The 65,511-nt window shown below is 37.6% G+C and overlaps 2 protein-coding genes across 2 annotated transcripts in view; both read left to right on the forward strand.

The window, feature by feature from the left end:
• TTLL8 (tubulin tyrosine ligase like 8) overlaps positions 1-6,139 on the forward strand; it is a 17,011-nt gene extending 10,872 nt beyond the window's left edge. Inside the window, exons 9-13 of the mRNA XM_085299923.1 lie at positions 474-663; positions 2,028-2,176; positions 3,039-3,285; positions 4,188-4,626; positions 5,591-6,139. Coding sequence (XP_085156049.1) covers positions 474-663; positions 2,028-2,176; positions 3,039-3,285; positions 4,188-4,626; positions 5,591-6,139 — 1,574 coding nt within the window. The remainder of the gene's footprint in view (positions 1-473; positions 664-2,027; positions 2,177-3,038; positions 3,286-4,187; positions 4,627-5,590) is intronic.
• An 8,054-nt stretch (positions 6,140-14,193) lies between these two features.
• On the forward strand, positions 14,194-60,097 carry IL17REL (interleukin 17 receptor E like). Its single transcript, XM_085299897.1, has 17 exons — positions 14,194-14,295; positions 31,488-31,515; positions 37,272-37,421; positions 38,200-38,309; positions 39,660-39,774; positions 41,377-41,421; positions 42,263-42,402; positions 42,568-42,639; positions 44,956-45,010; positions 48,198-48,361; positions 50,755-50,802; positions 51,447-51,504; positions 51,853-51,998; positions 54,561-54,620; positions 55,631-55,688; positions 58,017-58,071; positions 59,131-60,097. The coding sequence occupies exons 1-17, from the start codon at positions 14,194-14,196 to the stop codon at positions 59,156-59,158; spliced, it is 1,434 nt and encodes a 477-aa protein (XP_085156023.1). The 3' UTR covers positions 59,159-60,097.
• Positions 60,098-65,511: the final 5,414 nt, after the last annotated feature.

Consider the following 65,511-nt stretch of genomic DNA (forward strand, 5'->3'; position numbering starts at 1 on the left):
ACATATTTTCATGCTGTTAATAAACTCCAGGTCATACCTCAAGACTCCCAATGTTTGAAGAATGGTKAAATACTGCCATACACAAGGGGTCATTTTCTGGCTGAAGGACAGTGTTTTCTAAGGAAGTGACAAGTTTTTCTCAAATTTGGTGTTGATCCTATTTTAAATATGGAAGTCTCCTTGTGACTTTCACTGCATGATGTTACGAACACCAATATAAGTAATTTTTTTACCTTGATTTCTCTTTTAAAAAAGAAAATATCCCAACCTAAGCAAAGAAAGTACTTTTCAATCAAAATCTAATCCTCTCCTTAATATGAAGATAGCTATCAGATATAAGGTTAGTTCTTACAGTTAATAAGTTCTTAAGCTCTGGAACATTTTCAGTTGTAATTATATCTGTGCTTATACAAAGTGTCAGGAGATACCATTAACAACCCCTGGCCTATTTTTTGGGGGGTTGATTTTTTAAGGTTCTGAATGTTATAATGAAATGAACGTCAAACAGCTTCCTGGAAAACTAGTAGACATGGCTTGCCTTGTGTGCGAGACCTACCTTGAGCAGATGCAACATAAAGACATTGACAGAATAGCTGATGGTTCTGCCATACTCAGTGAAGAGAAATGGAATGAACTACTTGATCACTACTATTGTCTTGTTCAGTAAGTTTTCRTTGCTACAATTAACTACTTTAAATTCAAGTCCTGGCTAAAAGTTTAGATTAGAACAATGAATAGGACATTACAGGGCAAATAGCCCCATGCTACTGTAAGGTATTCTGTGACTGTCTGTGTGACAGTCTGATTCAAAATGTTGAAACTAGCTGGTCAGAAAAGTAACTCTAATGTTCAATTTAACCAAAAAGAAATTATTTTGGCCATTCAGAGCTTCATTCATCTCAAAGAAACTTGCAAAACAATGTAAGATGAAAATCTAACCCCGTTAGAGGGAATGTATTCCCTTTTGTGAAACTAATAAGCATACACATAATGCACAATGGAAAGGACAAACTATAGAGTTTATTTTAGTAGTATGAAATTCTTTCAGATAGATACCAGTATTTTATCTATGGCTACTGGATTTTTTTTTTGATTTAATAGTTTGGGATTTTTTTCACAGAGATGTTGGTTTGTACAATGCAGTGGTCCCTGAAGTTCTTTYGGAAGGCAGAGGAAGAGGTCAAAAATATTGAATAGCCTTATGGCTACTCATCAGCAGTATAACAGATGTGGATTTAGACCTAGCCTTAAGATAAACTTGAATGATATACTTACTCCATTGCAGAAAAAATTAATCCACTAGATTATACACTCATTCATTTGCCTCTTAACTTGGGCCTGCACAAAGCAAAAGGGTTGGTGCTCTCAATAAGGAGAATGCTTAGTGTGCTTGTTTGTTTTTTCCCTAGGTGTTAATATTTCTGGTCTGCTAGGTCTGACGTAAGGAATGATTCCCTTTCTCTTTCCTGTAGCTACCCTGGCTCTGTTCCTACTTCATATGCTATCCATATTGCAAATTTTCATATGCCAGTTATCTGTAGTCAGGAGCTGTATTATTTGGAAAGAMGACCGACACTGTTATATTTATTAATCCTTGGTTTCATTATATCACTAAATTTTCCAATTCCTAGACACTTCAAAATTGCTTTTGAAATTAATCTTAAGTTTGTATTTGAGGAAGACACCATACAGCAAGAATAGCAGTATGTTTGTCATGTGGCCATAACACTATTTGAAATGTGTGAGTGAAGGCTTGCTTCTTAAAATTAAACCTCACCCACAGTACTCCTGACTTTCACCTGATTASTCTTCTAGTCCTTTTGGAATGAGGAAAGCATAAATGTAGAAAAAGCCCTAAATCCTTGCTTTTCTATGCTTGTTTCATTTTAGGTGGATGTATTTATTTGTAATACAAGAAGTAGTATCTTTTTGTGATGTTAGAAAAAAGTTAAATGTGACTAAGTCCTTATAAATTGCTTTTAGCGCAGTGATGTGTAAACTAATACCTTATACTGTTCTGTTTGCAGTGAAGGTGCTGTCATTTGCAATGCATATAGTTATATTAGCCAGTGTCAAACTATTCTATCCAAAATCAGGTCAGCAAATCCACAGCAAGCTATAGATGGTAATCGCAACATATGGATTATTAAACCTGGAGCAAAATCTCGTGGCAGAGGTAATAACTTCTTTATCTTTCATTGGAGAAGTTCATTAGCTGATTACAGAATCAACTTTTGGAGAATGTTCGCAAAGCAATATTTGTAYCTGTTGTAAAATTGACACTTTTTCAAATAGTCTTCATATAGTTCTTTTTATTTAGATCTTCTCCTTTTTCATAATTAGAACCTGTTTAGTACCTTACAAGATGCTGAGAAGTCTGCGTGTTGAAGGAAAAAACTTGGTAAATTCTTAACTTAATAAATTGCCATTATCTTTTATTTCACATTTAAAGTAAAATTTTTATATGTTTGTTCAAGGATAATGAGAATTTATTTTCTTTAGTTTTGAGCAGAATCTAGTTCTCTTACTCTTGAGATGGGGTCTTGTTATTATAAAACTCTGACTTCTTTTGGTTGAAGTGTGCCAGTGCACTTAAGAGAGAGAGGAGCTTCCCATTCTGGGGGAATACTTTTTTCCAGCAAAATACTGTGCGTATACTGAGCTGAAAACATGTAAGTTCTCATTCACTTCAGTGTGTTAGTATGGAGCCAGCTGTATGCTTGAGAACCAGAATGTGCTTAAACGTTTAAGGATCAGAGTCAAAAGTCTGACGTCAAATAATGTAAACAAATTATTTTCATTTTGTATTTATTATTTCACCTAATCCATGTAAGCAGATAGGGCTGTTGTGTCCAGTTCTCCTGCAAGTCATTTTTTTTTTTTGATAATCCCTAATATTCTTCTACTGTGCAAGTATAATTGTACCGTATATTACAARTGAGTAAAATTAATGGAAATTTTTACATGTATATTGCCTCCCCTTTCATTCAACAGCTGTCAGTACACTAGTGCTTACATYATTTTTTTTCCTCTTTCAGATATTGTATGCAAAGATAGACTGGATGATATCCTGAGGCTAGTAGAGGTGACAGAGGGATGTTCAGTAAAGGAAAATGAATGGGTTGCTCAGAAATATATTGAGACACCGTTGTTAATCTATGACACAAAATTTGACATCAGGCAATGGTTTCTTGTTACCAACTGGAATCCTCTAACCATATGGTTTTATAAAGAGAGCTACCTGAGGTTTTCTACACAACATTTCTCCTTAGATGATCTGGACAGGTAACTAAGGAAGGATAAGCAAAATTTATGTGCACAGAAGTGAATGAGCAAGATTACACTGAAATGTCTGTAGCATATCAGATACAACATTATGATTATTTTCAGAWATTGTAATATTTTACCTATTATGGAGTTTCTGTAGTTGCATTTCAACACAATCTGTGCTAATATGCTATATATTGCTAAATCAGTCTGGGGCTGTGTTTTATAACATGTCACATTAAGAATCTTTAACCTGTTTTGAGTAATACAGGAAGTTTAGTTTAGCGGCATTTTAGAATGCTGTGACAAAAAAATACAGTGCTATGTGATTCAGTCTTAAATATATGACACTTTTAAAGTCAAATACTTTAGATATTTAGATAGATAGAGATGGACACTGCTACAGTTTGAGAAAATTCTGTATGATTTCTATTTGAAAATTTGCATTATTCTATAAATTGGTATTTTTCTAACACTCTRTCTCAAGCGTGGCGCCTAATGAAGTGAATCACGAATGTGTGTCCACAGTTAGTGTTTTCCACTGATTATCTGGCATTGCTCAACACAAGGAATCTTTTACAACCTTTACTGGGTATCCTGATAACGCTGTGGTGAGGATGGAAGCATAGCCAGACTTAATTCACTGAGTAAATTTTCTGTACCCTGGTTTCTTATCTAAGGCCCAGGAAGTGAATACAGTTCTCTTCACTCTGACATTTTAATAAAAAATTATCCTTTATTTCAAATGTGAGGAAATTAAAGAACCTGAAAATGGTTTTACTCTCCAAATTCTATGGCTTTTAGGGCAAAGAYGATTTTGCTTCCGGTGTGATCAGTTCTGCATTTCTCCTTAATCTGCATTTTTTGAGTTTTCTACTGTTTGCATCTGGGCAATAGCTTTGTATCTGCTTCCTTTACAGTTCGATTCATCTCTGCAATAACTCTATCCAGAAGCATTACAAAAATGCCTCAAATAGGAATACCCTGTTGCCGTGTCACAATATGTGGTCCAGCACTAAATTTCAGGAGTACTTAGAAAAGAAAGGTCACAGCACTGTGTGGCAAAACCTTATATGTCCATCAATGAAAAAAGCCATCATCTACACGATGAAGATGGCTCAAGAGAGTGTTGAACACAGGAAGAACAGTTTTGAGTTATATGGGGCAGATTTTATTCTTGGGCAGGACTTTAAACCGTGGCTAATTGAAATCAACACTAGCCCAACTATGCTTCCTTCAACCCCAGTCACAGCAGAACTATGTACCCAAGTACAAGAAGACACAATCAAAGTAGTTCTCAGTAATAAAAAAAATGGCAAAAACAAGGATACAGGAAAATTTGAACTTCTCTGGAAAGAGGTATGGAGGATRTAGCATTACATTCAGTCTAAGGATAATTTATTCTGAAACTTGTTTTGAAGTTTAAGTAAAGTTTTATTGACATAGGAGATTCAGTTTAAAATGGAGCACTTAAATCAATTGTATGTGTAACAGAATACTCCTATGACTTTGTGCAAAATTTAAATATTCCTTCTTTCACTCTTAAGTCTAAAGACAATGACTTCAAGCAGATCAGCCATTTGGGAATGGTTTAATGTGTAGTTGGGCCCCAAATCACTGTTAAAATGGAAGAAAAAGTATTTGTGCTTTTTAATCTTACTGAAGATATTATTAGTTTTATTACATTTTTAGTATGCGTTTTATATCTGCATTCATGTAATTTCATATAATTTACTTAAATGTGGAATTTAGTTGTATTCAGTCTGTAAAACTGAATATACTATATATAGATCAGGAATCAGTGCAGTGCAGGAGAAATCTGCCTTTATTTAGAGGAAATCAGATGGCATAATTGCTTATTATATTTGTATAAATCCTGGGTTGGGGGGAGCTTAGTGGTTTTACTGGACTCTTGTCTATAAAGCATTCAGCTGCGTGTGAACCCAGGACTGAAGTTCTGATCTATACTGGGTACTTCCTCCAGTGAAGGTTGCAATAAATAGATGGAATCACTGTATCCTATTAATATTTGACATATCATCCTATATCAAATGAGCAAAATAGAATGTACCTTTTGGTTTTCTTAAAATTTCCTTACATATTTTTTCTACTTGTTGTAGACATGAGTTGTTTTTATTTTTTTCATTGCTTGGGAAGTCAAACAAAAGATCTAGCTCACATTAAGACTTATGACTCAAGGTCTTCATAGGTTTTGCCATATTCTATGCTATGCATTTAGAATTAATATATAAGACTGCAGGATCTTTATCACTTAATATTTTGAATCTATCTGAATGTRATACATATCTCTGTTTCTCTCAAGGCTCCTTTGGATCTGCCTCCATTTAATGTAACAGATCTTTTAATAGAAGGAGTTGGTATTAAAARATCAAGCCAGAAGGCTACTCCTGTCATGAATGTTAACTTTATAGGATCAAGGATACCTCAAGAGTCAGCTAAGAATTCTTCAACCAGCTGCCAAAAGCAAGAAGAGTCAATGGTACCTCTAGATTATGACAAACAAAATTTCAAAATTGAAAAAGRAAAAAATGTTCTYTATAAAGTACCAGAGCTTCTCAAGAGGCAACGAGGGAAAAAAAGTAAAGTAAAAGATGTAAGGACAAAATCCCTTGGGTACACCGATTTCCCAAGCTCTCCCATGCAATCTATGCAAAGCATTCCAGATCAAAGACTTTTGCCACCTATAAATAAAAGCAAAGGAAGAAAAGATGCAAACTTCTGGAAAATACATCGAGCAAGTCTTTCCTTTCCAAGCATGCATTCTTTCAACCTGCCTTTACATCAGTCTTCTAAAATACCAGGTAGTATTTGCTTAGCAGATATTGAACTGTGTCATGAGCAGCATTTTTAGATGCTTGATGCTAGTAACACAGTGTAAGTATTTAGTTGATTTGTCTATTTTGTTATACACTTGTATCACATCCACTGTTCTTTCAATCCTATTTTCATTTGTAGTTGTATTTAATTTGATTTATTTCCCTTCTGGGTTCCTGTTATCTGTAGAGCAGAATTTTTCATTAGCTGGCAACATTAATTCACAAGATTTCTGATTGCACTACAGGAAAAAGTGTCAGTAAAAATAGCTATTTCATCTCCTATGTTACCTGTAAACATAAGCCTGTAAACTCCTCTCATAGAAATCTTAGATTTGATTTAAAAGAAATAAAAAGAGTAAAGAGAGATTCCTATTGTTTTTAAGGCAYTGTGAAGATGTTGATGTACAAACTTTACATTAAATTTGTATCCCTATCATTGTTCCCTGTGGATTAACGAGAGGAATTTTCTTACTAAGTATGTTGTCAAATATAGCATAAAGAYGTGTCTTTTAAGATACTGTTTGCCAAGACCAGGAACAAACAAGCCATTTTGTTGCCATCTAAAATATTGCAGCTGAAACTTTTTATGTGCTTATTGAGGCTATCAGAATGACTTATGATAGATCATGGCAAATATATGTTATTGATGTTTATTGAGATATATCTATYTATTGGGATTCTACACCTCAGGAGATAAAAAATAGTTTACACATCTGTAATTCAGCTTTCATTGCAAAAGTTCAGCTAGATCTAGCCATYAGTTAGCTTCTCAGAGTCTAGGAAGACCTAGGAAATATTCTGGCTGAAGGATTTGTTCTGGAAGCATGTTTAACGCACTGCTTGGATCAGGTCCTGTTCAAAGGGCAGCTGTGGCTGCTCTAAGCAAAGTGCTGATACCCGTGTTGTAGGTGATAGCCCGGGGCCAAGAACACTCCCCCAAGAGGATGAGCACTTGGAGCCCGTACCATTCTCGGGTCGGAGGGGTTTTAAGCTTACATCTCCTGTGCATCATAGGGACAGGAGAACTATCAGTTCGTAGATGAATAAGCAGAGTGACATGGAGATGGAAGCCACCATAGACTGTGTATGTGTCTAGTCTTTGCTTTGATATGACTTGAGAATTTGTGTGTTTTTTTAAATCTAGTCACTTGTTTCTGAGGAAGGACTGCCCAAGTTGCAGCTTATGCAGCTAGTGCCATTGAAGGTCTAAGAGCACTTGCTATACATAGGCAGCTATCATCCAAGTATATTTTCCATCTATGTAACAAGTATTTTCAAGTTGTAGAATTCAACTGAAATGAAGGTTAATGTTTTTTTTTTTTTTTTTTTTTTTTTTTTTTTTTTTTAATCTCTGGAGGTACACAGATTTATAAGCAGAAGATGCCACGCTTTATATGTGGAAACACTTTAAAATGGAAGAAAACATGTAAACACTGCAGCTCCTTTTGCACAGCTATACAGCAAGAACACTCATATTTACCTATGAATGTCAGCTGTAATCCTGAAGAGATGGACAATATGATCACTGATAGCAGTGTCTTCTATCCATATATTTGAAGTCACTCAGAGCACTTTGATGTTGAAGAAAATGTGGAATTTCTTTGTTTCTGTTTTTTTAAAACAAATAGAACTGTGACAGACTTGAATAAATTGATGTTGACGATCATTTGTCATCAGCAAGTTGTCATATTTCAAACAGAACCCTTAAATATTTGGCACCAGTATTTGTGCAAAAACGGAGTATTGCTGACTGGCACAGAGGCTGGTTGTTCTGCGGGCCAGTAATTTGTAGCAATTTTGTGTGTTTTTTTTGGAAAGCTGAGAATACAGGAAAATGCACTTTTTTTGTGGGGTGAGTTCTTTACTGGCTTAAAGAGTTCAGTCATCTTACTGAAGTGTCACACTGGTACCACTGGGAGTGGATGAAGGAAGAACAGTATATTGCCCCTTAACCAGTAAATGTTGTTTAGGTTGTCTTATGTGACATACACCTGAAGCTGTTTCTGTGAACAGTTAGAGGTGGACAGAGTAGCATGGAAACAGTTCACAGATTGTGTGGGGAGGAAAAAACCCAGCAACTGATGATACCTTGGTAAGTCAAAAACTTCCTATTGATAACTGAATACATACTAATTCAAAATATAAATTGTGCTACGTTTATGCTTTCCTCAAAGGGGGAAGCTTCAGCAAAATGTGGAGGAAAAGCATAAACTAAATGCAGTTTTGATATTAAAACAAGTATCTGAAAAGAAGTAGGAGCAACTTGGAGTGAAGAAACTAAAACTGAAGTAATAAGACACAGGAAAAAATACTAGCCAAGCAGTGACCATAATCTTTGAGAATGATCCTAACTGTAGTAAGTAAAAGAGTATATTTTACAGACTGTATTAATGAATATAATAATTTAATAATGAAATGACTATAATCTTGAGTCTTAGTAGAAAGCTGTTCTACTGTATGTTGTACATCATCATACTGCAACTCCATCTACTTTTGGGATTGACATGCCATGAAGGCATGTCAAACTTGCTAAGAAACARCTCTGTTTTCTTCTGAAAGGCTGAAGCAGCTAATGAATGGAGTAGGGAACCTTTAGCCTTGCATCTCTGAAGTTAAATGTGGGAACCTAAGATGAACAATTTCAATAGTGGCCTGCCTTTTAGACTTGAGGACTGGCTTAGACCAAGCCCCAGTTCCTAACTGCCCTGGTAGGAATCCAAAGGAGCAAATGTCTGCTGTASGTGACCCTACTTGAGCAGGTAGCTTGGGCTAGGTGGCCACCAGAAGTCCTTCCCAACCTCAACCATTCTGTGAATCTGTGAATCATTCTATAAGTAGGACTTGGGTCAGTGCATGCCACGGAGAGTGCTCGACAGAYAAGTGTGTTAATCTAGGTATTTTTGTATTGGAGTGAGAAGGCTGAGGGCAGGGACAGTCTTCCAGCAGCAATTCACACTTTCTTACTTTTCCCCTGGCAGTGTAGGTAGGGRGAGGAGAAGCAAATAAGAGATACTTGCTTTGACAGGGACATGATATTGTTGGACTTGATAGGCTAGCTAATAGTTTTTCTGGGAAGCAAGTGACTTCTCAAACTAGACCATTGCTGGCCAGACACAATATGCATTATTTTGACAGTAGTTGCATACACGGGACTTGATCCCCAGCTGACTAGTGCACCTTAAGTGCCTTTCCTTAAGGCTGAGTTTTGAATGTTGCATTTTCCAAGGGGACCAAATTCAAGATAATTGCAAAAACTATGTGATCTCATCAATATAAGTCTATAAGTACCTGCTTTTAGCATAGTATGAGCCAGGTGAAATAGTAGTGTCAAGTACCCTCTCTTATTGCATCCTACTGAGCTTTTCATTTACCCCCTTGTACTGCTTAGGAATGACATATTTCCTCTTCTCTCATTCCTAATTTTCTGTGTCTGCCTGCAGTTCTGGATGTGTACTGACTGATTTTACAGGTTGCAGGCACCTAACTTGCTACCTACWGTAAGGCAGGCCACAGTTGCTGAATATCTGGCACTCTTGTAGGAAAGCCATGGGGGCGGAGGAAGAGAGTGGTGGGCTCTCTTTAGAAAACGTAGACAAAATAGGGAATGACTGTTTTCTCACATGAGCTTTCTTTTGACAATGAAGCAATAACCTGCTGCATACAGGAGCACCTGGGCAGCTCCTGCTCCACCAACCTGTCTTGTGGCTCTGTGGGACTTCACTGCCCTCCTTGCACCCTCTATTTAGTGCTGCCCTGCCAGTGTGGGCCCGCTTTGAATAGGAAATGTAAGCAAACTTCTGTAAAGTGGCAGCTCCAAGTAGTTCTGAATCATTGTGAACATTTTGTTGTGATGACAGTAGCACCTCACACAGCTCTACTCCAGAATTTGCCTAACGTGACAAGAAACTGCTAAGTTATAAACACTCGGCTGTGTTGTGGTTGATGTGAGTGGCCCTGAGGCAGGATGTCTGTTGTCCGGCGCAGGCAGTATTACTGCACAGCAAATTCAGAGAGAAGCCATGAGACTGTACTGGCTGTGGCCCTTCATTTCAAGACAGCTGGAATAATAATATCTGAATGCCAGAGACATGAAAGCATGTAGTGCTGTACCACAAGATACTCTTGCAAAATGTAGTGTGAATGTAGCTATTGTGCTCTAAAGGAGGCTGGGGCTCCTCCAGTGTGGATGTGACAGGGACATGCCATGCAGCCTGGGCATTGACATAGTCACTCAACGAAGCCTACCTAGGCTGCATTTATTTTATGAGGAGTTCTGTGTCTAAATTCCTACACAGCAAGTCATACAAGCCTTGTCTTGCTGCTTACCTGTGCCTGGTGATATATCTAATCTATTTTTCACTTCTAGATAATGCTCCTACACACTTGAACGAAGATGGTACTATTTTAGCTGTCTCCCTTGAAATGGGGCCAATGTATAGACAAGCATGCAAGATTTGTGAAGCCAGAGAACAACTATCAAGAGAGAACATGAACTGATAGTCCAGAGATGAGGGCTATCCCAAGAGAGAATGGAGAATGGGGAATACTGGGTTTTGCTCTGAATTCTAGAGTCTGTTCCTGAGTTTCATTAAAGAAACAGAACAGCCAGGCAACCATCCTAGAAAACACAAGGTCTGGACTCAAACCCTACTTGGACTGTGAAGTTTTTAGATTTTGGCTTTCCTACATCCTTGATCAGTGCTCTACTAAAGCTTTTGAGTACAAAGCATTTCTACTGCAAGGTGCAAAATGAGGCAATTCCTATTAAAGGGTTTCTTAATAGTCTTTATTCTTAAGATGGGGGGAGAGTTGCTAGAAGCAACATAGTATATAATTTGCTCTCATCAGTTCTTCRGGGATGAAGTAACAAAAGTTTAACACCATACACAAGAAAAATATTGATTAAAGTACCAGTAAGATATAGCAAGAAACAAGAAATGAAAGAAAATTATTATCAAGAAATTATTATCAAGAATTATTATCAGGACATAAAGTTGCATTTGAGTAGGGATCCTAAAAAATAGCAGTCATAATAATTTCACAGGCACAGATGCTTTACATAAATGACAATATTATTAAAAAAAAAAAAGAGTCAATTGTACTGCTCAGCTTCTAATGCAGATGCTAGCCTAACTGGATTTCAGCAGTTTGACAGAATAAAAACAATAAGTAGAACACTGTGATTCCAGGATACAGATTACACAGGAATGGAAAAATAAGTTCTATTAGTGTAGACATGATATCATATAATTTTTAAAAATATGTTGTCAAATAAAGAAAATAACAACAATGTTGTTGCCTGATGAACATAAGGATTACAGAAACTTTCTGGAAGAAACTTTGTTCCTGTATAGAAAGAGCTTGCTACCTGGGCAACACTGTTGACCAYTTTATTCATAGGGTGTCAGAGATGTATTATAAAATACCAGAGAAAATGAAAGAGAAGAAAACTTAATAATACTGAGAGACATCAATTATTCATATGGAAACTGGATGATTGTTGCCTCAGGAACTGATGCAGAAACTAAATTTGCAAACACTATAAATGACTGTTGTTTGGAGCAAGTAATCGTGGGCCCCGTAAGAAGAGAAAAAACTCTTGGTTCATTTCCAAGGARCTACTCAAAGAGCCACTCTTCAATAGCGACACAAATTCAATATCCCCCCAAAATCTGTCATKTTAATATATGTTAAAAAGAATTATATAGAATGAGCAAGTCTTCAAAAGGCAATTAAAAGGAACAACTAAAAGGGTAGAGGCTTTCCAGGGACAGGGAGCTTGTTCAAAAGTAACGTAGTGAAAATTCAGAAACGCATGTATATAAGATGCTCAAAACCCACCATTAAGAAAACATCTTTTCTCAGTTCTCAACCCAAAAATACTTTTAAGAAAGGTGAATACCCTCCTCTTTTACTGAAAGATGAGGAGGAAGGCTCCTAGAAAGTCTATGGGCTGACTTGTGACAGAGGTATGAAAGGACATCTTATGCTCAAGGAACATAGTGACAAAAAGAAATGCTTGGAGTTCATTACAGGAAACTCACTGAGGGACAACTTGGAGGAATTGTCTTAGGTTTAAGCCTTAGCAGAAGTTTAAAACAAAACATCCAAAAGGGTTTGAGAAATCTGTACAACAGAACTGAAACAGTATTCTGAACTGTTAACTCGAGTGTGTACTGAACTGGCTCACCTGCAGTAGACGTATTGGTAAACGTGATACGTTACGGGAGAGCTGAAATGGCTTTTTGATAGAGGGCAATCATGCCTCTGACGAATTGAGTGAACACTGCTATGCTATTATAACAATGATCTTTGATCTGGTCACTCCTGAATATTGTGTGCAGTTCTGGAGACAGAGGTACAGTAAAAATGTACTTCTGTAATCTTCAGCTTAGAAAAAATAGAGAGGATATGCTGGAGATTAATAAAGTCACTAATGATGTGGTGAAGATGTATGTGAAGGTGAGGTGAGAACGGATGGTACCTGTTTCTCTAAAACAAGAGGGGAACCTAACTGAACTATTTGGCAGCAATTTTAAAAGCAAAAACAAATAAGCACATAGTTTAGTTGTGTAACTCATTGCCACAAGATGTTTTGAAATCCAAAGGGATAAATATATGCAAAGAGTTATTGTATAAATTTATGGATGAAAGGTCCAGAAATAGCTATTAAAACCAGTGTTGCACATATAGCTTTCAGTTCCGGAAATCCATAAGCTGTAGATCGTCAGAACTTAGTAAAATACGTTAAAGTAATATATGCAAGTAGCATAATATACTTGACTTCTTTTTTATTTTTCCTAAGCATCTGCTACTGACTCCGTTGGACACAGGAGAGTGGTAGGTGGATTGTTGATCCAGTGTGTTTTTATGTATGAATGCCAAAATTTAACTGCTGTTATTTTTAACCAAATAATTTGGTAATGGTTGGTTGAGTACTGTGATTGATACTGGTCTTCATCTCCCAAACATAGTTTCATTGAAATAATGACAAACTGGACTCACATGAAAGTATGTAAAGTATAAGTATTGTAGTTGCACTGGCAAAGTAGACATTATCTTTTAACTATTTTTTAAAGAAAATACTTCAAGATAGAAATATGTCAAGCCAGATCCTAGCAGATGGTGTTAACTGCGTATCCTCTACTTTAGCTGATGGGAAAGGTTCTGCAACAGCACGGAGGGCCTGGGTTTACACATCTGTTGTTCTGGAGCCAGCCTTCTATGGAGAGAGACCCACCTCTTCCACCCCTGGGCGTAACGCCCCGTGTGGCCTCTAGCCTGAGACCGTCTTTCAAATGCTTGTTCCTGGTGGGTGTACAGGAGGGGGGACAAAGTAAGGGCAGCCAGAAAGGYACTCCTGCATTCTTTCTTACGTTTTTTGTGGACAGCTGTTTAGATGTTGTGAGTCACCYGTGCCCTGCTTTCAGAGCTGATGGCATTTTGCTCCTTTGAGAAAGTGGAAGTACTTCCTGAGCGTGCTGAAAATCCAAATACTGGAGATAGATAGGCTATAGAACAAGAGGATTCTGCTAATACAAATAAATAATTCATTAACTAAATTCAAGGCTTACATTCGTAGTATAAACGAAGCTGCCTTTCACACTGATGAGAAACAAGAAACCAGTCTTCCAAGACTACTTACATCAACAAAACTTTTTTTTTGAATTCAATACATTAGAAACCCAGGAATATAAGAAGAGAGAARAAGTGTTTGGAGTCCAGTGAACCTGGATATATCACTGCTAGAAACAAAATTCCTATTTATAATTAGAATTTACAGAGAAGAAATTTGCTAAAACTCATCCAAATCTGACATACTGAAATCCAGAAGGAAGGGTTTTTCTATTGCAATTGTCAGAAATTCAAGCTTCCCATTTTTCAGTGAGGAACATAAGAACTAGTCAAGCACACTTTATATTTCCCACAACTAGCAATTTTCTGACTTTGGAAAGTTTTAGAGGGAGGAGCTCAGAGGTGCTGTGGGAGGGACTAAAATTCATATTAAAGTTTTGGCATGAGGGAAAGAATTGCCAGACTAGAAGGTTTCTTCTGAAGTTTTGCATTTTTTTTTTTTTGCCAATTTAGGATGATAACTGTTCATGTTCAGACTCTTCTAATAATTCTTTTCTGGAATTCTGATTGTCAGATTATTCCCAGGATTGAAGAATGTGGACTTTCATGTTCTCAGGTAATCTCTTTCTTGTTCCTATTTGCTATCTATTAATGTAATAGTTGAATGCTACCAAAAGAATTGTAAWCAAACTATGGAAGCAAAAATGAAAAAATATTTCACTGTCCTGAACATTCCAGAGTATCCGAAGTGACGAAGATGACTGCTAGCAAAGCAGTAAGAAAATGATATTTACCCTAAATTCAGCTGCTGTTGTTAGTGATTTTTTTTTAATGTCTTGTGTATTTGGAAATCAATAATAGAACTGATTTAATCCATATTCATCACTTTTGAGATTCAGTTGTTACAACAGCACTGGTGCTAAAGGGGGGAGGGAGAGAAGGTTTCAGAAATTTATAATTACGTTAGGAATATGAAAAGCATTGACTTTCCTGTGAATAAACGATTTACAGCATGAGAAAGAATAAAACATGTTTTTCATTTTGTGCTGTGAATGTGACTGCTGTTAAATTTAATGACTTATGTATGTGCATAAAAGTGGAGTGTGAACCATACCGGCTTTTTAATGTCTTTGAATTTTGCATGTTTCCAAATATGCCCACAAAGGGGCAGTACAGAGATAGGCTGCTTCTAATGCAATTCTGAATGTTTAGTAAGGGGGATAAAATGAAAGCTAAATAAAAAATAAGATAAAATAACAGAGAATCTGATTTTCAGTCTCAGTAGAGGACAGTTACTGCTTAGCTGCTATGAAGAAGTGAGACTGCCGGCATGGAAGAATTTGGCTGTACGTACAGAGTGGTGTTTGAAAAAGCCGCAGTGTTCTGTAGTCCCTAGGGCAGTCAACTAAGACATATTAAAGATTGTCTAAATTTGGTGGTACTGCTCGATATTAAGTGAGTAAATGTCACAGCAATTTATTTTATATCTCATATTTTATGATTCTGTCCTAGAATACATCAGGACTACAGATGCCTCAAAAATACTAGATTGAAGGAAAAAAACCACTATATTTAAAGTTGTTTTATATTCCTGAATTTGAATTATGTACAGTGGCTACCTACTTATATAATGTTTTAAAATAATAAAATACACTCACAAGAGAGCAATCTCTTGATGTACCCCAGCATTTTTCACCAAATTTTATGTATGCATGTTTACATATGCAAAAACACATGCATTTAAAATAATTTATTCTCCTTGGGCTGCTATAGAGAGAACTTAAAATAGGTATAATTTACTTTTCTAATTTGTTCTGCCAGAGTAGTTAACTGTCAGACTCRAATATAAAGAACAATATCAGGTTTTTGGGTGCGATTCAATCTAGGGGACAGAGTTTTCGTCTGGGGATGTTCAAGGGCATCTTCCTCTGTTGCATCTCAGGTGTGTATATTATGGAAAGACTGATTTGCTGGATGCCTAATATRTAAACACACTCCTGATGTTAAGTAGACTGGATCCCTCTTTGCCTTCAAAGGGTTGTTTCAAACTTTTTTCCAGTGCTGAAGGATGGATAATTGAAAATGCATATTTTTGTTAATTTACAGGGGAAACAGGTTGTTTCCAGTTCAAGTATAAAGGTCATTTGTCATGTTAAAAGATAGGAATCAGTGCATGCTCTGTGTGTAGTGTTTCTGTTAGTTGTATTCAATAGAATCTTGAATGCATTAGTGACTTTTTAAGACAAAAATGTTTTCTCACTGGGAACAATAATGATCCCAACATGACAAATTACTGCCAGCTTAGCATTTTCAATCTAGTGCAAAGTATTTTACTCACACGAACTTTAGAGTCTCAYGACTGCTTATTAGAAGAAACTCTTTCKTTTCCTCTGGAAATAATCTCACTATTCCTGTACAATCCACCACAATCTGTGGCTTCAGTTTCACTCCTATCATCTGAGTTGYTTTAAAATATTTTGARTAYATGTGCACTGCCTCCTGCAYATCAGGTCACAAACTAGTGTTATGAAAAGAGAGAGCGTCGATAGAATTGTCTTTTGTTTAGAAAACTGCTTTATGAAATGAGATACTGTAAATTTAAAACTATCAGAAGTTCTCTGTAGCAGCTGTTGTTGCAAGTGAATATTATAGAAAAACTGGGTTTTTTTCTTTGTTTTTTTTCCCGTAAGTTTGTATGGAGAGTTTCTCTTCTCCAAAGTAAACCCTGAGATTGTATCATTCTTCATAAAGCAATTTGTTTTCATTTTTCTGTATTTTTCAAGACATGGGTATGATTAGAGGATTTTGACCAGATTTAATAACTGGAACTTTTGGACTCTAGTCCACTGCTAGTTTGAGCAGTGGACTAGATTTTGAGGTAGCTGTGTCCTCAAATATTTGTAAGCAGTTTTGACATCTTTTGAGTGTTCTTTGGCAGAATAAAGCATCGGTTGTATGTCTTAAGAAGGAAATAGTGACACAATTGTTCTGAGGTATATGACCTAAAAACCTTCACACTGAATTGATTTAAATTATGGATCCTATTACGACTTAATGAATCATTCTTAGTTGACTATGAATATTCAGCTATGCATCCTTGCTTTGTATCATATCCAGATTTCATTACTGCACCAGAAATTGTTGTATTTCTGTCCAGTATAGGAAATAAAAGAACAAAAAGGCATTGGAAGTTTATGCAAGCATTACAGAAAAATTTAAACAGCATGAAAAAATACAATTATGGATTGAATGTGGGCAGAGGAACAACCAAGTTTCTATTATATGTTATGATTTATTTTTTCTTCCTTGTTTTTATGGCTTGTCTTTAGAGCTCTTATGATATTCTAGTATTCAAAGATTAAATAAAACAGGCTTGGTTTCCATGTCTCACCCAATAGCAAACACAGTTATCAAGCAAGTTTCCCTGTGAAAGCAGAGGGGAATCCCAGCCTGCAATTGAAATTGGGTTTGTGCCCTACTCATTTTACAATCCACATTGTTTGCAAGCTGTACACAAAGAAACAGGCTTACGCCAAATTTGAATCAACAGCTGGTAAAAATCAAGAGCACTACATTTAAAAAAAACTCTCCAGAAAACTRTGAAGTAGTATTTGTATTGTCTCCCATTAAATGTAGTAACTTATCCGAAGTCCATGGATGAAGAAGGAAACCCGAAATTGAATCTGGGATTTCCCTGCAATTATAAAGGATATTAGCAGCAAATTCCTTATATAGCTGCTGCCTGTTCCTGCTGTCACTAATCCAAATATGTAGTGTTGCTTTACTGAACACTTATGCCATGGATCAGGCTATTCTAATTGAATATTGTACACTGCAAAATCAGTGATATAATATAGTTGCTAGGCCGCTAACTCAGCTGATATGCCTTGGCAACCTTTTTGCTTTGTTAAAGTGATCAATGAATATTCTAAAAGTGATCCCAATTCTCTAAATTTAAGAAGATGGGAAGCTAGGTGACTATAATTCAGTTGTTCTCTAAAATCCATTTGAAGAATTAATTTTAGACATTGAAAACATAGCTCAGGAACAGAGGCTTTTTTTTTTTTTTTTTTTTTTTCAGAGAGAGAGACAGAAATATCAAATTGAAGTCACAAGAAAGGAAGATGATTCACCACACTTTTTTCTGTATATGCAAATACACTTTTTTGTCTATATGTATATATAATGGCAGGAAGAAACATATAAAAAGTGTAAAACATATCCTCTGCTAAAATGTGCTTTGATGAAGTGCAATCCAGAAGAGAGTGCCCGAGATGGAAAGCCTGGATTTTGCATCCCKGCTTGTCATTGTCATTGTCATGCCCACTTGTATGGCCCTGGCCATTTCACCTCTCCAGTTTTCACACATACAAAATAGTGCTGACCTTCCTATGTGGCATTTCTTAATTATGTGTTTTAATTGAGTGCTTTGAATACTATAATTAAGTGTTTATTAGTCAAAGCATTCATACTTAAGGGGCTCAGTCGTGTTGAGTCACTGTATTAGAGTGATATTAATCTATCTGCTCAGATATCTCTAGCTATCTTCTCTGCTAGTAGTCAGGAGAGTTGTGGTTTAACAAGGTTAGGTGACTTATCTTTTGGACTGTGATTTATATCTGCCCTTTCCAGGGTGAAAAATATCTCAGCAAAGACATGAGAAGCTTAGCTTTCATATTTCCTGCTGTTTCCTATGCTATTGGTTAGTTGTCATACCTGGGGAAAAAACCAGCCAAGTAGATACCAGCAGGGACTCAAAAAACACTTCAGTGTTCATCATGGCTACAGCATCCGCTGTAACTTCTTTTAGGAGCTGTGGAAATGGAGAAAGATGTGCAATTCTGGACTTGCAAAAAAATGCAACAGTACCTCTCTGTTTTTTTCTTCCTCACTTCTCCCTCCTTCAACAGCTCTAGAAAAAGTCTACAAGGCACAGAAAGCAAAGAGCTTCTGGAGCCGCAAGAACGGAGGTGCCACCGACGGTCGTGAAGGCTAGGGACACAATTAAGTGACATTTGCACTAGACACGGCAGGGTGTCCTGAAGTTTCGAATGCAGGGCAGGTTTAGAAGCTTCATCCACCRGCAGACATCAGCATATGTTTAATCAGTGCCTGTAGCAGGAGGTAGAAATTAAAAGAAAAAGGGGGTGTGTATGCAAGCTCAGCAGCAGCTGGGAGCAGCTCTCCTTTATTGTAGGCWGAGGATCATAGCTCACAAATCCCTTTGAGTGCTGAGCTTGGGAAAGGGAGATATCCTTCAGCTCCGCTCGGGCCCAGAGCTCAGTGCGGGATATTGTGGTTCAGCAGTAGCTTCTCTTCACAGCCGCAGAGTATTGCTGACTAGCCGTGCTTTGCAGATGGCAAGCTGCTGGATTAAAAAATGATAGAGTGCAGATCTCTCTCACTGTACTGGAAGATCTTACCACCAGGGAAGCACTAGATAACCCGTCATTTCAGTGTCGTATTTCCATCTTTTGAAGCAAGCGGGGTCTGCTGTGACCTAGAAGATTCTTTCTTCTGCAGAGCCATGCATTTGTGAGAGGAAGCAGGTCCTGCTCCAGCATCCCTCACCGGGCCGGCTGCTGGAGTGGGGAGTTCCTGGTGACATTCTGAGATGAATTCTCTTCCCATCTTAACAAAATAAAGTACAGTACAGCATATTTCTCTCTCTTTCCTGCCCTTAAGCAGCACTTGTAATTTGGTCTAAACTGTGCCTTCYGATCTAGACAAGACAACTTTATAGATAAAACAGAGGTAATAACTTTTGCTGGATTAGGTGGTRTGACCTACCTAGAATTCTTCCAGTGAAGTCTAGAAGTAGCTTAATTTGTAAACTTACTGGAGCTGCCAGTGCTGTACCTGTTACTTTTTCATGTTCCTTTGTATATTCCCRTTTTTCTACTCTTGCCAGAATGTGTATGCATGTGAGAGAAGCARGAGTGATTAAAAATAAGAAGGACTTATTTAAACGAAATTAAAAAATCCTTATATCTACTGGATACTTTTAGATAGTCTGCTGGCTTTTATGGGATGGGGCTCAGCATTGAAGGGTTAGGCCTCACTCCAAGGTAAGTAGGTAACTTGGACCTAAGAAAGGAGTTTCCTCCTACCTTTGATTGAAAATCGTTTGATTCTGGGAACCATAAGTGTCCAAATATCTTTCTCTTTGTTCTGAGCAGTATAAAACAGGCACCCACATTAGCAGTTATATGTATTGTGTTATCATCATTSCAATAAGAGATCCCTACATTTTGTACATCAGTTTTGGTACAGGTATTTTCACAGTAATTTTCATATCCTCAGGAAAATATTTTTCCTTGTAGAACTTTTTTTCTGACTTTGTTAAGATTTCTGGCTGTTTTTTGAAAGCCAGGAAGTTATCTGACTTCTTAAAAATGTAAATRAAACACAAAATAGAAAATATGCCCTAAGCAGCTGTGTGTTGCCATGGAAGTTCCAGACTATTTCTTAACTATTTTGGCTAGAGTTGATCCCAGAACTGATAAATTCATGTATACTGGAATGTGATACTGATACATTACAGTCTTGACCTTCACAACTATATAAACTCGGTGGGCCAGAATTTTGGGAAGTCATGAATAAGTTGGAAAGTCATTGTAACTGATGATACTGAGCATTGGAATAGATTGCCTGGGGAGCTTATAGAGATCTAAGCACATGCTAGGCAAATATCTCAGATATGACTCAGATAAAGATCATTCTTCCTAAGGCAGAAGTGTAGAGTAGATGGCATCTGGAGTTCTTTTCCAAACCCARTATTTCTGCTTTTGTATGTGATTTTTCTCTTTTGTGTAATCTAAAGATGGGATTTCAGGGGATATTTTAAATTATTGCTCTGGAAGAGTCAACAGTCTGTCTCATATTCTCACCTCTCAGCAGGCAAAATATGGAATTCACCCTGCAAACTRTATGGGACATACAATCACATTGAGGAAGTATCTGTACAAAAAATGAAGAAAAAATATACTTTGCTCCCTAAGTTTGACTTTGCAAATGATCTATGGCCATTTCTCCTGAAGGAAAAATTTTCAGCCTAGTTGCTTTGAATATKTGTGGCAAATTTCAATCATTTCTGGAAAACTGATTGTCTTGGAGTTGCCTCTACTTGCCCGTGTATTTTCAGAAAGTATGAATCATATAAACAACTTTGTACARTACTAAATGTGCATTCATTGTCTTGTCTTTTCTTGGAAAAACATTGAGGAAATAGAATTTATTGCACTTAATACATTTCACTGTCTCCAGTTCTGTTTTTCCCTTTTATCTCTTCATATGCAAACTTTCTTGATCTTTTTCCCATTTCCTTCGCTCCCTGACCAGTCTTCTTCCTTCACTGTCTGTAATGACAGATTTCTTCATTGCTTTTTAGATTGTGATATCTTTGTATTATAATTTTCCCAATTTATATGATTTTGTGTTTTAGTAATTCTCTTTATAGTATCACGCTTCATGCTAGTTTTGGTCAGCAATGTGCGCTCTTYTAAAATATCCCTTCTGATTTTTTATGCATTGTGTTTCTACAGGTTATATTACCATGTGCCAACATTCAGTTTGCCCTTGTAGCTTATTTTCTCCTTCACTCTTGAAAAAAATATCACTCTCTAGGAGAGTGTGTGGCTTAGGTGGTTTTCAGTGAGTAAGCGCTATAATTAAAAATGAGACATAGGGTGAAGCAGCATATGAAGGTACTGAATACTGATAATAAACTTGGCCTATGCCCAGGAATTAGCGCTGCCTCTAGGGGTGATAGWGTGATCAGGAGAAGTAGATCAACCAATGCTGCTGTTGTAAAGTTTGTGGAATCTGCCTCTTTGGAGCACTTCTTTTGGACCTCTGCCTCCGTTAATTTTTCTTGCGCTAATGTTAGCAACTGCAGCATGTGGAAGTTCCATAACATGAAACCAAACTASATGATTATTCCAGAGTTTTGTTTTCTCAAAACAATGGTTTGACYGTGCAGTAATGTATGTTAGCAGCAAAATGTGAAATGGACTATTTAATGACTTTAAGATAATTATTTTCATATTATGTATTCTTCCTTAGAACTTCCAAATTTATTCATACCTAGCTGCTATATCAATTATCTCAAATTGCAACTGTTTCAACTGAAATGTACATTATAGCTATTCTCAATAGTGCTTTTCTGCATGGCAAAGCTGGAATGTATTTTAATTTGCATATATACACACAGTGCTAGCTGTTTCAGGGAAAAGTTTTATTGGTCTATGTTACTCCAATAGGAGGGGAAAGGCATATGTGCCGAGATTCTAGTGCAAGCTTTCTGATGTAAGATTAAGACTTTGAGATACTGTAATAATACATATACTAACATTTAAGAAATAAATCCTCTCTCTCCCAAATTGTCAAGAGTACAGCTGGAAWAAAAAGAAGTCTTTCATGTACTTGCACTAAGAACAATTTTCTTCTGCTGCTGTGGTGAGAGTGTTTCTGTAACTCAAGCAAGCACATTAGAGTTTGTCTGATACCATTATCCTGAAATCTTTAATGAAAACAGTCCCTTAGCTGATAATATAGTACAAGGAAGGAACGCAGTGCTTCTCAGGTTCACCATCAGAGACTACCGCTGCATCTAGCATGGCCTGAGAGGTCATTTGAACATTCTTACATCCTTACACAACAACATAGCAAGCTAAGCCTTGGGTAAAAACTAGGCAAATCTTTWAAAATATTTGTCAGTAGGAGAAATGCCTCCTGTAATCAGGGGTATTTCTGAGTTTGAGATTTTTCTCTATTTGAGGAGAAGAGAGGACTACACCATTTTCATGGGAGCTATGAACAATAGAAGCATCCGCTCCCATGTTGCCCTTCTTGGTTTTCAACGCTGCCTCAGCCCTGACATGTAGCCTTCGAAGTCCTGAAAGTGTTATAAGAAGCTATTTTCAAGTACGCTTTATCGTTCYGAATTCTAGTATGACTCTGTGATTTGCACCAGAAGGGTTGGGAAGAGACTGGAAAGTTCATTTTTGCTTTTAAATAATAATAATAAAAAACAGAATATCTGAGGAAGATTCATCCACTCCATGACCGTGCTCCTTCCCTATGGTGCTAGGTATTGAATAGAGCTTAAATGGATATCATAAGAAAGCATTAGAGACTTGCATGTTCAGTATGGTGCTGCCTCATATTAGCCAAGGGAAAAGGCTAAGCGCAAGGTTAATCTGAACTCCACTATCTAGACTGTAGGCACCTGAGTTGAGACAGAGTTTGAAATTCTCTCTTCAGCAAGATACTGAGAGCCACTCTTCCAAAGTTTGGATTTCTGATTTTTTTCCTGATGACTGCTTAGAAGAAAATGCAAATAACCTTTGAAGTGGGAAGCAGATCTTCCTTTCAAATGCTGAAAGCACTCAGCTTTAAAAATTACACTGCCTCTTGCCTGTCCTTTTTTCAGACCATCACCCTTTTATTACCTATCTGCTTTGACAGGAGGCCTGTGAAGCTGGGTCATTTGTTGGGCAGCATGGCAAATTGATAACTTGTGTGAGGTTAAACTGCTTCAGCTTAAGGAAAAGTGTTGAATCTGGCTGTCCCAAGAAGTAGGAACTTGAAAAGCTGGACTRTGACAGCTGGAACATACCCCTGTTCTGTTTTCCTCCTTTAACATATACATTTTGAAAGAGAAACTTGGCTTGAACTATGTTAGCTTGATCTCTGTTGCTATTAAATCTCCTCCAGCTACCCGCTACTCTGCGGGACTTGGGTGTCTCACAAGTGAAAATATGCCATTCCAATAAAAGTTAGTAATGAGATAGATGTCATTCCAGCTGAGTTCTGGTCATGAGATACGGAACCACAAGCAGCCAGGTAGCTTTCAGTTCAAACCTAACCTAATGAGTTTCTTTCTTTCCCCCCCGCCCCCTTTTCTGTGGGGGCACTGGTTCCAGGYATCTCTGAGGTTGCAAGATCCAGGGCTGCTGAGGGATCTTGACTAAACTTTTCTTGTAGCCTCTTCCATGCTACAAGGAGCATTATACCATCCTAACCTCAAAGCACCTGTAGTTACTGGCCAGATTGTAGAATCCCTATCCAGGAGTTTTTGAGAAGTGGCCAAAGTCATGGCTGATTTAGTCAAGTGTTGGTGACAGTACTGCTTCTAACAGGAGGTTGGACTTGGTGACCATTTTTTTTTTTGATTTCTTGATTTTGATTCTATTCTACCATTTCTTTGATTCTGTTCTAGCATCTTCTGTACGAGACCTCCAGTCATTCACTGCAATAGCTATTAATGCTGTGCTAGTGTCCCCATCTCATTGTTAGAGTGGAAGTGCTGATTTGGTAGATTAGTTGCCTCTCAAGTAGCTGACTGGCTTGAAATTTTTGACACTCTGTCCATGAGATGGTGCTGATTTATAGCAGCTATGGGTATGGGATTCAGAATGCATCTTACTTTGTCTATTGTATGCATTTCTGTTTTGTTAGCAGCTTGTATTAATATTTTAGGAAACAACATCAAAATGATTGACAACTTTTTGTTTTATTCTGTTTTTTTGTTTTTGTTTCTAAAAGAAAAGGAAAAAAGTTAGAACATACTGTTGCTCCAAGCAAATTCTGCTTCTAGTCCTGAAATTGAAGCACACAATAGAATGGGCAGATTTTATTTCAAACTATCATAACTCGCTTTAGTCCAATAAATTTAAGAGCTAGTGGTTTCTATGCAGGCCAGGACTTTTTTGTATCACAACATTATTTTTACACAAATACAAGAGGGGAATGTTCTTCGCAGTTATGACACCTCAAAGCAATATTGTTTTGTCTGGACATTCATGTACAGGATGAATGCATGTCACTGCAAAGAATTCCCAGAAGTATAGTTAATATGCTGCCAACTCTTTCACTTATTTTGCCCTGTACAAGAAATACAGCCAAACAGCCATAGTAACATTTAGAGGAATTATATGCCGTATATAGTCCTTATAATATGGGAGCAAGTGTCTTCCGCATCAATACAATGTGAGAGGAAGTATCTTGAAGAATTTGCCCTTGAAGACAGAAATCTATTTTTTGCCTGAATAATAGCAGGTAAATAGAAGTAAAAAAAATTCTTAGGAATCTGAGTGTCTTATGTCAGTCATGTGTTTCTGCATTACTGAAATACTGCTAGATTGTAACGGAAATGTTTTCTGTCAGTTCTGAAGAACAGCAAGCTGTGCAGTACCAGGTTCATACAGACACAAAATTTATTAATATTTCATACTTGCAAATACAACATTTGCATATATCTGTTAAATGACAAATGATGCAGGATGCAAAAATCKGTAAGAGGCTACCCTTTAGATCACTGTGAAACCTTACTAAGGATTATTCAATAATCTTCAATAAACCCAATATTCTCTTCTCTCTTGGTTCATTTCAGTKCACTGTTTAATTGTGAACATGTCCATATAGTGATAACACAGGCAGACATTAACTTGCTCTGCTGGACACATGCCCGCTCTTACCAAAAACTCTGGGACCTCATTAGCACAGTATTGAACCCGAACTGAATATCCCACTTTGCAGTAGCGTTTGTCCTCTCAGGTCAGCGCTGCACTGATGTGATCAGGTGGCTTTTGTTCAGTTTGAAACATCTGAAGAGAAACTAAGTTCCAGCTTGGAGACAGACTATGCGTAGTCATGAGTCAGACGTTTTGTTTTTAGCATTCTGTAAAAAAAAAAAAAAAAAATCCTGCAACATCCCTGGCTGTCTTGTAGTAGCAGTAGTCCAAAGTAAAGCTTTGCCATAGATTTAGGTGCCAATTCTGTTCTGCGTGGACAACAGTCCAACTGCAATAACAGTCCAACTGCGATTGCTTACTGATTCCATTATATACTGTTCACATGCGTCTGATTACCACACTGTCAGTGAAAGCTGAGGAACAATCTTGTGGTTTGCCAAAAATAAATAAGGATCATCAGTTTTACCTTGGCAATGAAAGCAATTGCAGACAACACCAAAACAAATACAGATGCTCTTTTTGAATACACGTCTTTTGGGACGCTGTATCAGTAGTACTAACTACGAATTCTTAACTGTTCTAAATTTTCATATTATGTGTGTTAATCACTATAATTCCTCTGGCCCTCAGTGAACATTGCCACAATTTTATTCAATTGCCAAGTGTTTTCTGTAGTGCTGTTACTTTTCCTTTTCATCTACTTTCAATGGCATRCTTTTTTGCATAAATACTTAACCTTGATCTAATTATGATTTTTTTTTTGATGGGACAGGAATTATGCCTGTGCTTTCTCTTACTGCAGATGATTCTGTTTCTGTATATGTGATAAGATAAATACAGAGGTGACATTTRTATCTGCCTTGGAATAGAATAGAATAGAATGAGGAAAGTTCTGCAGGGTTCTAACCCCCACCAGCACCAAGGACATGTAAAGTACTAAGTCATTATCTCTTTGGCTTATGAAAATAGCTCTGGGAAAAGGTAAAGCATACTCAATTATTTCCCTTTGTGAAATTTTCCTTAAATGGTTGCTGGGGCTGAATGTCTCTACATAGGAAATTATGATAATTTGTTGAAAGTCTGAGGAGCTTATGATACAGATCTGAATCCCCTCTGTTCCCACCCAAAGTTTTTAAATTACATATGACCACAGCACTTCCTTTGACTGTAGCTGTCCAATCCTCAAAGAACTTTTTCATTGKGGAGATGACTGAGACCACTAGCATTGTCAGTTTTTTTCGTTAGAGGCTATGCAAACTCATTTAGGACTCTCTTATGGCTCATCATTTAGAGGCTATTCCCTCCACAAGTAATATGGGAACCGGTGAGCAGAGGTAGAAAAGAAGGGCAGAAATGGATTACTTCCATAGAAAGGGAAGTAGCTCACTAAGTAGCTCAGTATTATCTTAGAAATTAAAATATTTCTTTCTGTCAGAAAACTGGCCTTCTGGAACAGCAGTGCACACAAAAGCCTGACTGATTTAAAATGGAGCTTGATCATTTTTTAAAGGGATTAGATGAGGTGTTATCTGTGGTTAATGGTCTGCAGCCAGTGATCTAAGAGATCCACTCCAATTCTGTGTTCCTCTGTAGAATAAGATGAATTTGTGGAGAGTATTCTCTGTCAACTGGAAATTAGAAAGAACACAACTAGATCCATTAGCCTTTGGCTACAATTTGAGAATTGGTTATTGTAAAGCTACTCAACATTAAGACACCTTGCTCCTTGTGTTGTAAGATTAAGTACAGTCTTGTGCTTGCTCTTGGTGGTCAAAGAGTAGAAATTGCTGGAACAGAGGGAAACTTTGAATATGATCACTCTGACAGTTTAGTCTACAGTAGGGGTGTAGATCATAGCTCTTCCACTTCTCCTCAGGAGGGRGAGAAACTGCTTCCTCCATGTTTACTGGCTTTTCTGGCATCTAAATGAATACTTTTTAAGTGACAGACAACCTGGCCTTGAATTAAGGTCAAAATACATTTTAAGGCATTTTCAAGAACATTTCTACTCTTTATGGCTTTGTGGAAGAGTTACCACCAACTCTATATGAACCAGGTACAACAGAGCTAACAGGTAGGCTGTGAAACCAAACTTGCCTCAAACTCTTTCCTACATGACAGAATATTCAGTGCAGAATTTCTATAATTCTGCTTTTCCACATTCCCTGGAGATTTAACAGTCCTGTACATAGGGAAAAATAACCCTAGGCACCAGTACAGGCTGGGGGCTGACTTGCTGGAAAGAAGCTCTGCAGAGAAGTAGACGACAAGTTGACCATGAGCCAGCAATGTGCCCTTGTGGCCAAGAAGGCCAATGGTCTCCTGGGGTGCATTGRGAAGAGTGTTGCCAGCAGGTCAAGGGAGGTGATCCTGCCGCTCTACTCAGCCCTGGGGAGACCTCATCTCGAGTACTGTGTCCAGTTCTGGGCTCCCCAGGACAAGAGAGACATGGACCTACAGGAGAGAGTCCAGCATAGGGCTGTGAAGATGATCAGAGGGCTGGAGCACCTGTCCTATGAGGAAAGGCTATGAGAGCTGGGCCTCAGCCTGGGGAAGAGAAGACTGAGGGGGAATCTGATCAATGTGTACAAGTACCTGAAGGGAAGGTGTCAAGGGGATGGGGACAAACTCTTTTCAGTTGTCCCATGTGACAGGACTAGAGGCAATGRGCAGAAATTGAACCACAGGAAGTTCTGCCTGAATGTGAGGGGGAATTTCTTTACTGTGAGGGTGATGGAGCTCTGGCACAGGTTGCCCAGAGAGGTTGTGGAGTCTCCTTCTCTGGAGATCTTCAAGGCCCGCCTGGATGCAACCCTGTCTAACATGCTCTAGGTGACCCTGCTTGAGCAGGGAGGTTGGACCAGATGATGTCCAGAGGTCCCTTCCAACCTTACTGATTCTGTGATTCTATGATTCTAACAGAGAATGGTAAATAGGTCTAATCTTTGTTTTTTCTTCATCAATTTTACTTCAAGAAAATTCCTCCCTGCCAAAAATCTAAGTCTTCCTCTGCTGATCTCATTTTCTTCTTTACAATCTTCAAACAGAGTGATGTGATATTACCATTGACTTTATTTGCAGAAAAGTTGCTGCGCTAGCTAAAAACTTGGCACCGCACCTTCTATTCAGAATGCTGCATGTTGGTGGTGTCTCTTCAGATAACCTCTAGCTACAGTTGAGTAATACCACAAATGGGGAAAACCCTAGAGAAATAGGAAAATCCCTAACTGTTTGTGCATTGTGTAAGTATATTTTGCTTGGGCTCTTTGCCAAAGCACATATGAATCTAAGATGCTCTCTGTATCAGAATAAAATGTACTATCATGTTCAAGATAATATTTCTGCATAAAAGGCACCCAAAGCATTTGTGAAAGGGGAAGAAAATTTCCATTCTGGTTTTAGTGTGTCATGTTTTTCTGTTGCATTCATCACAGAAAATTCCTGAAAACAAAAGATATAGAAAGTGGGAGAGGAACTTGATTAATTTATTTGAGTTCTTCACTGAGACAAATGGTCTCTTTTGACTATTTTGCAAAAAGATTATAAAGGGAAATAAAGAGCCCTTGGTATTGTACAATAAAAAGAAATAACTTTTTWAAAAAAGAAATTGGGCTGTGACCAAATGCTCACTGTTACTGGCAAGTGTTTTTGCAAATGCTTGATTATTTATGTAAACCTTCTCAACTCCTTCTCAAGCGGAACAAACCTAAATGCCCAATGACCACAAAACATTCCCCTAGGAGAACAAAAACCACTGCTTTTTCTTTTTTCCCCCGTRGAGAAGATAAGAAAATAAACACAAAGTGTTACAGGAAAGTGCTCAGATAGTAAGAGTCCTCTGAGCAGTAGCACAATATAAGAACTAATTTGGATAGACTAAAAGATGTAGGAACACTTCTGCATCATCCTGTAGCCCCACCAAAGTTTGTAGTTTGTTTTCAAGGGACAAGCAGGACCTGCCTCCTGCTTCTCATTTCAGGTTTGAAGCTAAAAATAATTTATTTACATATGATTTGCATTTTTCAGTTGCCATAACTTGGGTAACTGAAGCACTGGTATTCTTAAAATGAAAGGCTGGATTCTCTGAGCTTTATGAGTTTTCTGTTGTTAACTTCAATGGAATCTTGTTGTTAGTTGTTTCTAATRTATTTTTGCAGCATGATTATAACTTGAAAGAAGGGTTAGTCAGAGAGCAATTTATAGCCAACTAGTTTAAAGATGATGTTCTGGGAAATTTTGGCTGGCAGTAGGGAACTCTGTAAAGCCACTTGACCAAAATATTTTCAGTAGTCTGGCTATAAAATGAGAAGGTAGAAATAGGGAAGTAATTTGTTAAATTATCAACCTCATAAGGAATTAATTCCTTCCAATGAGCAGTGGCTCAGCAATTAATTGATCCAATGGTTAGGTTTTCTCACCAAGAAAGCTAGCTCCTTAACTCTCTCATCCTATTTTTTGCAGTCATTTTGTATATTTGTCTATTATTACACTCCCTAAGGCCATCTAGAACCTCAAGTGAATTAAATTGAATGTAAATTGTCCTGCTGCATGTTCCTGCAGGGTTCTGATTAGAAATATTTCAAAATGGGGGCTGTGAAACAGCAGTTAAAATCCCAGTGAAGTTTTATATGAGCTGGCATGTTCCACTTCTTTTGATTTAATGTTGCACTGAACTATTTAGAAAGCGATAGTCTTCTTTCTCCTGGTGAATCTGCATTGGGAATATAAATCAGCGAACTATCATTGATACTTTTTTTGCAGAAATAATTCATACATGTATTAATATTTCTAATGAACACATTCCAGCAGAAATGAGGTCATATCAGCTACATTTTTCAATCCTTGAGTAGGACTGGAGGAATTTTTGAAAGCATTGACATAACTGTTCCCAAACTGGGATCCTTCTGTGTAAAGAAGTTTGATTTCTTTTATATTTCCTTCTTTAGGTATAGACAGGTAGCTGCCACTGGACAGCTGACATGCTGTCATTTCACCCCTTAAGCAACAATACAATTTTGCTTTTCAGCTATGTTAGTGGGGAGGAGAGAAATGCCTGTAGATGAAAGCCTCATGGAAGACCAAGCAATAGTTATTTTATGATGTCCTAACACTTATACAGGCTACAGACTCTGTATTTKCCTACAGCCTGAGAACTGCTAAATGCCCACAAAGAGATTAGATTTGTGCTGGCTCTAAAACTTGCGGATTGTCAGCTTATTGACAAGGTCCTAAAATGTTTTGAAAGGACTGAGAGCTGCCAGTCTGCCTGAAAATAGAAGAGACAAGGTGGTGACTGCTCCTTTTGATGACTACACTGTGAATGAGAATCTGTTTTTAAGGGAAAGCAGAGGGGAACATGTTTTAATTCATATACTAAGGAATTCTAGTATAAATGTTATGTCAGAAATTTGAATGTCAGAACAGCAGAAAACAGTATTTGCTGCTTTGCAAATAGTCTTTATTTAGAATACCATGGATGGTATTCAAAATAAGATGTTATGGTTATACTCTACAGAATTTCATTGTGTGGTTAAATGTTTATTTTACTATGAAAATGAAGCGTGGTTTTTATGAAAGATGGCTGGAAGTCTGTTACAATCTCACTGTCAGGTTTACTCTACCTCTTACAAAAATGCTTGCCCACTTGAGCTTGGTAAGTTATGTGCCTCAGTAATTTCATTTTCAGGATTTTGGAGCAGATAATTCTCAAAAAAAAAAAAAAAAAAAAAAAAAAAAAAAAAAAAAACAAAAAAAAAAAAAAAAAAAAAAAAAAAAAAAAAGATGATTTGTCTTATTTCTTAACTTGATTTGCAGTTGACCATAATACCTCCTTCCATTGGCCTAGTGTGATCTTCCAAAACTCATCTAATAATCAGAAGTGTTCTAGGTATCTTACATTAAAAATCAATAGGTTTCTTTGATCAATTGTCTTCACACTGAATTATAAACACTCCATTGTAAGCTTATAACAAAACAATAAATAAGCTATCAGACAGTATGAAATGACAATAACTGATAAAAGGAAGTCTATAGCTGATGTAATTGTTATACCTGTTACAACTGTTATACTTTGATAGAAATATCTGAAAATACAGATAATGTTGATCTTGTACCCCTTATTGTACTCAATAGACATTTATAAATAGTAATGGTGTGGAATTTCACTGTATTTGAAAATCTTTTTTTATTTTAAAAGTGATTTCTGTTGTGGACTGTGCAAATGTTTACTTGTTTAAGGTATGTTTATATTTTGGTATAATGATTAAGCAATATTTATTTTTATTATTGCCTCATAACTGCATTTATATAATATTTTTATTTCTATTTGCAGGGGATTCATTGTAAAAGCAAACCTTCCAGTGAGTATACATCATTCACATTTTTACTACATTTGGTTTTGAACAAATAAAAATAAATTACTGTAGATAATATATCTACTTTCCTGGTCCTGTTACTGTGTCATTGGACATGGTATTTACCACCAGATTCCCTATAAAAAACATTGGGAATTAGTAGGCTGTGGTAAACAATAGGTTAATAATGATTGCACATTTTGCTTTGCAATTTTCCTTACCATAGACGATCTCTAGGGGAATTTCCTTAGTCATTTCATTCACATGCTTTTATTGTTAGTTACAGGAATAATATAGGCTGTTGACTTATCTGAAGTCTTCAGCAATCACACCTTCAGTGCACACAGTTACTTGATAAGGGGCAGTTGTCAAGGTGTAAGATGCTCAGATAGTCCCCCCTGAGATGACAGCTCTGGTTGGAGGCCCAGCTCTGCGTGACACTTTTCTCCACAGCGCCTTTCCTGGATTCATGTGTTAGTCCACAAAAACGGTGAAGCTGTGGCGCTGGATTGCAAGTGGGTGAGATTCTGGTGTTATAACRTGGGGCAGTGAGCTGAGCGTCAGGTATCATGACTCTTACTTTGAAAGCATGACATTTATAGGCCTCATGTCCTGCTGAGGTGGAGAGAATTCACATAGCTTTGGAAGGGATGGAGTTAACACTCAAGAAAGTCTATAGTCTTCTACAGAACAGCAAAGTGAGCCATCAATGGCTGGTTCAAGAACCATGAATGGGTCTTATTCTGGGTCTTGTTTGGATTAGGCAGCTGATGTGCTAGTTACAATCACAATGTGGAAGGAGTCAGAGAAGAAGAGAGAAAAAAAGACTATTGACCTAGCCTCTGCTTGGCTGAAGCTTGCCTTGGCATCTTTTGGGCAGCAAGGCTAAAGCCCTGGACTCAAAGAGAAGGATGTTTGCAACACTGCTGGTTATGAGTTAAACTCTGTGCTAGGGATTACACAAATACAGATCTAGACAGTAGAGACTGTCAACACAGGTACCACCAGGTGATGATTCATCCCACTCATTTTAAGACAAGGTAATCTCCCTCTGGGAGGGAGGGGAGGGGGTGCTCCCTCTCCACTGACTGCAAAAGGTGCCTAGGTGATGCACAGAAGCTTAAACTAGATGTTTAACTCTAAGCTGGATATAGACTTTGGGTGCTGAAGCGTTTGTAAACTAAAGAGCCCTATCTTGCAATATGGTGTACGTGAAGAAGAGCTGGGTTTAGGTTTCCAGTGCTAYCTGGCAATGACTTAACTATCATTAATACAAGTAACATGTAGGATGACACAACCTTTCAGCAGTAACGAGAAAACATTTTTTAGGCTTCATCCTAATTCACTTGTGCAACAATGGGTGTATGATCATTTCCATATTTCCCTTTCTGTAGTCATGCTTTTTATTATTTGATGTAAAATTACCTCAAAAGACCCTACCTGTATAACACAGCACTTCTGCAGTAGTCATTGTTTTCAGCTTCAACAAAAAGATGACTGTATTTCCTAGAATTTACAGCTGTCAGTTCAGTAGTATTTGGCAATGTAGCTTTGGCCCTGCCTCCTCCCTTCAGTTGCACACAATTAACAAGATAAAGGGCTACATAGTATTTGAAATTCACTGTACTACATTATGACCATCTGATTTTTTTTTTTTTTTAATCCTACAGTCTCAGAAATGACGCTTGGCATAGTATAACACCATGTCATTCATTATCATTCAAAGTTCAAAATCCTTTCTGAAAGTTTCACCTATGAAATCCTTTTGAATTTACTGTGCATTAAAATCTATTTTAAAAATGACACTGTCAATTTGAAATCTAATCAATTTCATAATTGTTGTATTTTAAAGTAGCAAATGTGGTATTTATTAACAGAAGTATAACATGTGGTTATCTTAGGAGAGTGTATCTAGCTTATGAAATTTGTTGAATCATCATAATGCGCAGATGCAGAAGATACTGTGGAAAAGAATATGCAAAGTAGCTTTTAAATGCTACTGTAATTTACACTTGTGGAATGATGCCCTAGTGAAGCAATTTCAGCATGCTGTAKACACACTCACAGATTTAGCACTGTTAGTATTCTAAGTAGTACAATTCTTTTAGGAAAGAAATACCAGGAAAAAAAAAAAAAAAGGTTAAGAGTTTCTATTAGGTGTTGGCCTGRGCCTGTTATTAATGGATTTTCTCTGCATTTTTTTTGTTGTTGYTCTCCAATTTCATTTTCTTGCCTGAGGCTCCAAATTATTCATCTAATCATTTCCATTGCGTATTCATTGCTCAGCTCTAGCTTCTATTATCTAAATGTACTTCAGGTGTTTTGCTGTCATGACAGTTCTGGGTTGATTGCTGCATCATCAGATAAAAAATAATCTGCTGTGGTTGAGCTGATGGCAAAACTACACGGAAAGTATCTACATGCTGAATGATAAGTCTTGGCTTCTTTATGCCAAGGCTTATATGTGTCCATAATAAAGGAATGTCCTATGACAGCAACAATCCCTCTCTCATGTAGTGCTAATTACAGTTATAATTTATAAACATAAAATCCAGGCAAGGTTTACGCAGCAGATGATTTGTGCAGCAAGATGTACTTCTGTGTCTTCAGGGTGTAGACCAAATTGCTTGTGAGAAAAGGAAAGAGGTATGTGTTCCAGAGGGAACTGTGTAAGAGGAAAGGGGATTAAAAGATGGTAAGGTAAGACTTTACTGAAGAATTAGTCAGAAAATGAGTCTCATTTTGTGATTACAAAAATAACTGTGATTATTTATAGAAGGAAAATTATTTTCTGTCATCTCTTCCTTGTATTATGTATTTAATGTGATCCAAAACTAATGCCTTCATACATGTGATGATCCACTTAAATTATTGTTAATGAGTTTTGCAGTCTTTTGCATTTCTCAAAATGTATCATTAATTAATTTAAAAAAAAATCTAAAGTGAAAGAGTCATTTCATTTTATCCAGCATATTCCTTATCTGTTCTCAGGTTGAAGGTAAAAACCATGATCAAGGAAAGCAGTGTTCCTGTTTAGGGATACACAGTAGTGCCTAAAACTGTACTTTTGGCTCTTCCTGATACTGATCCAATGTAAATAGTGCACTTAGGTATGACTTATAATTCTCCCGAGATAGGCCTAAGCCTGTCACTTCTAATAATGCTCTACCTCAGGCAGTAATAACAAGGACCAAATAGGTTGGGTCAAATAATACAGTCAAATTCATCCGAACAGAATACTTTGTGAAGAACTGTGAACATTTACCAATGCATGCACATCATTTCCCCAAAATCATCTATGCACAGTCTTGGGAATAGGCAGAATTAGGCTTGGGTCAAGAAATTTATACCAGCAACAAAAGAATTAAGGAGAAGCAATTGCTCCTGGTACCATTCATTTCCATACAAAAACAACATAGTCTGGTCATTTATCGCAGGTGAGAACAATTCTATGTCATAGATGCAGTCAAGAAAATAGTGTTTTTTGAGCTAAGAGCTGGAGCTGAGATTGATCATCACTTACTATGTAACTAGTAATAATTATTAGGTAATTCTGCAATAAAATAGTCTCCCAGTTAACTGTGGGTGGATTGGCTGGGTRTTCTAGAATAATTTTCCATCCTGAGATACCTGCAGGATTATTGCACCACCCTCTCTTGGAAGATGGACTATACATGATCACATTTGCCTGCTGTACATACTACCTCTTAAAACTACCTCATCTCTGTGGAAACATATATACAAATTCTTCAAAAGTCATGGTATTCTGGTGCTCCTAAAGCTTAATTTGTATATTTTTGCGTTATCTGTGTTTTTTCTTAGTTTTGTACAAATTATCTTCTCTCATTACCAATATTACCTTAGAAAATTAAGATCTGACTCTGCTCTGATTTGAGGTAAGGTATTCTGATTTTTGCAGTCTTTTACAATTATTTCATATCAGCATATCATGTTGCCTCCAGAAGATTTGTAATAGCATAAAGCAAGGATAATGGAGTAGAGATTCAGGTCTGAAGTGTTTGTCTCACATGACTTCTGATATGTATCATGCAGGATTTATACTTCCTGATACCAAGGAAGAATCAGGTGAGGGCAATTTAAAGCCTGACAAAATCAAGCTGAGGTACCACATTTATGTCAGCCTGTTTTCACAATGTGATGAGATCTATCATGTATTAGTACCTGATCCCTGACAGAGGGCTTCTGTTCCYACTGGAAACCCTCAAAGTGAGGACTAATCTCATAATATAGAAAGAGCTCTTGTACAGGTCCATGCATCTTCAGTTTGTAAATTCAGGGCACTTTTCTTCATGTTTGGAGGGGTAAGTAAGAATATTCCTTTGCCGTTCCTCCTCCACCTCCTACCTCTACTCTATGAGAACTGTGGATGTGTCTTCCATATAAGTCAATAGACATCCATGTTTGACAATAATTCTTGGCCATAAATTGAGGGATTTGCCTTTTCCTGCTGATCTGAGGTGGCAGCATTATCCTGTATTTCATTTTACAGCAGGCACAGTGCAGCATCCTGACATTGCTATCTGCATCGGCATATGCTCTTCACCATAATAGCTGAGCACCTCTTAGGAGTAYGTAAAGCAGTATGACTAATAAAAATCAAATTTCTTTTTTTGTTCTCTCAGCGGTTCTCCAAGGAGAGGAGAAAGTACAGTGAAAAATTTTGTTTTACTTGGGTGTTTTTTTTAACTTTCATGCTGCTAAGTCCTAAAGTTAGGTAGGTATTTCAAGGAAATTGCCATGCTTTCACTGCAGCTAAAATGAGATGTGCTTCATTGTATGTTGTAAAACCAAGGAACAAAACCCAATTGCTTGGCTATTTATTCTGATGGCCTTTTGAACTCTGATGTTTCATTCAGGACTACAAAAAATATATTTGAGGTATAACATCAAAGGAATGCACTAGGGATTGAATCCACTCCATTGACATAAATTCAGCACTGAATAACTGATTTCTGTGCAGGGGCTCTAGGAAGTAGGATGAGATGAAATACGGCCAGCTGATGAGATCTGGGGCCATAAGACTGTTTACATTAGCCTGTAGGAGTCTCTGTGCAAACCCATGTCCTGAGGCTTTAGTCGTGACTAAATTGTCATTGGAAAATAAGATGAGACATAGTAGATGCGTTCTGTGTCTACCATWTACAGCTTGAAGAAGGTCTAGATAAGGTTTAATCTGTTCTTGTCATCATAGTCTAAAGGAGGAGATCCCACAGGTGTGAGGGATTTTTCCATGACTAGGAAGGCAATGGTGCCCCCTTGTGTGAAAATGATATTTTAACAGCAGCTGAGACCATCAGCCAATCTTTTCTAAAATTAAAATACTGCCCGTGAGAGTGCTCAAAACATACAGGTAATGGTTTTGAAAAAAGCTTAAATACGTTACTACTCCAGCCATGATCTGTCAGATCTAATTACGTAGACACACTTTTAGTCTAGCTGTGTCCTGGTAGTCATAATTATTGGAAGCATCCCCTTCTCTAAACCAGGAAATTGTCAAACCCTGTCTATAATGTAATGTAGTCACTCACTGCATTGCTGAGGGAGCCAACCAAGTGTATGCTCTGGTCACGTGAAAGTCTTAGGTAAAGTACCGACTCTGCGGAAGTCAATGCTGACTTTCCTATYGATTTCAGTAGAGTTGAGGCTTCATCTTTGGGGCTTCTGGGGCAGCAGTAGTGCATGCCTTCAAAAATAGCCTGTGCAAACTGAGATTTCTCTATCTGTGTATTTTGTATTTGCAGGTGGTATTTTTAACAGCTTCTGCCATGATGCTCCTGCATCTTTATCTTCTATGGTAATGAAAAGCATGAAGATCTCAACAGTGATGAAATGCATCCAAGGAAGGCAGTGCTCTCTTCACTTAAATGTTAAAGGAACACTGAGTCTGGATGGTAGGAGGCAGATTTGCTACTGAATCATTTTTGTTCGTGTTTTGTTTGTAGCTGTTCGGCCAAATTTTGTTCCACGTTGCAATGTTTGTGTCCAAGCGGTTTTCATGTAATTATATCAGTAAGATTTGTTATGGAATCGTTTAACTAAAATCCACGATAAAGACCTGGTCTTACTCAAGGGAACGAGAACTGACATAATGAGTTCAGAACAACAGAATTTTTACTGCCAATATATTGGCAGTAAACTTTTCCTCTACCAGTTACCCAAGTGTCCTGCTGGCTTTATCTTTCTTGCTCTCTGTCTTACACAYGCACACAAATTTCATGTGCCCTGGTAACTCAAACTGATATGAGTGCCTGCCCCAAGAGAAGGAGAAACAGTCTTTGTGTCTGAAGTTATAATTCTACATCTAAATAAAAYGAAAGCACTAAGGCTTTCCTGGCATAGCCTATTTTTAATAACACCCTGCCRTTCATGTTCTTAGTGTGTTACAATTTAGTATCTTCTGGTGTGCTTCACTCTGAGTTAATGGGCTTAATCATTTGCATAAGAGTTTTCATAGTTAAAGCTTTAATTTAGAGCAAATTGAATYACATCCTTCCTCCCACCCCTATGTGTGTATATATGTAATGTCCCCTTTTTTTCTTTCTAGAGAGATAAAATACATGTGCTTTTCACTTAGACAGAAAACCTAGGATATGGTACATTTTGTTTTAATTTAGTCTTTGTTTTTGTTAAAAATGCTGAAATTAAAAATCTATTTTGAACTCATTTCAGAAAATATTCGTGGGCTGGAAATATGTTCTCTTTCACTGGACACACAACAATCTCAGTGCACAAATGTGAGGTTTGCTAGGAAAAAAGGCAAGATGCTTAATGGAAAGAAGGTAGATTCATTTTTTGGTTGTTTATCATTTAAATGTTTATGAGCCTTTGGAGGAAAAAAGAATATATTCTGCATCTCTTTTTCTTTATTCTCTTGTTGACTCTTTGGAAAACTGCAATGAAATGTATGCTTCAGCAGTGTCAGATGAAAGCCAATGAAAACAAAATGACCTTTTATAACCTGTAACTTTGGTTCCCCACCATTTTCATAATTCTTCCAGTTATCTTTCTGCAAGAGAAGATGCCTCTGCAAAGCCTAATTTTCAAATGAAACTTGTTAGCTTTCTTTTTCTGTCCACCAAATTGTGGGGAAGCTTTTGTACCTCCAGTTGCTAGGGAGAGCAATGTCACAAGAACCTTTAAGTGTGTATGTATGATTTAAGTTCTGACATACAAAAATATTTGGGTGCCTAATCTGGTCTAATAATGTCAATAAAACTTATGCATCTGGAAGAGAGCTAAGTGCCTAAAGACTTGTGCATATCTCTAAGCTCATGGTAATAATTACAACAGCAGAGTACAATTTTGTGCTAAACTGAGCCCGGAGCTATTATTACAATTTGCAWCTGGAAAAAAAAAGGAGCCATTCTTGACCCACCGTTTAAAAAGAGATGATAGCTTATTTTCAGCAATTGATGGATTACTGTTATAAATCCCATACAATATGGGTTACTTCTTTTGCTTTATAAATGTTGTGTTGATTCCATATGCAAAACTACAGTTTCACTTTACACTCTATATTGCTCAATAATTGAATGTCTCTATATGCAGTGCAGGGCTGGCAATGAATAACCAATAACTTTAAGAATAAGGTAATGTTTATAGGCATGACTCAAAAAACATATTTATGCAGATTTTTTTGGTTCTAGTTCAACAAGTAGAATGGTTACATGTCTTTTACTCTCCAAATATCTTGTACCAAGCAGGAGTATATCCACTGTGAAAAATTAAAAGGAATGAAATAATTACTCGTATCAGTGAGGGAATGACCTGCTATAGTTGGACCTAAACTTTTGCCTCCTAAATTACCCCCTCTCTCACGAACTGTTACTGGAATGAATAAATTTGCCAAAATGTTTAAATAGGTATTTTTTCCTCTTCTGCAAGTGTTTATGCTGTAAAATGCCTATAAACTGGGACTTTTGTTAGTATGAAAGATCATTTTCTTTTTGAAGTTCAGTGAGCATCGGTGAACAACCCTTTCATTAAATGGTATCTGCTTCTTTTACTTTCATAATGCTACAGTAAGTCCAGTTGAATAATCACTATTGCTTGCTTACCTCTGATGAGCAGTGGTCTTCCTGTATTCTAGAAGTCACTCACAAACTTCATTTTATGTATTTTTCAAACAGGTACAGGTACAATTCAACTGCTTTGAAGTCAACATAGCACAACACATCTATGTGACCATGAAAACAGTACCAAACTACTGTGAAGTGAAGTTGAGTCAGGAATACTATGTTGAAGGTAGGAAAACATCTTTAAAGTGTTGTTTCAAAGGAAAAAAAATGCAAAGCCAAATTACCTTTTGGGATACGTTGATCTAAATGACACTGGATCACGCACGCCTGGGCCAATGTCTACCAGTTGAAAATCTATTTTATTCTACACTTTCTACATGATTTATTTTGTGCATGCAAATGCCTACCTTACTTTAGGTTGACCCCAGTCTCTGTCTTTTTTTATACTATGCACTTGTCCTAGTTTACCCTCCAGTATTGCCAGGCACATGCTCTGGCTCCGGCTGCGGTTCAGTCCTATGCRCCCTCTCTGCGTAAGACGAAGGCTCTGCTGTCTTTTGGTAGCTTCAGAAATAACTGCAAGGGTCATCCCTTTGAGGAAAGTTTAATAAGAAAGTGTAAAGAAATTTCTTTTTACTCTCAGCTGGCTTTTATCACCTGTTTTCGTGTAACCGGATAAGATAGTATTGTTCCATGTTTTTAAAGTAAAGTGCCTATCACATGCCCATAGAGATGGATTCAGCACTGTTKTGTTACCAAGACACAGTGTGGCTGCTGCAAGCAAGTTGTGGTGCAAAAAATGAAATGGGTCCCCTTGCTCAGTGCAGTGCTCATGCCTGTCCTGCCCCGGCAMAGCCTGCGGCCCTTGGTGCAGTATCATCCCTTATACGCACTATCGGATCTGTTACGGCTGTTACGCACCTTCGTACAAGCAAAGCCTCTTCGTATTTAAAAAGCCTTTTGTCTCCAGGATAAACTGGCAGCTTCATTATTGAGGGAGAAATGTACTTTGTGAATGCAGAAGGGAAAAACAAGGTTTTACAAAGCCCAGTTTTAAGCCACTTTGCGTGGAGGAGTGAACAAAGGAAAACATTGGAAAATATTGTCCTGAGGGAAAGAACGGTGTAGGGAAATGAAAGCAAAATGTTCAATCCTGAGTTAAGCAAAGAGAGGTGAAAACAGTAGGAAGTGGTCTATGAGCTAGTGTTCTCAAATCAGGCTTTAAGTTACAGAGATGCAAACATATTAGTTTTGAAGGTGTCACCTGCCCTCTACTTCCGGCAAGGGAACTAACTGGGGTATTTCTTAAGAAGCCTACAGGGGAATCAGAATAGCAAAAGTTCRCAATCGTTTATACCAGTTGAATGAGCCTGGTAAGCTAGTGAAGTGGCTTTCAAGGAAACAATAAGTTACACTATTATTATTATTACTAATAATAAGTAATTATTAGTTATTATAATAGTTAATAGTTAATAATTAGTTATTTTAATAACTTAATTATAAGTTATGATTAGGTCCTGGGTAAAGAAGTGCAGAGCTATAGCCTAGATTTTTGACTTATTTAAACTGCTGATGAGATTTTACCACAAAAACACTAAACCAGTGAGATAGGATCCTTAATGCAACTTATGACATAATCAGTGTGTGCGGTAAGGATACAAATTCTTTTCAGTGTGTATTTAGAAGAGGATGTAAATCTGTCTTTAAAAAGGGGTGTACTGGACAAGTTTCCTGTTAGAAAGGTATTGGATAGTTTGGCAGTCTTAGTTACACATAAATGCATATAAATAAAACAGCTCTGAAGAAAATTCTGGTTTCTGTTTTGCAGATTGCAGAAACAATGATGTGGGAAAACACATTCCAGCCTGTTTGGGTGAGCTGATATTCTATATACATTAAAGCTGTGAAATATTTCTGATGGCCTGTACGATAATATGTTTTCATAGCTGAATAAGCAGGAAAAAAAGTGATGATATGCAACTACTGTTACTTATCATTATCATATAGTTGTAGGTTATGTTCTGGAAAATTTAAGTGTTTCTTTATACTGACTTGGAGATGTCAGATAGCAGGTAAAGATATTAACACCCTATTTAATACTTAAACTTTTAAAAACAGGTTTGTGTTCTCTTCACGCACTTTGCATTACTTGCTACAGATTTTATCTATGGACAAAACTCACATTTCAATTGAAATTATTTTGCCGAATGGCTGTCCTGAGTTTGCAATACTTTTAAATAAAAATAAAATATTAAGCAACCTCCAAATATTGTATTTGTCTAACATAGTTGCATATATTTCCTAAACAATAAAATTGCAACCTGAGAATAATCAGCTTGTGTAGTAATAGTGCTAGGATTAATGCTTCAAATATCTGTAGATGAATTACTTAGGATTTCAAATACTGAGGCTGAATTACAATCAGTAGGTGTCCTGGCACCTCAGTATTGACAGTGCTAATTTAAAAAAGAATAACTTTGACATTTATTCTCATGAAGATCATTATATATCATAAAATAAAATTATGTTCAGGAAAATCTAGATATTAAAAAGGATTAATTCAAACACCCTAGATAAGAATCTATAGATGTTGAATTTCGTCTCCATCAAGTTATGAAATACATTCTGAACATTAAATAAGAAATAATAAAGTAAGAAATATATAAAGTAATAAAGAGATGTAATAATTTCTTATTTGATTTTTCTTTTCTTAGGTGGAAAGTTAGGCTATTATGTAGACCGGGCAAGGAAAGTCGTATCAGTGAATGTATCCAACTTTCCTCGAGATCAAGACTATTATGTCCGTTTATGCCGCAAGTGGTTTATCTGTGAAGATGCAGGGGCATTTGCTGTGGTGAGTTAAAGCTGAAAGTATTGCTTTGTTGAACTAACTGGGGGGACTTGTAAGTAGAAATGCTCATTGAGATCATATTTATAGGAATAGGCCTTCTATATCTTCATTTACCTTCATTAAAAGTTATTTACTATCCTGTACTCATGATCATCTTTTTCATTTCAGATAAAAGGGAAGGAATCCTTAAAATCAGTTTCTCTGAAATATTCTCAGCTACTCCCTTGTCTTTGCATTGAGGTAATACAGTCTGAGTTTGACATATATTGTGCGTCCAATTAAAAAGATTATATCTGGGATCTGTGTCCTAAGCAGGGAAGAAAAATCTATACAGAAGTGCTCTGGATCTAACTTCCTAAGGCTTTTCTAACCTTAAGATTATGCAAATTGAGTTTTTTTAGGAAAGACAGATTAAAACATGGAGATAAAAGGAAAAAGGAATATAATTCACATTAATTTACAAAAGTATTGCGTAAGACTAATTTGTCTGATATACATATATATATATATAAAAGCAAAGAAGAGCCAGCAGATTTAATCAGACTGAATTTCAGCAGAGGATTTGCTATAGCATCACTAGGAAACTAGCAGATGAATTAGGGAAGCTGGAGGTTAGAACAAGATTTGTACGGTAGATAAATATCTAGCTGGAGGGGTAATTCAACAAATCCTGTTGAATGGGGCAATGTTGACAGGAAAGTTATTTAAGGACCAAAGTTAAAATTGTTCTTATATAATGCTTGCATCAGTGACATTCCCACAAGAAGTGGGTATGTGTTAATAAATTTTGCTGATAATACAATTGAGAAGTGTAACCAAAATGGAGGAGAATCAGGATAGTTGGAGGAGACTAGAGGTCCTCATAGGTGAAATAACTAAAGGAGGAGGAAGTGTAACAGCATCAAGTGCAAGTTCATGCTCTTGCACTAACAACAAAAATATTTTGCTGTAAAATGTGGGTCCTCATTTAAAATGACGATGCTTGAAAAAGATCTGAGTGTAATAGTTTGTAATAGTATTATTAAAAAAAACGTGATGTAAATGGGAAAAATTGTGTGAGATAATTCCCATGCTGATAGGAAAGTACAGGCAAGACCTACGGGATACTGTAGACAATTCCTGTACCCATGTTTAAGAAAGATTAATTAAAATGGAAGAGGTACGTAAAAAAGCTAGAATGTTTGAAGAATAGAGAGATTGTCTTAAAGGAGATTAAAAACACTTGTTTTTATTAGGCTGGTAAAACACATACAAAGAGAAATATTATTGTTGCCTAAGTACACATCAGAAGGGCCTCTTACAGGGAGAAGCAACAGCTTTGTTTAAGCTAAATGCCCATCTGGCCACAAGAATGAAGGGGGATAGACTTCATTCCATGAATAGATTCARCATAACTACAATATTTTTTCTGATACCCTGAGAAGTGAGATTTTGGACTATCTTTCAGAGAAAGGAACAAAAACTGATCAATTTAAAATGAGCTTTGTAAGATGTAAAGATACTATGTGACATAGTTTCTCATGGAATTTTGCCATGGGATTCAGCTTGTGGGTAAGATTCCTAAATGCAGACGTCTAGCTGTAGATACCTACATTTGAATTAGAGATTCCATTTGAATTAGAGACTCTTATGGTCAGCGGACAGCTAGTTAATACAATGGAACCTATAGAGCTGCTGAGCTAACCAAAGGCAGATGCCACCTATAGAGCTGCTGAGCTGACCAAAGGCAGATGCCTATTTTAGGATGAGCTGAACAGCACTGTAGATTCCACTAGCTGCACTTACTAGATCTTCATATGGCTAGGGCACCTCAGTCACATTCAGATGTGTACACTGTAGACACCTAAAATGAGGTATCTTGGAGATGAACGAGGAGCTCTCTTGCAAACCTAGGGGTTTTGTTTTACTCCATTCTGAAAGGTTGGAGGTCACTGAAATAATAGTATTCCACTCAGCATATATACAACAAATTCCATAATGTGATTAGTGCTGGGCAAATAAATAGGAATTGTAGTTTAACAACCGTGAGTAATAGAAACATTTGCACATGCATCTAAATAATTAGGGCATAGTGACTAAGAAAGGCACAGGTATTTCCAGGATTAGATTAAGTGTTAGTCATTAGATTTTAAGGATATATCTTTTAGCATAAGAAAGGCTAGGAGATCTGATAATATTAATTAGGTGGTATGTATTGCATTGCTCTTGGATGACTCCTGATACCCCTAGAAAATAATGAGACTGTAAAAGAAATGAACAAAAGTATTAAACTGGCAGACTTTCTAAATGAAATTATGCAGAATGTATGACTCAGAAATACGAGAAACATAGTGCTAGAAAGGATCACCTAGTCTTTCAACTCCAATTCCCAAAATGAAGAACAATGCTATAAATGTCTAGTGCAAAATATCCTCTTATAAACACTTCCCAGAGCTTTATAATAAGCATAGCATCTGTATATTTGGTAAGAAGGTTGTTTTGTCACATTCTGGCTTGAAATGATGAAGACTGGTGTGTCTGAGAACCTCCAGCTAACAATGACTTTTTGGGTTGTAGGGTTGGTCGGCAATTCCAGATGCAAGGAGGACACAACTTTGCCCCTTTGAAAATGGCAAGTATTGTGTGATTACTCTCTGAGGAGTTTCTAGCAGTTTCAGTAGTATGTTGCAATTTGAAATGCATCTAAGGTGAAAATCATATATTGCAAAACTTTAAGGAAATTGTCATATTGTTTTGTTATACTGCGAATAGATAGATGAAATAACTTTCTTTCAGATCAAGCTGTACACAAATTTTATGACAATATAAACACTAAGCAACTTTCTTGTAATTTCTCACATTTTCTTAAATCACACACTGACTGGCCAGAAGGTAAAAAGCCACTGAGGTCAGCTTTGGAATGACGATGTTAGAGGAGGGGTTTAAGGAGAGATTTGAAGGAGGTACCTGACACCCGGCTTGAAGGAGGGAACTGGGAGCTGAGAATGAACACATATAAGAGTGATAAAAGAGCAGAGTAGAAGGTATTTCCTTGAATTTCTTCACTCAAAAATCTCAAAAGGTCTTGGGCTTGTGCTGACACAAAAGGGGTGTCTGTGATTTTTAAATTTCTCCTTCACCATTACTCATGATAGGATCACAGATAACCAGGCAATGCAAATTAGTGTGTCTCCTAATTCATTACAGGAGCTATCACAACATTAAGGGCAAGAATATGAAATAAGTGAAGGTCAATAGACAGGAAACCAGTAATAAATGTAAGATTATTTTCAAGCAGTTACTTGGGAGTGTAGACCTCTTACTTAATGGGAAGTTATTCACATAAAGTTTTCCAGCAAAGTCAAATTTTGGTCAGAGGTGACAGCTGAAAATGAAATCGTCACATTATATAGTTCTTTACTGAAAGATTTCCAAACAGATAGAAAAAAAAAAGCAACCTAGAAGTGTTTTATTTTGTTTAACTCAATGTAAGTACAACAACCTTTTCATCCCAGACCGTGCCAAAAAGCTTATTAAGGGATTTTAGCACTTGATTTTTAAAGAACCATGAGAGAAGTTATAAACATCAACCCATAACAGCTTATCCAAATTCCATTAAACTGCATAGATATTCACTGTAATTCTCTCACATTCTTGCAGAACCAGTATGTCTCTGTTAAAACTGAAGCAGTCTCCTCTCTAATTAGCCCAGCCTACATTTCTGATGTATTTTATTGTGGCAGAATGCAGTGTTTGTGACACTATCTTCCCTTTGCAGCAGTGGAGTGCAGTTTGACTAAATAAAAAGGGAAAAGGATACTATTTATACAATAGAGAGCATTTATAGGAACACTCAAGCTATGCCTGTAGCTATGTCTATGTCCTGCTGCCAGATCTAGCTTCAGGGTCATCTTCAAAGCAAAGCCTGTTAGCCATCTACAGTATGAATTCCTAAATTCTGTTCCTAGTAGCTGTTCAGCCTGAAGCTGGTTCTCATGGGCACAGGTTGTTTTCTTCAAAATTTTCTCCCATCTCTCCCTCTTTCTTTCCTGTGCTTGGAAAGCACCTTGCTATGCTTCTCCAGCWCAGGAGTCTGGACTTGTGAATGCCACAATTCCTTCCTTCTGCTTTGTGGTTCTTTTCCCTCCCRCCCTACCTCAGCTATTCTCACTGTTGCCCTTGAAAGAGAACTAGCTCAGAAGGCCTTCAGGCTGCTTGCAGAGTATGAGACATGTTTTAGCTCTGGATCAGAGAGGTAAGAAGCCCAGTGGTGACAGCCAAAGCATAGGTTACAAATTGTTAGGTAGCCAGAGGAAGGGCAACCTATGTGCTTTGGCACATCCAGGCTTTCAGAGCTTGATTCAGTCCATTTAGGAAGTTCCAATGGGCAAAAATGATCGGACCCTTTGCTTATAGCTCTGATGAGGAAGATAATATGAGAAATACTGGTTTAAAACTACACTTCAACTATCCTCCTTCCAGTAATATCAAGGAATTCAGTCTCTAGCACCCAGCTATTTAAAATATAAAGCAGTGTGGAGTTCCAGCTTTCAAGCCAATTTTTTTATTTTTAAACTCTTTCTAAGCTGACAGCTCTGCGCACTGGAATATCTAAAGCAGACTGATTCTTTCCTGGCACGTTTATCACCGATGTAATAAATTTGGAATGACAGTGTTAGCTCTGTAGCAGGAATTAATTAACAGTTGTGTATCAGAAAGAAGCCCCTCTATATAGTAATTCTTTTGTGTTAATTTATGTAAAAAAAGAAAAAAAGGAGAGAAGAGCATTTACTGGTTATTAAGCAATGCAATTTAATAAGACTGAGGATGAATGAGAACAAGAAGTAGTAGAAAAGAGTAAAAACATACTTTAAATGAGCATCTTTATTATGAAGTAGATAAACGGATGCCACAAAACAATAAAACAGAAACAAAGTCATTTAATAAGCCAGTGAGCAGGCCTGGAGAAGGCCTGGAGACAAATCAGTCTTAATTGTGGTGCTATGCTGTACGAGGATTATACTAACATCTACATTACTACAGACTCCTGGAACATTCAAAATGTACTTGTAAAACTCTGTTAGAACTGCTGGGAACCAGGACTTTTTAATTCAGAATAAATCTTTTCTAAACATTAGCTTTATAGTACCTATCTGTTTGTTACAAACAGTAGTTGTAAAGAAAGAATTAAAATTTCTACTTCATAGAAAGTTTCAGTATTTTGATATCTATTCATTGAGGAAGAAGGTTAAGATAAGATAGCACAAGGTTTTGCAGAATTAAGAGTTCTGGAAGATTTCTAATAGAAAATATCAAAAGGTTTTGTTTCAGAACATTTCCAAAGGGAAGCTACGTTCTCGAGAGTCATGGGTATTGTTTGTTCAGCCATCTTGAACATCCAAACGGCCAAGTTTTCAAGTTTTTCTCTCACAAGTATTTGCAGGACGTGCAGGTCCTCAGTTAGGAGCCCACCTGCACTGTGCTCCCTCTGCACCTGATGGGCAGAGAATCAACKTCCAGGAGCCTGGGCAGTCCGCTTCAGACCTGAGGTGCCGTTCCCTGGAGATGCCTATCTGGCATCATAGTGGGAGACTGGTGAGACTAAGCTCTTAAGCACTTCAGCTAAATGCCAACACTTTGGTATGATGAACCCAGGTTTTGCACTGTTAGAACATGTTTACAGTTCTGATTGGGGGAAATGACAAGGAAATGGAAAAGCAATGCTTTTAATTTTAAGCACATATATAGCTACCAGATTTATGAGTGACTTTGATTCATTTTTAGACATCTTGAATAATGTTTCCTCTCTTTGTGCACAGATACGAAGGCATTATGGGATAATATTGTTTATAATCCAGTCACACAAACCCTAGCTTGGGAGCCAGCCTGTCCTGTGTTTGTCACGGTTAACTTGTGCAGGTTAATGAAGTCTGATGACCACTGTGAAGATATACAAAACACTTCAAAAAATTCTCCTGAGAAAGTAAGAGACATGTAGATTTTTTCAAACTGTGAGATTGAAAGCTGTGTCTAAATCCAATGCATAATGTGAACAACTAAGAACAGTTGCAAATTCCTCTCTTCTCTGATACTCAAAACTATTCATAATCACGGTCTGTTCTTGTACAATAATCACATGCTTTATTCAGAGAGCTCAAAATTGTCTAACTCACTATTAGGGAACAGAAAGTGGAGATAGTTGTGAAGCTAGTAATGTTTACTGATTCCTTGGGGTAAATAGCGTCTGCTTTTCATTTATAGTAAAGGCATGATTCATCTGCCCTGACTTTGCTGCCTTAAAGATAACTGTCCAAGTCTCAGATATTCATCTCAGATTCCCTTTAAAATAATTAAATGAAGCAGACTTATTCAGAGGATAACTCTTCTCATATGAAGATAGGTATGTAGGGCATGTCAGAGGGATGTCTCTCTGAAAGTACTTGTTTCTCTTCACTGACTATAACAGTAATCTACTGTGATTAGATCAGCTTTATATATTTAACGTTCAAGGATCTAAAACCTAAGCGAGATGAATCTAAATCTCTTTATATCTTATGTAGGAGGTATAATTGTACCTCAATAGCACATGATTGTTTTTTACACTCTTAAGATCTTTCCAAAGTGCCTTTTTGAACCCAGTCCAACATCTTGAAATTGTGGCTATTGGAAGAGCTGAGTGTCTCAGCTCTTCCTGCACTTATGTTCTAAAACTGAAAAGGATTGTATGTAGCACAAACTGCTTCATACTTCAGTCTGAAGTCTCATGATACTGAATGCACTGGATTTATGATGTTAGTTAGAATTCCCACTTTCCTCTTGAAAAGAAAGTTTCAGGCCTTCCTGATTGTGCAGAGAAGCTAGTAAACTTGAGGTAAAAACTCTAAAAGCAAATAAAACCAAATGTAAATTATTAATTTTTGAAACTTTGAGTCTTATTCTGATGAGATTTGTGAGGGTTGACTCAAGTCTTTTGAATGGTTGGTCTATAAAAACTGAAGAAGAAACACTGAAAAGATTATTAACTCCTGGCCAAGTGTTTAGCCTGTATTCAGATTCACTATTTTCTGCCTAAGTTTCAACAAAGCTTTGTTCTTGCAAAACTGAATATATTTAATTTGACTCATGTGAGTGCTCCCTGTAGGGCTCACCATCTGCTGACAACAAGCACAATTCATTATTTGCAGGAAAAAAAGAAAAAGAAGGAAGTCTAAAATGATGTTGGGCTGGCATTGATCATATTTATGACCCAAAACACACTCTGATATTAGTTTAGTACTAGATGATGAGAGTTTTCCTGTATTTACCCAATGCTTTTAATGGCTGAATATTAATACTCATGGATTGGATGAATTTTTCATTTTTTGTAATTCTTCCTAACAGATCTGATGCTGAATTTAGTCCATTTTTTGGCATGCAACTGTAATAATGAAGAACATCTCCATAGTGAGCTAGAGACCACTGGAGAGATCCTCAGTTAGTGTCAACCTCCCCTACTAAATCTACACGGTGCGGCGCACTCCAATAATATGCACACGTACTGACTCAGGCCCAAAAACTGCAGAATTCTGCTCCATAATTTGTGTGTCTTGCTCTGTCCACGGCAATGCTGCTTCCTTATCTGAGCTGACTTTTAGGGAACTTTTCCTGTGACTCTCTTGTTGATACCATAGACAAGCCAAAGGACATCCTTTAAGTTGTTCTCAAAAAGTTACAGAAAAGAGATATTACTTCGGTCCTAATGATGTGTGTTATGTGTAGGGCCCTCAGTCACTTGAGTGACAGTCACTTAAGCAAGGTCACTTATACAGGTAGTAATTGCTTATTAGATGAGGCTTTTTATGTTGAAGTCCTTGGAGGTTTAAGTGGTGGTGATTCATGAAAGAAACATTTTATGAGTCAGTTAAGTGACTGTCTAAAATTCAGTCTATGTTTAAGTTTTTTCTTGAATAGGGATACTGAAAATTGAGAATAGCCTCAATCGATAGCCTCAATTCAACAGCACTTTTGAGAATATGTTTACCTGTTTTGCTGACCTGGTGATGTGTGGTAAATAAGGTCCTGGAACAAGAAGACTGCGTAATCAGAATTACGTAAACAAGCCATCACAGAAGCAATTGATTTAGCTCTACTAGATCAGAATGACTGTCAAAAATGCCACATGTTACAGATAGAAGCAAGTGATTTATTCAGTAACCCAAGGTAGTGTTATACCRTTTACTATTTTATATATACTATTTTATGTGACTAACTCATTGAGATATTTGTACAGGAAACAGAGCAGTTCCTTTCTCAGTAATAAAATCCAGAACATTCCAGACAATGAATTTTGTGAACTAGCTAATGAAACTAGCTAATGCTGAGTGCTCTCTTTTCAAGCAGGTTAAATATTCTCGTGTAGACACTCACCCAAGGCTTTGCATGAAGGTAAAGTGATTTTCTTGTAAATAACCTATTTACTGCCTTTCCTTCTGTTAGCTATAAAAGAAGGGATTGTTAATATTCTTTATCATTAATGTTTTCTTTTACATCTTGATGAGTAGGAAGTAAGAATGAAGGAAATGTGAAAGAGTAAATTAAAAGGAGGTTCCTTGGAGGTGCAGGAGAAATGATAGATATGACACAAATCAGATTGTGCCACARTTTTTTTCTGCTTAAGACAAGCAGAGAAAATGTTTTAGGTCACACACTGCAAACTCTAAAGCATGTATTAAAGTTTAAAGCTTTCTATATTAAATATTTGACAATAAAGATGAAAGATTGTTGTGGTACATTTGAGTACCTTTTATTGTTCTAGTTTGTAAAAAATGCTACATAAAGTTAATCTAGACATATTATTGGTTTAARTTTTAGTACTTTTAAGTCAATGGAATTGCATATGTAGCAATGTCTGAAGAACTTGGGTTTAGCCYAGCCCAGTTTAAATCAAAGGTCAGAAAATACCACAGAGCATGAAAGCTATGGATTTACCTTCTGCCCAACTGGAATGCAGYGCTCATCTCTAATTGAGATTCAGACCCACAGATTCAAATTGAAAAATCAGTTTCCCTRACAGATTTCTCTGCTTTCAGTTTACAACCAAGCAAGGCTCTTGGGTTAAATGTCCATTTGCTCATGGAGAATTCCCAGGTAAATAATTGTTTTATTACATAATATTAAATTGTGAAAGATACTTAAATCAATCAACATGAGTTTTCTCCATTAAACAAGTTTTGTCTTTGGTCAAGTGTTCAAATCATTGTAGCTTGTAATTTATAGCAAAGAGATYTGACAGTTCATTACTTCTATGTATAAAGTCCCCAGCATATCCAGCGCTTATTAGTATAAAAAGTAATCTGTTGAAATCAAGATAGTTACTTGCATGTTATTTGATTGTACTCAACTAATTAAAACAACTTTTATTTTAAACACAATGATTTTWAATATAATATATGGTTCCTGTACATCTAAAAGTAACTCTTTTCCCCTAAATATTAGCTTGGAAAATGAGAGCTGCTGCAGTGGCAGAACAGATACAAGTTTTCTTCACATCTCAAACCAAGGCACAATTCTTAGTGCTGGTGTGTAACAGGACGCAGCTGGCCTCATGTGAATCTGTTGGGATGCGCCAGTCAGTCTCTGTGGTCTGTATATATTATTTCTTATATATCGTAAGCCTTCTTAACTTGTTTAACTGTATTTGTTATTATTCGATTTATCACTCTGCAGCCTGAATGCATTAATAAGCCATGCATGTACATATTGGAACAATTACTGGAACATATTTAAAGTATGTAGTTCTGATTGTGCACTGGAGAAAGATATAAATAAGAATGTTGACGTCAAATGACTCACATCAAAGGAAGTGACTACTGAGTGAAACACTGATATTCTTTTAACATCATTTTTGTAGTGTAGTATTATGTACATAGGAAATGGCACTGTTAGCATTTCTTATATGGGTCACTGATGCAGCAGACCTGGCAAATTTCACATCATGAAATGTAGGACTTAAAGCATAGTTCCACAATGATCTCAAGCCACTCTAAATCCCAYGGCTGCCAAAACTAACTCAGCACACAAAAAGGTAAGTTTTCAGTCAAATTAGCGTTTTGATTTATCTGTGTGACTACATAACTGCTTCTTCCAGCAAAAGTGARGGGAGAGAGGGGAAAGACTGTGGGAGTATTCCTGTTTCAGGCAGCAGCTACTCATGAAATGGGAGTTTCATTCCTCTCTTGCAACTAAGCCTGTATCTCATACATTTTCAGTGCAGTTTGGTGGCTTGCCCTTGCCCTTCCGCTGTGCATGCCAGAGTTATCTTGTTGGCCTGATCAGTGATCTACTGAGAGGTACATCTGGAAAGTGGGATCAAAGAGCAGAAGAGTGGCCATAGCATTATCCTTCAAGTAGGAGAATATTGGAAATATTAGAATAGGTCCTAGGAGTTACTAGAACTGCCACGCTGACAGGAATCCTTCTGGTTTGGCAGCTAGCTTCTCAGTAGCCTCATGACTGTCCCCAGATGTGTGTTCTTGTTGTGTGCTCCATCTGCCACATGTATGAGATGCCATGCAATGGATGGAGAAGCTGAGAAATCTCTATGTTGTGATTTCTGTGGTTCCTATGTTGTGATTTCTGATTCCTGCCTGTGCTCACTGACTTCAGTGTGGTTTAGGGGGCTCAGGGAAGACAGGAGCATGCTATAGCTCTTCCACTTGTAACCTTTTCAGGATGTATTCCAGACATACTTTGCCGCTGTGTACAGGTATGAGCTGCAACTGTGTGATGTTTTTCCAGTACCTCTGCTGCTTTCAATGCACAAGGTGCATATACTCCTGTAGTAAGGGGGTAGTTGTCAAGTAGGCAGCCATAAATCAGCACTTCTTAAACTTCAAGGAGGTAACACTGAGAGCTGAATTTATTTTCTAATGAACGATTTTAGGTTTTTATTACACACCTAGCTCTGAGCTTAACAGAGAAGCTGTTAAAGCAGGATTTCCCAACTCTGAGCTTACTTTGTTGCACACTCTCAAGTGAAACATGCTAACTAGCCATGCAGGAGATCCCAGAGCTGCATAATCGCTGAGAAAGAAGGCCTGGGAGAAAACAGCTCTCTTAATCAACTCAGATCACAGAGCACACTGGTGGGACTAGTAAGAGTCTGTCCTAAGGGGCAGGATATCTGGGGAAATGCTGTATTACTGGCAGAGGTGGAGATCTGTATAGTAGAAGAGTTGTCAAACATTGGCACTACCCTTCATCTGGCTTTTTTCTGAATAAGATCTGTGCAATTTAGACCTTCTGGTTTTAGAGGTTCCCTATGTGAATTGATAGGTAAGAAGAGTAAAGAGAGAGCACTGAGAAATCACAGCTAGGTATTGTAGCAGGTGTTTCATGAAGGGCACCGATGCATTTAGAAATGCTCATTTTATTCCCATTGGTACAAGGCTGTTGTATCCTCTGCTGCTGTGACACCATGGGAGCTCACCTAAGTTACATACAGCTGCTGTGCAACACCATGAGCAATATACACAAATTTTCATTATGACTTAAYTCTGTGTTCCCAGAAACAAACCTTTCTTCTCTGCCTACTAGTCCCTATTCAATACTGTTGCAGTAAGACCACGTTGGCCTAACTTACCCCAAATTTCTTTAGGAGTTTCGCTGCATTAAGGAGAGCAATGTTAGGGCGTGTAGTTATTAGACTAACATATTCTTTTGAGGACAAACCATAAACAGTCATATTTTAAGTGGCAGGACAATCATTTAGGACAACCATACCCTAAGGCTGAACTTGTTCTCAGTGTACAATGTGATGGGAAATCTGCAAGAAATGCAAATAAGTGGTCTTTCCTTCAAGTTCATGAACACTAGAGAAAAGAAGTGAAGATGCTCAGTGGCTAACAATGTCAGCAACCATAGGGTTGGTGTCCTCYTTTATGATACTTCATTAAATGCAGGAACATCAGCCTTCTTCCTGTGCCTCACAAACTGTGGTTGGCAAAACTACATCAGCTGCATATGGTCAYTGAGACACAGGGAGAAAATAAATAACCTTCCACTAGGAATATACTGTATTAATTTTCTGAGRCTTTGAAACATGTAGCATTATTGGCAAATGAACCAAAGAGCTGGAGAGAGACAATACATTTTCACTGTCCCGAGGTATGGAAAATAATAGTTTTCCGCTTTGTTTTCATTAGGGAGATTCATTATCAATCACTATGTCACGGGAAATGTGTGCGTCCACAATTTGCATTCAGGTATGTGTCTTGATTTTTGCCAGGTGTGCTGTACAAAACAAACAAGTTACCAAAAAAGAAAAGAAAAAAAACCAGCAGGCACTCTTGCAACTTCCTTCTTCTGGCCAAATCTGACTACTCTGTAAATGAAGCTGGCAAAGAGCATTATTTATAGCTTGATGTGCTGCCACCACCTCTTGTTGAAATGATATTAATTAACRCAGAAGTTGTTCTCCTGATCTTGCTGCTTTGTTGGTGGCAGATACAGGGATACCAACAGGAAATTGCTAATCCTGTCTTTATATATYGCTTTGGAATAAAAAGTTAGTCAAACGATCCAAGTGAATAGCAGATGAATGTTTCAAAAACTGGCATTAACTGAAAAAGGTTAGGCATAGTAAGCAGCACAGTGAGTACGTAGTGTGCTAGAATTAGCACTCCTGAAAGCAGAGCTGAGCAAACTATTTCTGACTTTTTTTGCACACTGTGTAACTGAACTTTATTAGACAATGTTAATAGAAAATGAACATGAAGCTGATATGTTTGGTCCTGCTCTGGAGTGCAGTGATCTTGGCAGACCGTGGGACACCGGACTGACAGCTAGAACTGGGAGGCCCCAGCAATTGCCTGGAAAGGCCCTTGTCAGCTTTACCTTCTGCTCCTTGGAAGAAAGGCACGAGATGAAAGTGAGCCTGACAAGAGCCTTCTGGGCGGTGGAATGTTTCTTTCTCCAATGAAAAAACAGATCTGGTGGCAAAATTGATATTTTCCTGCCTAAATAGTCTATTGTGTAAATAAGACATTATCTGTCAGAATACAGTTCTGCACAAAAGAATTGTAATTATCCTTTATAAGCCTAAAGGTGATTAGACTTGCTAAATGTACACTAGACCACTAGTGCATTTATTTAAAAACAGATTGAAAATGCAGTCAGCTGAGTAAACAAGTAAAGCAGTGCTCATTTTGCCAAGACAAATGTTCAGCACTAGTGTGCTGAAAGGGAAATAAGACTTAATTCTTTCTTTTACAAGGGCTGGAGGACAGATGTAGATTATTCAGTTCCACTACAGATCTGTGATATCCACTGTGGTAAGTATTAATGATAACAAAWGAAAAATTGGATCTTGATTGCATAGAAGAAAGCATCTCAGATGGAATGTGTTTTTACTGGTAGACTGACATGGGATTCATCTGACCAGATATGGATGTCTATATGTGAGCTTGATACGCTCAGCTTCCTTTATAGACAATGGACTCATATATGTAAACTAGTTTTTAATTAGCTACTGCAAAGGCAACTTCTGTAGCTGTTTGTTTTCCCTGCTTCCTGGGTGTATTTTTCAGCCTGTGCCAAGTTCTGGGCACCACACCAATATGTACCTTGCAGTGAGTACATGGGACAACTAGTTAAAAACAGTCCCTGGCAAGTAGATGCACAGTGCTGTCATTGCAGTGGTTGCAGCACAGCCCTACCGTTAATTTTCCACCTCTGCAAATGGGACAGTAGTAATTCTGTCTACTGCAGAAGTACTGTGAGGATAATTTCTATTATGATTTGAAATATACTCAGAGTAAACAGAGGTTTGAGGACTTAAGGTGATGCCCAGAGCAGGGATGCATTCATGAGCTTAAAACTAAGTTTAAAGGCAGTAAAGCTGAGCACTGCCAAAAAAAAAACCCCACTCAAACCCACCCAAAAAATCTGCCTTCCTCCAGTTTGTTGTACACATGGCAATTCCTTGGACAGATTTTCTCAGTACTTACTTCATGGTTAACTATAGCTCAAGCTTTGAAAGCCCAATACTAAAAAAGATGAGGCCTGAACTTGTAGTGTGACCACCATTCTCTGGGCAAGCATCTGCCTAATGGTAACCTAAAGGTTTCCTATCTACTTAAAAACTCCTAACAAACCCACTTAAGGTGAATCAGTTAAATACTCCGTTGTGATTCATGTAGTCTGGATGCATCTTCCTTATTCATATTTTCCACTYGACAAATGTGAAGGATGTGACAAAAGTGTATAAAATAATGAAATGTTCTAGAGGTGGCACTCTGGGAGTTCCCTTCTGCCTAACAGCAGGAGTGAATGAGCCTGTACACTAAATGAAAATGGGGAACACTCAAACCTGACTAAAGAACCTTTTGGATACAGCATTTGATTAAAATGTGGAATTTTCACAAGTTTTTTGTTCTGATGAAGAACTTATGTAGATTCAGGGAAAAAAAAGAAATTGTGCATATCAAGAGCATCAGAACTGTAGTATGTGATTGGTATGTTTGTTACATGGAGCATTTTAACCTCATGCTCTACAGCTTCTGCCAAACTGCACGTTTTTTGGATAATACAATCCACATGTAGCGAGTGGATGGTTCCACCTCTGCCCGCTGGTCAGGAAGGGGTTTTTGATACTTTCCTCTGTAGCTGCTGCTACTGGTCAGTGTTAAAGATAAAGCACTGAATTAGGGGTTTGGGTCATTGCTGTAATTCCTGTGTTCTTAATGACTCATTAAGGCCATCAACTGCCCTTACATTCAAGATTTTGAATGTAACAGGCATAGCGTTACTACTAAGGAATTTCTTAATTCTCAGATTCTTATTTTCTGTAATAAAGACATTTTTTCAAGCATTAGCTTTTCAGAGTCAAGAGATGGAAGTTATCTAAAGGCCATATCACTTAGAGTGATAATTCTTATACTGAGATCCTATTATGATTGTCCTTGAACATAAAATGTTAACAGGTACAATCAACATAGGCTGACGGGAATGTTAAATGTATGACTCATCCATGATTTTTGACAAATTGGATTATACAAAATGTCAAAGTAAACGACCACTAATCCTATAATGGCATAGTGAATGTATTTATTGTATATGCTTTTGTGAAATGGAAGCTTACATTATGAAATATTACTGTTATTAAAAATACCATGCAGCATCAGTTTGCAAAAACARTGGCGGTATTATTAACATGTATTTTACTCCTCAAAATCAGGATCCCAGTTTTATAAAAAACACTGTAGCTAACTATCATGAAGCCAATTCTCTTTCCAAACAGAAGAAAAGTTTTCTATCATATATAATGTATTATACTGTAATTTATTGTATTTTTCTATCAGCAGCTGTGGTTTGGAATTAAAATGACCTAACTCTATTTGCTCTAGAGAGGATGGAAATAATAAAATCCTTTTTTGGTGTTTGATGGAGAGGCAAAATTTTGTGTTCTTTTTAAATTTATTTTTCCTTTGGACAGCTTTCTAGATTCTGTTTAACATACGCAAACATTTTGAGGCATTATTTCAACTTAAAAAAAAAAAAGTATTCTGAATGAACCAACAACCGTAATCAGTTAATATGAAAATGAATATATGGACTATAATGAAAAAAATGGCAACCTACATGTGAACTTGTTTCTTCAGGTTTTCACAGAGAGACATATAGTGATGGAAGCCCAGCAAAGACCATGAAACACAGGTATCCAACCACTCTCTTCAACTGATAGTYAAAAAGTGTTCAAGAGGTGCTGGTTAACTCTGAAAATATATCATTACCCTCTCTAAAGAGGGGCAATGTCTGAGTGAACTTAGCACTTGGCAGCAAGAATATCAGGTTCTTGTCTCTCCCCATGTCTTGTTCCCCCTGAAACTACTTCTTCCTTCTGTGCTCTTCTTCTSTCTGTATTGCATGGCAATGCAGTCTGGCATCAGGGGTAGTAGGACTTCCTTGCTGCAGAAGAGGAAGTCAACCAAAGGAAGGGTGAAGGTGGTGAAACAACCTTCAAGAACCCAGGAATAATTTGATTTGCTGACCATGATATTCATATTATTAGCACCTGCCTCATGCTCCCCCTGGTCCTTGCAGAGAAATCATAGTCCTCTCTGCACTCTTACACACTGGAGAAGTTCCCTCAGCTGTTCCAGTGCTTTCTTCCATTCTCATAGCCCTCTGAGAAACAGCAATATTTAGCGCATAAACAAATGAGGTGGGCCATAGAAATTAATGCCACCAACAGATATATGATTCGGTGGGACCCTGTGCTCTTCAAAGAGCTCTTCCTTTGAGGGTACCCCACCAGAGGCAACCTAGAGCAGTGGCTATTTTACAGCATATGGCCTGATGTGTCATGTCCATCTCATGCCATGTGATGCTAGTGAAGAAGAYGCTGCACCTGAAATCTGCTCCAGAGGGAGCAGAGATATCCAGAGAAGCCTTTGTACAAAGATAGGGGAAAAAAATGCAGCCTTGAAGAAGTCATGGTTTCTGATCTTTGATTGGGAAGGTTGAGAAGGTGCTTCCATCTTTGACTTGAGACAGTCTTTTCCTCTTTTCCTTGTCAGAAGACACCATTCAGGATGAAGTATGCTGTTTTTGTTCATTTGTTCATGTCAGTATTGCTTGGACTGCAAAAGTCAAGTCCTAAAGCTGTAGATAAATGGTTAGATTTATTATTAATCCCAACCATATATGAATGAAATGAAATCTTTTTCATTTGAGGAAAAAAAAACAATCTTTAATTTTCTGTTTTTTCCCTAGAATGAAGAGTGTGCATTCCTTGCATTGAAGATGGATACAGGTGAATTTACCAAARCATTTTCAAGATCCTTAGATCTCCTCAACATCAAGTTGTCTTTTGGTGTGACTTGCAAACCCTCTGTAAGTTGTTGTCTCTCATGTTAATAGTTTCTGCTAACTACTGTGGGATTATTCTCATGAGTGAAAAACTTAGCAAGTTAAGCCTATTTTAACATTTCCAACAGAAGCTGGATTATGATTCCTCATTTCCCAGTATTTCAAAAACAAAAAATGTCTTAGATCATGTAACTAGATAATCAGGTTCACATTTTCTTTCTAAATTAATGTTTTATATATAATGTGCTATAAATGGGCACTTTCCTAGTATCTTGTGTTTCTACAGAATGACTATTTCAGACTTCCTTATTTGTAACCTTCCTTTTTAAGCCATAAGCAAAAGTTTTTGGGAAATAAAGAAGAATAGAGGAAGATTTTTTCAGCTTTGTTGCATTATCCTACCTTGTGTTTCCTTTGTTTTCTGATGCCATTCTGATGACCTCACTGTGAGAGACTGTATTCCTGAAATCTATCTAACRACTGCCTTCTGTGTTGTTTGCATTTGCATTTGACTTGGAGAAAACCTTCCTACTTGTCTGAGGAGGAACAAGTCTTTGGTTTGATAGCTATTTAAATGTCATATGGAAATCCAGCCTAGAAGGAAAGTGTTTAATGGAAAGAATTGAAGTATTTTTTTTCTCATTATATCAGTATTCATACTCAACAGTTGAGAACAATATTACACACTGTACTGATTATCAAGCATTTGGCCTTTATTTCGCTGAATGCTCCTGTCAGCCGTCCTTACTTCCTGTTGTGTAACAAGGAAATAAAGTCAAGTAAAAGATGAATAATGACAAATCCTGAAACTATGTGGAATTGCTCATGTAGGATCAGGGAGAAGGGTGGAGAGTGAAGATCTGGAACAAGACGCTGATCAATAATAAAAAAAATGTTTTCCATCTGAATGTGTTTTTTATTTTAAGGCTTTCAAAGAGCAATTTGCAAAAGAAAAATATGGTGTTAAAGACATGTCTGCAGTGTCGAAAACTTGGTTTTCAAGGCGCTCTTGAGAGGACAAATTCTGCCTGGCTTCTTTGATGTCAAATCTTCTTTGTGTGAAGTGCACMTGTATTAGATATATTGCTATTCCATGTAGTGCTACAGCTCCAAAACCAGAGGTGGCTAGGCAGSCTTCCTAAACCATTTAGTTATTTGAAAGTGGAGAGCTTTGGATGTGAAATAGAAGCACCAATCTATTCAGACATCTACTTTTCCTTTAATTTCCTCCAGACTGCAGCCAGAAACAAGACAATCAGCTGAGAGAGCATCATAACACTATTCTCTTCAGTTTTATTCAGTGGAAAAGCTTTTTATGCAGGAAGGTTTGATTTGTATAATGTGTTCTTTATTGCAGTGAAGTCTTAAGAAGATCAACTTTTTGACCATGTCCACAAACCAAAAATGAATTGAGAATTACATGTGTGTGGCAGGATCCATTGGCAGGACCAATGACAAGTTCATATAAGGTCCTGAAGCAACAGTACCTGTAGGGATGGTTGCTGGATGATTTCAATTATAAGATCCTGTTTCAGCTGCAGACTGCAAATCAATTGGAGTACATCTTGTTTACTTATTGGCTGCAACAATGGAAATACCAAAAAGGATGTGAGATGGTTGGGATCATGTTGTTGYTGTTTTACAGGGAAGCCTGCAGCATGAGTGTAGCAGACATGTCCCTTAAATTAGCTGTCTGAAAGTTAAATGTTCATTCCAAGGTAGCTGTCTAGGCAAGGTCTGCAAACAATTCCTAACAGGAGTTCCATACTTTGTTTTGGGTCTCCTTGTTTGCATTTTTATAGTGAAAAAACTGGTAATTTTTCCAATTAACTCCCAACCTGATCTTTAGAAATCCTGTTTCTAATGCACCACTTCAGGTAAGCACTGCCTTTTCTGATCACAAACTTCCAGCTCCATCTGAGAGCAGCTCTTCCTGCTTTCTCAAATAGAGACTGAACTACCCTACAGATTGGATGCCTTGCAAAGAGTTCCATTCAGACGGCGCCTTCTCTAGAGAATTTAGAATTTTGCATTACTAAGCTGCCAGGTACTTTTGTCCTTTAACACTACAATTACAAAAACATTTTTTCCCCCTCCACAAGGCATTTTAAACACTGGTAGTTCAAGTCACAAGCCCAAAAGACACAGTTACAAGAGCCCTTTGCAGTTCTAAAAGTATTTATTTCACTTTGCTGACCACTGAAATGTTTTCTTTTTTCTCATACAACTATGCAATTGTTTTACAATATTCACCAAACCACAAGTTATTACATGCTGTAATAACAGCCAAATCCCCAAATCCCCTATGTGATTGCCTATAGACTTGGCTAATCCCATAAAGCCTCCATTTTTTTCTTGATGGAAATTCCCTTCTTGCTGATTGTAGGCCCAGCTTGACCATCCTGTTTTGAGACAACTCACAGTTACATGGTTTCCATTTACTGTTATCACAGAGTATCAATGTTCCAGTTCTTCCAAGACACTAGCATATACCAGGTATCACTGAGGTATAACAAAAAGAGCTGATGGACGCTTTGTAATCTCTTCAAAAGATTTTCAGTTGTCCAGTGCATTGTAAAAATATGAAAATATCATTTTAAGTTACCACAGTTTTCCTTCAGTTATTCAGGCATTTATTGCTACTTGTCACACCAATACAGGGTCTGGTGTGGGAAACCATACTGATCCTGATGCAGTATCTTTCATATCTTTTATTTGTGGTAGCGGATACACTGTTATAGTTGAGGGGCATGCTTGAATTGCCACATCCTAATGAGTAACTGTATATTCACTGAGCCATAGTAACAGCTACAGCAGGTCCAGTCCAGTGCTCTACAGGGTGTGTGTTCCTGACCCATCCCTTTTTTGGCTTTCTGATAAACTACTTCAGAGAAATGAATAGGCAAAAATAATGGCTATTTTTGTAGGGTTAGTTTTCTGCTGATTTCACTCCCCAAACTGCAAAGTCAGGTGTATGTCAGCCAGCACAAGTAAAGCAGCCTAAGTATGAGGGAGTGGAAGAGGACCGCTCATGTTACCTCCCTAGACAGCAGGTTGGCTGAACTGTAATGAAACATGGCAACTTGATCATGTACCTATTCTCAGCAAACAGAAGAAAATGTATTTGTTTCATCTTACTCGAAGAAGTTTCAATGAGCAAGTCCCCCCTTGCTTCTATACCAGGTAAACACACAGAAACACCTTTTTCCCATCTAACCTTAAAAAATAGTGACTCCATCTCACTCACTCCGCCTCTTAAATCAGATCAAAAGACTCCACAGTACATAGAGGATTCAATAAAACAGACCATCTTATCCATTGCAAACAAGATTTCATTCATCCAGTCCATATCTTTCAACAAATGGCATTTTTAGATACGTTTCCTGGCATTGGCTACATACTTACCAACTAAAACAAAACCTAAACAATTTATTAGTCCATCCTGTTTTTCAGCTATGTAAGTTTCTATCTGAAAGGTCCAATTCTCAAAATCAGCTTGGGTCACATGCCACATTGCTCTCTCTACTTGAGTGCAGTAAGGTTTTGGATCTTTTAATCTCTTACCCAACATAATCAAAAACATCTTGCCTTTGAGCCAATGCCCACTGCTCTCACATATTTCACAGCTTCTGGTACATGCTCAGTGGCTGAACTCCCTTTGCAGTGAGGTTTTCTGATGTGTCTGCAAGAAGAAAGGATAAAGAGGCCCAGAGATCTGATGAGTAGATAGAAGATGGGGAGAACCTCCTTTGAGCCATCTATGGGCACTGGTAGGAAGAAGCACTCTGTAGGCAACAGTGCATATGAAGCCTGCAGAAGGAAGCCCATAAAGGATAAGGGATGAAATGAATAAGTAGAAACAGAAGCAGGGATGAATGGACATGGGGCAGGGCAGATGGACTGGAGGAGAAAAAGAGTGTGGAGCAGGAGAAGAAAGGACTAAGTGAAGCCAGCGAGCCAGGATAATTCATGTTGCTGGCTCAGATCTACTTCTTGTTCAGAATTTCCAGGTAAAATGGGAACTTGAGTGGAGGAGAACCAAATCTGTACTGCTCTGCATCCAGCACATACACTGGTATTACCTGTTCGCTTCTCACCTTCATCCCTGCCCTCTGCTATCCTGTCACTTCCTTCATGGAGCACAACATCATGGTGAGTGACAGGCAACTGCCCCAGAACCTCCTTCTCTGACAGGGAGTCCTCTTCAGAGTGCATGTGGGCTTCTTCCATCACAGGGCTTCAAGGTTTATTCGGTCCTCCGCAAACTGTCTTAGGCCTCAGTGAAGAGCATGAGTTAGAAGGGGACTGGAAACAGACTGTTATTTTTTTTTTTCCTCTATCAATAATAACGGTCCTAACAGTGGGGAGAAAAGTAAGAAGGGTGTGACTCAAATCACTGCAGAAACACTGAGTTACACAATAGCCATGTATTTTTAATAGTCTTTTTGTGACCATTTTCCCCCTCAAAAGTATTAGCACTGATTCTTTCACTTTCTGCATTACTGTGAGTTTCCCTTTATTTTTGGAAGTAGAACTTTTCCTTTCTTTAATTACTTAATAATATCACAAGCCTCTTTCTCTCTTTCAGTGTTGGACTTCTATGGCATGTGGCAGTCAGATTCCATTTTCTTCTCCAGTGGCTCTTCTTCTGCTGTTACATTCTTGGTCAAATCCAGAACTGCTTCCTAAATTTGCAGTTTCTATTCATGTATTCTTTAAAAATCTGCRAGACCCAGCTAGCTGAGTGCCTTCAAATGGGACTGCTCCCAATTCATCCTAGAAGGCAGGATTCTTGGGATGTCTGTAGATACTAAAACCTACAAGCTTTAAGTCTTCCGGTTGATCATTAATATCTTCTTTTACCCTTCCACTTCTCTGTGCCTTCTGTTGAGACTGATGTACCTTAAAAACATGAGTGTCTGAATATCTCAGAGTATTTCTAGCCATGCAAGCTTGTTCTGTCTCTAAGATGGCTGTATATCACAATCCTGGAAGTCATTTAGCTGCATTTATATGGCAATATGCCTAAACTAATAAGCTTTACTGAAAGGCAGGATAGATCAGTTTGACCACAGCACTGCACTAATGTGGTTTCCCAATTGAGGCTAACTCACTCAGGCCAACTCAGAGTGCAGTCAGCAATCTGGCATCTGCCCTCACCTTTCCGTGTAAACAAAACTTCAGTCTGTTTTCAGTGAATATGTTCTACAATGTTATTAGAACCGGGTTTACCAAATTAGCTCTTTCTGTCTAGGCTTAATTGAGGTATGAGACTGAGCCGAGCCAAATGAGTTACTTCATTTTAGGTCCTTTCATACAGACTGTGGGTTTTTTTAATGATCCAAGCTGAGGCAGCCTTCCTATGTTCCTTTAAGTTTCTATGAGTTACCGATAAGCACAAAACTATCATAAATATCTGGCTTGACTCAACTCCTTTGACTGGCCAATTTTCAGGCTGCTGGCTTCTCCAGTGTTTCTGGACCCCCAGATTTCCTTCTAGAGCCATATTTTTAGCTCTTTAATCATCTGTTACAGAAAATCTGTATTTGTAAGCTCCAAGGTGATCACCCTGATCAAACTTGCTTTTTTGCTCTACTGAAAGAGGAATCTTCAGTGAATAGCTAGTAGGTCCTGGCCAACTCACCAGACATCCTCGCCACTCCCAAATGGAAGTATTGCAGCAAGGATTCCCAGTCTGTCCATAACTACAAATCCAACCAACATTTTCTTCTGCTTGGCTGTATGTCCTTCAGCTGTTGCTGTGAAACCTTCAGACGCTGCCATATTGCATTAGCTTTAAATTTCTTTTGCTCACTTTCATTCCTGGGAGCTGCTCCACTGCATGCTCCATCTGCCCTCCAAATGAAAAYGAGCTCAGAAGCCCTTGGACTGGATACCTTGAGTAGGATTTAGGCCTTTGTGACACACCCAAAATCCTGCAAAGGTCGAGGCAACCTATGGGAGCTGAAATCTCTATTAGTTCCTTGCTAGTGAGCTATCCTTCCACTTCTCTTCTGTGAGCAGAGCTCTTGGAGTTTAGAGTTCCTCTACTTTTCTGTAGTCCAGAAACAGCACTGGAGATCTCATCACATATGAATGAAGTTATTAGTAAATGTATGTTTCTCTCATCTTCCTATTTTGCCCAGCTGCAGAGCTAGATGCTTGTCTTGTCTCATCTTCTCTTTTCTCTTTTCTTTTTCTTTTCTTTTTTTCTCCTTTTCTCTTCTCCCTTCCCTTCCCTTCCCTTCCCTTCCCTTCCCTTCCCTTCCCTTCCCTTCCCTTCCC

The sequence above is a fragment of the Rhea americana genome, unplaced genomic scaffold (assembly GCF_003343005.1).
Source record: "Rhea americana isolate MKP2758 unplaced genomic scaffold, rheAme1 scaffold_156, whole genome shotgun sequence".
Taxonomy (NCBI): domain Eukaryota; kingdom Metazoa; phylum Chordata; class Aves; order Rheiformes; family Rheidae; genus Rhea; species Rhea americana.

Excerpts from the sequence above, each read along its gene's own strand:
- IL17REL (XM_085299897.1), top strand. The coding sequence starts at position 14,194 with ATGATAACTGTTCATGTTCAGACTCTTCTAATAATTCTTTTCTGGAAT. Across the intron at positions 50,803-51,446 it reads ACCCAAGGCTTTGCATGAAG|TTTACAACCAAGCAAGGCTC; the intron begins GTAAAGTGATTT and ends CTCTGCTTTCAG. Across the intron at positions 55,689-58,016 it reads GATCTGTGATATCCACTGTG|GTTTTCACAGAGAGACATAT; the intron begins GTAAGTATTAAT and ends TTGTTTCTTCAG.